Raw genomic sequence first — 61,595 nt, 5'->3', positions numbered from 1 at the left:
GTCAACATGGCCCATTTTTCACTAAGGAGCTTCTCCACAAAAAATGGGGGTCTCCACGTCCCCCCCAAAGTCGTCGACGCTGCTCCACACCAAGCCGAAGGGTCGAAGACGTGCCGGTGAGCCACCAAGACTCCAAGGATGACCAGCGCACCAAGATATAAAGTTGGTTCACTCTAGAACCACACATAAGGCAGCAACACCTTGCTCTCTCACTCACTTAAGATCTAACCTAACACTAACACTCTCAAAGGTGTGCTAAGGACTAAAGATTTGATCACTAAGCATTTAGATGGCTTGGAGAAAGTCTTGGGCGTGGGTGTGACTTCTAGGAACTCCAGCAATCTCAAATGATCCGGAGTGAGGCATGTATATTGCCCTTCAACTCAAATGAGCCATTACTAGCAGTTGGACATTTTTTTGCGCAGGCGTCGGTTCATCCGGTGGTGTGGCGCCGGTTCAACCGGTCACTCACAGGCTGAAACTATACGTTAGTTTCTCTGACACTTCTGCAGCTGAGTCTTCAACCATCGGTTAAACCGATGCTAGGGTATCGGTTTAACCGGTCACCTGGACCGTCACATAGACATTGCACTTCATCTTCTCCTGCTGACATCATTGCACCGACATTATGCTCCGATGACCGTCGGTTCAATCGGTGCTGAAGGCTTTGCTCATGGGGCTTGACATTCTCACTGAGTAATAGCACGGTGATTGTACCGATGCCTGTCTGCCTACTGTCGGTTTAACCGGTGCCTCTTGAGTTTTTCAGTTGATCTTCAAAACGCACTGTCTATTGCACCGATGTCTCTGTGTCGGTTTATCCTAAGACCATCAGTTAGACCGATAGCTAGGCGTTGGTTAAACCGGTGCTTGCTGTTTCATGCAGAACTCGTCCAATTCGGCGTTTCTTTGAGTTTTTTTTCTTCATATTTTGCTTTGCTTGGCCTTTTTACTTCATATCTGGGATCTAGAAATGTTCACTTGACAAACTCGTTAGTCTCATTGATTGTGTTGTCCATCGATCACCAAAATCACTCGAAATGGTCTAAATGGGGCCTTGTTCATTACATAAGCAGCTTCAGAGCTTCATAAACCTTGTAGTATGTCTCACCTACATTCGAATGAAAAGAGGTCCTACCCGAGAGGAAATAAAGAATATTCATTTGCGGATTCTTTCGAACAAGCAATGGGTTGAGTTACTAGCACGAAAGCCGTTGCGCATCCATTTGCTCGGGAACTAGGGGACTAAGAAAATTGTCAAAATCCATCTTTATCTTAAACTAACTAAGTATTATCCATTTTGTATTTGGCTCCAAGGTATCGGGAAAGAATTGAAACCTAGTCCTGCTACGGGTGCCCCCTACTTGTTTGTCACTAGGGCTACGGGTGGTTTTTACAAAGAAACATAATTTTTCTATCTACTCAGTTATCGTGCAGAGAAGTCAGCCTCGCGGCATTTAATTGTAATGGCATATTAACAAGGGTTAGTTGGATCCATGCCACTACAATTTCTTGAAATTGGATTTCATGTTGAAATCCATGCCATTGAGTGGCATGATTTTCAACATGAAACCCAAATTCACGGAGTTGTGGTGGCATGAATCGAATTTTCCCTATTAACAATTGGTGTGTATGATCAACCACTACCAAAAATCAGAATTGCCTTGGCGGTCAAAAACTGCCAAGGAATATACCAACACCGCTAAGAAAATAGCCCTTTGCGGTCAAGTGTCAAGCAAAATGTGCCAAGAGTAGATAGACAAGGAAATTCGGTTTCCTTAGCTATCCACGGATCATTTCCTCCAAAGTTTGGCCTCAAAGAAATCTAGGACAGGGATAAATTTTCGAAGGGTCAAGAAAATATTCCGACTATCAATATTATAACTTTCTCATGCACACTGCCACCGATTACTCATGTGCAGTTAAAGGTACAAATGCTCCAACCAAAGAGTACCTAAGACTCAGGACTCAAAACTGACCTCCCGGAAGCAGCAAATAGACAAAGAAAGCAAAAACCACTACAACAGAATAATTTTCACCGCCTGCAATAAACCCAACCTTAAAACAAATGGATGGTGTCCATATTTCGAAAGGGGCCACAACCTTATGCAATTTGATAAGAAATGTGTAACATCCCTAGAATAATTATAGGTTCATCATGACATCATGTGCATCATCAAATAATTTCAAGGAAGGGTTATCCGGTCAAACTCGGAGTTTCCGGGCCTATACCCGGAGTTTCCGGGCTAGCAACCTAAATCCGGAGTTTCCGGGCTTATACTCGGAGTTTCCGGGTTTGGCAGGACAGGTGCGTGTCAAACACGCAGAACTTCGACGCCACGTACACCACTCGGGCCCATGCGTCAGCCCGAGCCTCACCTACACCAGGGCACCCTCCTAGTCCTCTCTCTCTCTCTCACTCCCATTCACTCCACAACTCACTCTCTCTAAATCACACACACACACAAGCCATGGAGGAGCTCCACCACACTCTCCTCCACCATTGAAGCCCCTCCACCTCGCCAGAGCTACGCCAAAGATCGACGCCGAGGAGCTGCACCACCTCGACTTCATCTTCTTCCTTGGAGCTAGGAGCTTCCTCAAGCTTCTCCCTCCATCTTCTTCCTCTTCCTCAAGCTTCAAGCAAGGAGAACGAGCTCGAGCTTCACCAAGTCCTCTACCCCCATCTTGAAGCCCTTGCCGTTGTTCCACTCATCGCCGGTGAGCTTATTCCATCCCCGATCTACTCCCATTGCCCTAGATTTGGAAGCCATGAAGCCCTCTAGAGAATTTTCACCATGGATGACCTAGAGCTTTGAAAACCTAATGCATGCATATTTTAAATACCAAGATAGACTCCCCACACTCCCAAGAACCTCTAGGAACAAACCCCACCTCAAACCGTGGCCGGAATCACCGACAATGGTCATTTTCCCTTTTCTACACAAAGAAATGCAGAAAAACCTGGAGTATCCGGGGGCTATACCTGGGGTATCCGGGCAACCCGGAGTTTTCGGGCTTATACCCGGAGTTTTCGGGGTTTAGCTGTCCGGACTATCCGGACACATATCCAGAGTATTAGGGCGCCCATAGAACACATCCCACTTTTAGTTGTTTAATTGCATTGCACTTACCCATGCCTAATACACATATGTACTATATGTCTAGCCTCTTTTAGCATAGTTTTGAATCGTTAGCGCAAACTTTCTCATATCATTTGCATATCATTGCAATCATTCATGGCATAGTTATTTATCAAGCATCATTGCACTCGTGTAGAGACCGTGACGCCGGAGCAAGAGGAGGTTGAGCCGGAGATCATGGGAGACGATACTTCCGTTGTGAATCAAGACAGGCACCTATGCATCTCTTACACCCTATTTTGGATCAATGAAGTATATGTGTCTTGATTGTGCATGAGTTACTATATGTATCCTTATTTGCTTAGAACCTAATTGATGCATTACCAACCTTGCTTAGGATATTCCCTCATAGTTGAGTATGTTTGTTAGGTGTCACGAATTATATGCTTAACCATGCTTAGCTTCGGTACAAGACGAGAGTTAGTAAGGGCACCACCACTCGCGAGCTATAGGATGTATGTTTAATTTTACATGATTAGTCAAGAATGGATAAAAGATGAGCAATTATGAAGAATGATTCGGACTTGGGCGAGTATTGTAGGGCCATGTTGGGATGGAGCTCAAATGGTTAGACTTGCTTGAGTAGGTTAAGGGCCGTCTCTTTGGTCGCCGGTCTCTTGAGCACTTTTTCGTACAAACCACATGCTTAATGATGGGATGGTAAGCTAATTAGCATGAGTCACACCTTGCTTTGATCGGATTCGGTGCGAGTTGTGATGGAGTGTGATCGGCGGTTTCGGTGCACTTGTCCTTCCCGACCGTTCGCTCATAGCCGGTTGTGTTTGTGTGAAAGGTTGAGGCATGAATCAACACTTATCCTTGGCCGTGGGTATGGTCGTTGGTCTTGTTCTCGTGTGGGAAAGGTTGTACACCCCTGCAGGGTTATTAATCTATTGCAATAGCCGCGCTCTCGGTCATGAGCACGCCCTCTGATGTTCGCTCCAATGTAGAGTTTCAAGAAGTTCATGGAAGATTGAGCTTATGAATTATGATCACTTACTTATGCAAATATTGATGTATGTTATATAGATCATAGATGTCATGTCTTTTGCTTATTACAACTTGATCAAAGTTAGATGCTTTTATGCAAAAATTAAATACCATGACCTATCCTTGCTACTAACCAGATGCATTCTCCTTGAGGTCGGGCAAGTATATACCCATATTGGATAAGATCTGCGAGTACCATTTGTACTCATGGTGCTATCGTTAAAGTTGTTGCAGGTGAGACGCAGTCGGATGCCGTCTTTGGGTACTTCTACCCCGCGGAGTAGATGGCCGGTGTCTATTGGAAGGGCACTATCGGCATATAGTGTTAATCTTCTTATTTTGTACTATGTATGGAATGAGCGCGACGTAAAACTTTCCGCTTCAAAACTCTAAAGACATGATGTTCTTGTATCAAGCCTGTTTTATGTAATCTAAACTATATGTACGGTTGTGCTTGTGTGATAGTGTCCACATATTGTGCGAGTGGAGTGTGTTTAAATCCTGGGCGGTGCTCATGACACATTTCAAGGACTACCGGGGTTGGTCCTTTTAATCTAGTTGATCAATGGATGATGACTTGATTAAACGGGATCAACTTGGGCTGGTTCCTCACAAAATGGCTGCAAAAATAGTGTTAAGTGGTGGCGTCGACTAGAAGGAGAAGGGGAGGAGGGCTTTATACCATTTTCACCATCAGCCCGTGGCTTAGGGCTATCATGATTTTTACCGCTAGCTCATGGTTGATTTATTTGAGTTTTCACAGCCGGTTCGTATCTGAAACTGGCGCAATACAAAATTTAACCGTCAGTTTCAACTGTTACTACAACCACCTACTCACGAACCGGCCGTGAAAGTCTATCACCACGGGTTTGACCTGTAATAGTGAAGTTAGCTTATACCTTGAGTATCCAATAAATGAGCCATATTATTTGGTATATAGAGCCTTACATTTTGCGAATATTTGCATCACCAATTATTTCCCCTGTGTTTGCTTAGATCGATTCACAAAATCCCACCCTCTATTCCAATGAACTTAAATCAAATTTCATCCACCAAATCCAATCATCCATGTCCCCTCAACAATGGCAGTACCACACAAGTTCTGTAGTTCCGCATCCAACTTGTACCGGAAGCGCCGATCCCTTTGCAGCGGTGCACAGGTAAAACATGTGCTTGGACGCATGGGATACAGTAGAGGATCGATGAGAAGGTATGGATCACTTCTTTCAAATTGAAGAGAACCCCATATCAATGGTATTGCTTGGTGGAGAGAACTCGTTGTGCCTACGTGGATGGAATTTATTGACGTCATCAGCCGCAACCTTACGCCGTCTCCCGTTCTGGTAAATCCCTCTTTACCAAACGCATCTTCACCGGAAGAAGCCATCTTGGCACCGCCCATGCTGGATGATGGATTCTAGCCGACCCCTCCTCATCCTCGAGCTATGCTGCTTCTGCACTGGTTTAAGTAGAGCAGAGGAGGGCTAGAAGAGCTCAGATCGTTGGGGGGTCCTATCCATCTTCCCTGCCATAGAAACTCGCGGAATTGCAAAGCCCACTACAGCCCAGCACCGGCCCACTGGACACAACAGCGTGCACGCACAAGCACAAGTCACACTGACGATCGTCTGTTGCAGCGGAGGCTCAAGCCATGTACTTTGATTTTCTATTTATACTTCGTTTTATTTTTTTCTTAGCTTGAAATAACAGATTCAACATTATTGTCATAACTAGATCAACATTTAAAAAAACTAATTCAACATTTATAAAAAAATATTGAAACAACTTATTATAAATGTTGAGGTAATATATTAAAAATGTTGAACTAGTATATTGAAATGTTGAAATATTTAAAATTAAAATTTAAGATAATATATTGGATCTCATTTTGTTGCATTAATTCTAAAGAATACTATGGTTTAAATTGAATTAAAATTGGATGTATGGTTTAAGAGACCACACCCTCCTATTGGGTCGCGACACATGTCTCCAACCTGCTGCCCTACCAGCCTGCTCCCGCGCGGGCACTTCGTGCTGTGCATGCCACGCGCACCTGCTCTCACATATCATCCCAGCCATCCAGCCATCCAATAGTATTGCACGCATCTCAAATAATAGAAGATGTATTAATAAAAATGTATAGGAATCCTCCAGATCAATTGGGATTGGGAACAGCAGCCCAACAGAAATCCGACTGTACACAGATTGCACCAAGCGTCCATCGTGTATACAGATGCAACGGCTAAGCCGTGTTTAGATGTTTTGGCAAAAAAAATTGGAAAAAAATCTTGCTATTTCGGAGTATTAAATAAATCTATTTATAAAATTTTTCACGGATGGAATGTAAATCGCGAGATGAATCTAACAAGACTAATTAATTTATAATTAGCTGATGGTTAAAGTAGCATCCCTGTTTTAGAGTAATTTTTTTAATCTAAACACGGCTGCATGTGGTGGCCATTCGAGCGAATGTGTTGTCCGTCGTGCAACCATTTCACAACGACGATGTCCATACAGGAGAAGCTAGCAGCAGAAGGCACGGGACCAGGTGATTCAGTCACAATAGAGCATAACCGTTAGATTGGATGCGAATAGGTGACCAGCTGCAGTGTCAGCTTTTACTTTCATTTTCATTTGTTAAAAAAAAAGGATACAGACGTACAAGCAAGCTTAAGCAATGTTAAAAGAAGACAGCCAAAATTTTGATTCAATGTCCTCTGAAAAGGAAACCATATATGAACCATCGGACTTGTAGCTAGTCAACAATTGCCCAAATCATATACACTCTACACCGGACTCCCAAAACTACAGACGGGGCGACCTTGGGGTGTGTTCACGGTATCATCCCGAAGGGCTCACCAACAAAATGGTGACACGACTCTTGACCCAAAACAGCGTCAACACAAGCGTTCACAGATATATTAACCCCCCCCCCCCCCCCCCCCCCAATACCCACTCAAGAAACGAACTCCAATAAACTCTCGCTACGATTGCCATCCACTTCTCTCCATAGAATAGTGTGCCTCAAAACTGGCCTATCAAAAGCATGTAGGCCATGGCAGCAAAAAAAAAAAAAAAAAAACCTCACCTGCTATCACCAGATCACAGGTTACTGGCCCCGTGCCAGTCCCAGGCATCGGCAAAACTGAAGACATGACCCGACCATGCTACAAGTAATCACTGTGCATTTGTCTTCTCCAACTTCTCTTTTGCGATTTCAGTTTTTCGTTCCTCGGCATGCTGAGCTACACCACTAGCAAGGGCCTGGTAGTGGAAATCCAAAGTCTGCATAAGGTTCTGGAACCTACCTGGATCTGATGCTTGCAAAGCTGTATCAAGGGATCACAACCTAGTCAGGCAACTTGGGAAACAGGAATGTTTCCATAAGAATGAACTCGTACATAAAATTCCCCTTACCCTGGATAGTTTCTACAAAGAATATAAATGGGTCCACCTCATCTATTGGTGTCTGTAGCTCTTCATCATCGCTAAATTCATCATCAGAATCATCTTCTGAATCTTCTCGGTGGAAACCTCTCACCTGAATTATGGAAAGCATAAACAGTATGCACAGGAGGCAACTAAATAATAAGGAATATTCAAAAAAAATAATTTTCACATATTCTCTATAAAGCCTTTCAGGTTCTTACTACCAAAAATTCTGCTTAGAGAATGATATTCTACTCAGATTCATACCAATCTACTTGTCAACTGCAACTGTCCTCAATATATTAGTCAAATATGTTAACAAAATGCATACTGCAGTTCATTCAAAAAGGAGATTTCCATCAATGAAAATGAAGTATGATTCTAATTTTTTTTTTATTGGCTCTTATTACACGTTATTTTTGGACAATGTTAACCTCAAGGAAAAAGGAGACAATGATACCAAAATATACTAAAAATACAATCCATATGTCAAGATCATGGTACAAACCTCCGCAAAACTCTCAGGGTTGAAATTATTAGCTCCATCACCATCTTCATCATCAAGACCCATCTCCTTATCAGACTCAACTTCCTCTTCTTCTTCATCAGCGTCAAAGCCATCCAAATCTTCAGCAGCAGCTTCATTTTGCCTCTTAGATTCTGCTTATTAATGCAAAAGATCAAGATTCAACAGAAGGATTTAAAGTGCACACACTTCACCACTAAGATATCACAGCAAAAGGTAAAATAAAGGTGAAAAATACACTGGCGAAAAAAACATGATGTGATTAGCAAGGGGATCAAAACTCTACTGGAGGTTGATTAATTCAGCCTGCTGTTTAAAGTGTTAGAAGCACATATTACTTTTTGAAGTGTTCAAAATCATTACAATAAACAAGAGTAAAGTGCACCTGCAACTTGATCCTTGTAAGCCACAAGCAGCTCTAGCGTTGATTTGAAAATCCTTTCTAGAGCTTCTCCTGGAACGTGACTAGCTGGAAGGCCAATAAGTGAAGTCAATCCTAAGCAGCAGACTTTCTTAGCATACTCTCTGCAAAAACAAAAAAACAAAAGAAACATTTTTGAGTCACTATTGAATATAAATACAGAAGGCATAACCTTGCGAAGATAACATGAGATAGAAAAACTTACCTCTTGAAGTTAGCTCGCTGGCCGCTCCTTTTGACTTGTTGTAACATTACAAACCAAAGATTGAAAATTTCTGTTGCAACTCCAAGTGTATGTAACTTTTGAAGTGCTAGTGAAGGATTGTAGTACAGCGTGTTAGCTATCTGCAATTGGCATGGACAAGATTAGGTGTATGTAATTGTTAAACAGTGTGAGCTGCATGATAGACTGTTACATTACAAGATACAAGAATTCAAATTATCATAGGATTAGGGAAACTAGCAATATTGATTCAAAGATAAAGGGATCAGCAGGAACACAGCTATCACAGGATATGAGTTCTCTCATGCAAAACGGAAGACAAGATCTGTCCGCTGATGATACTGGAATTCATAAACATATATTGCTTATTGCTTACTGCAACCTAAGATATTGCACTGTAATCATAACTATCTCAGATTTATAAATACAAATGAAGACCCTTGTCAATTGGAAAGTCATATGTCCTGGTACATAGTGAATATAGCATTGACACAGAACAGAATACAGTACATAGTGTTAGAAGAGTATTGATAACTTCAAACACAAGCTATGGCAGAAAACTTAACCAAAAATATCACCGAGATAAGATGCCAGTTGAACACCACCTAAATCTGAAGAGCTTGTTGTATCATATGTATGAAAAATACATTTGAGCTTAAACTTCCTAAAACAACTGATAATTTTCCCCTTCTTTTCCTATTTGTTTGCAGATAATGTTGGGTTTCATCTCTAGCCAACTCCAGCTTGCCTGGAAGTAAAAGGCTCTGTTGGTGTTGCTGCTGCAAGAAATATGTGATGGGCACAAAAAAAGATATAGGGGCTGTTGCTCTCGTACCACTTGCTTTATTCTGCAGTTATCAATAATGCTAGTTCCACTGTCCTATTATATTTGGATTCCTATGTCTTGGTACATAGTATCTATGTACCTTATAGCAGGAGTGCAGGACAAGGCTCTGGAGGGCAGGTAGACAGAGCTCCTTGAATCTGAAGCAAAGTGTGAATTTGGAGGTGTTGGTTTCAAAGGGTAGAAAAGGTCTCTTTATGCCTTCAGGGGGCCGTGGTTCTATCTAAAGAGGGGAATGCAAGGACGATGGAACACTAGCTCACCACGGGACAAACAAGAAAGTGAACGCATCCTCAGAAAATACATTTATAACAACCCAAGAAGCAAGCACTGATGAGATATAGGCAGAGTTCAGAATGGACCTAACCAAGAAAATAGTAAGCTATTTGATGACCTTTTTTGTTTGATATATGGGCCAAAATGGAGGCAACAAGGAAATTCGAGTGCTGATTTGGCAACATGGAAAACAGAAGTGCTACCATAACGACTTTCTATAATAATCTACCTATGTACACAGTAATTCAGCAACTGATACTTAAAATCTTAAAAAAAATGAAAAAAAAGCGATAAGAAGTGCCAGCAGCTTTACAACAATCAGGCATTATGACTGACTAGGATTAGCATGATTAGAACAAATGGGGAAGGGCAAGTTGTGTTTCTTACCGCTTGTAAAAGGAGACTTTTCAGATATGGCTTCTCCGTTCGACGCAACCGATCAATTGTAAGCCTGAGATACGGCTCAACCCAATGATCTACTTGGCCTTTGCAGTTTTGGAAAAACACTTCAATGAGCTTCGGTGCAGGTACAATATCAGAATCTTCCATGTTTTGATCTGCCATAATCTAAAAAGTATAGATATTCAACCATAAGAACCAAAGGCACTTGAAATTTAATGAATGTGTGTATTTAATTAGTGAATATAAAGCAAACTCACAGATGATAGTGCTTTCCATAAGCTATGTTGGTAGTCAGGATCTTTGCATGTAAGAAAATGTTCGGTGCCCCGGGAAACATAGTTGTCTAATGGGACAAGAATATCTGCTCATAAACAAAGAACATATGAATTTGAGCAGTGAAAAGACGCCAAAAATAGAGCAAGAGGTTGAACTCTCAAGTTCTCATTTCAAAATCCAGTAAGATGTTAGTTACATGGCAATACTATATCCAGGTTTCCTGAAAACATATTCTCATTCAAATTGAATTGTAGAGGGGGCTTTTGCAATCTATTGTCCAGTACAAGCCCTTCTGTTACAAACAAATATGCTACCTTAACAGATGTAGACAGGCGAGAGCAACTCCGGATAGGAACGGTGTAGGCATCTTGATTGATAGGAGCCTTAAGGATGGAGTCGTAGAGGTTAGAAGGCAAGGCGACCGGATTATCCTAATCCGGTTGGTAGTTGGAGATTCGGTTTTGAATGTGATCAGTGCCTATGCCCCTCAGGTAGGCCTTAGTGAGAGCACCAAGATGCAGTTCTGGGAAGATCTAGATTGCATGGTTAGTACCGTGCCTACCAGCGAGAAACTCTTCATAGGATGAGATCTCAACGGCCATGTGGGTGCGACTAATGTAGGGTTCGAGCGAGTGCACGGGAGTTTTGGGTATGGTAGCAGGAGTCAAGAGGGGGAGGATGTGTTGAACTTCGCGTTAGCCTACGACTTGTTGATAGCGAATACCGTGTTTAAAAAGAGGGAATCTCATCTTGTGACGTTTCGTAGTGGACAACACTCGAGCCAGATCGACTTTATCCTTGCTAGGAGGGAGGATAGACGTGATTGCTTAGATTGTAAGGTGATACCTGGGGAGTGTGTTGTCCCTCAACACAATCTTGTGGTGGCGGACTTTCGTCTTCGGGTACGTGTCCACCGGGACAAACGTGCCAAGATTGCGAGAACAAAGTGGTGGAAGCTTAGAGGAGAAGCGGCACAAGCGCTTAAGGAAAGGATGCTAGGTGAGGGGCCTTGGGAAGAAGAAGGAGACGCAGATGATATGTGGCTAAAGATGGCAACATGTGTTCGGAAGGTGGCCTCAGAGGTGTTTGGCGTGAGTAGGGGAGGCAAATAGGAGGGGAAAGATACCTGGTGGTGGAACGACGAGGTGCAAAGGGCTATTAAGGAGAAGGAGTGTTTCAAGCGCCTCCACCTTGACAAGAGTGCAGCCAACATCGAGTGCTATAAATTAGCGAAGGGAGTTGCAAAGCGAGCTGTGAGTGTAGTAAAGGGTAAGACGTATGATGACCTGTATCAGCGGCTAGACACGAAATTAGGGGAGAAAGACATTTATAAGATGGCTAGGATTCGCGAGCGGAAGACAAAGGGACATCAACCAAATCAAATGCATTAAGGATGGGACAGATCGGCTGCTAGTGAAGGATGAGGAGATCATGGATAGATGGAGAGAGTACTTCGACAAGTTGTTTAATGGGGAGAGTGAGGGTCCTACCCTTGAGTTAGATGACTCTTTTAACGATACCAACAGACGTTTTGTGAGGAGAATTCAGGAGGTAGAGATCGGGAGGCTTTGAAGAGGATGAAGGGAGGTAAAGCGATGGGCCCTGATGGTATCCCCATTGAGGTGTGAAGATGCCTAGGAGATAGAGCAATAGTATGGTTAACTAAGCTTTTTAATCTCATTTGTCAAACAAGATGCCGGAAGAATGAAGGAGAAGTATATTAGTACCTATCTTCAAAAACAAGGGCGATGTTCAAAGTTGTACTAACTACCGTGGGATTAAGTTGATGAGCCATACGATGAAGTTTTGGGAGAGGGTTATCAAGCATCGCCTAAGAAGAGTGACAAGTGTGACCCAAAACCAATTTGGGTTCATGCCTGTAAAGTCATCCATGGAGGCGATTTTCTTAATACGACAATTGATGGAGAGATATAGGGAGCAGAAGGACTTGCACATGGTCTTCATTGACCTTGAGAAGGCATATGACAAAGTACCGAGAAATATCATGTGGTGGGTCTTGGAGAAGCACAAAGTCCCAACTAAGTACATTACCCTCATTAAGGATATGTACAAGGATGCGACGATGTTTGTCCGCACATGTGATGGTAACACCACTGACTTTTATATTAACATAAGCCTACATCAGGGGTCAACATTGAGCCCTTATTTATTTGCTTTAGTGATGGATGAGGTCACAAGGGATATGCAAGGTGAGATCCCTTGGTGTATGCTCTTTGCTGATGATGTGGTGCTAGTTGACGAGAGTAGGGCAGGGGTTAATAGGAAGTTAGAGCTGAGGAGACGCATGTTAGAGTCGAAAGGGTTCAGACTTAGTAGGACCAAGACCGAGTACATGATGTGCGATTTCAGCGCGACTAGGCATGAGGGGGGAGACGTTAGTCTAGATGGGCAGGTGGTGGTCCAGAAGGATACTTTTCGGTATTTAGGATCGGTGCTACAAAAGGATGGCGACATTGATGAAGATATTAGGCATAGAATTTCAGCGGACTGGTTGAAATGGCGGCAAGCTTCTGGCATCCTTTGTGACAAGAGGGTGCCACAAAAGCTAAAAGGCAAATGCTATAGAACAGCAATTCGTCCGGCGATGTTATACGGTGCTGAATGTTGGCCTACAAAAAGACATGTCCAGCAACTGAGTGTAGCAGAGATGCGGATGTTGCGGTGGTTTTGCGGGCGCACAAGGAGGGATAGAGTTCAGAACGAAATTATTCGGGATAGGGTCAGGGTGGCACCAATTGAGGAGAAACTTATCCAGCATCGACTGAGATGGTTTGGACATGTCCAACAAAGGCCTCCTGAGGCGCCGGTGCGTAATGGGGCTCTTGAGCGGGTCGATAATGTAAAGAGGTGTAGAAGTAGACCTAAACTGACGTGGGATGAGTCGGTTAAGAGAGACCTTAAGGATTGGAATATCTCTAAAGAGATAGCTTTGGATAGGAGCGCTTGGAGACTAGCTATCAATGTGCCTGAACCTTAAACTTATTTCTTTCAGGTTTCATCTCTAGCCTACCCCAACTTGCTTGAGAAAAAAAGTTATGTTGTTGTTGTTGAACAGATGTAGACAGGCATCCCATTAAATAAACATTACATACTTCAGTGACAAATGATGTTATATATCAAACAAAAGTATCATTGTGCAAATAAACTGGGCATAAGGAATTAGGGATTGTAAATTACTACAATGGCCTTGTCTGTCATAATTACAGTTCAATCATTTACTATTTGCTAGCAACGTTTGTCTAATCTCATTGTTTAAGATAGTTTCAGTTGCTCAATAATATCTCGACAATATTTCCATTCAATATCCAAAGCCATCTCTGCTAGCCTGAATATGCCAAGTCAAAATGTGGAAACCAACAAATTTTCAGGAAAATACTCAATTTACTCTTACAGCTAATATGCAGGACATTGGGTATGCAATACTGCTGTTGTTACTGAGCCAAAAAAAACACTAAACAAATTGATGAACATTTCAATTTTTCAAGTGACGGTTCTCAAGGGCCAACGCCATTTGCCTATTTGCACTGTTCGCAAAATATAAGGGTGCAAATAGTCAAATGATAATGGGCAAAGATCCAGCACAACACAATTGAATTTGCAAATATGAACAAAAATGGCAAAATGGTTGATAGAAGTCAACAATAAGGTTCAGATATTAATTTAGCCAATGAACAATTTTTCAATTACAATTATATGTACAGACAAGTAGACAAAGACTGAAAGACAACAGTAAAATAGGAGGCCATACAACAGAACAAGAAATATGCATGATCAAAAGCAAATTTTCAAAATGTGCCCAATTTAACAGCTTGCCATTCAAAAGTAGACTTACTCTCGAAGAAATCTATGGCCCAATCATTAAGGGCCTCCATTATCAATGGCCACAAGCTCCACATGTCCAATGAAATTGATGGTGAGTAAAACGTCATATAGGAGACTATTTCCAGAACCTCTTCATAGACATCTGTTATATAAACTCGAGTGTATGAGGGGAACATGGAGGATGAAGGTCCAAATTGATTCAATAAAAACTGATATTAACACAAATACTTTATCTCCTAATAACTTAAGATAATTGGTTCTGCCATACATCCCAATGTTAGGGGGCAGAAACTAATTAGACTTCCTACAAGCATCCAGCATCTTCAAAGATCTATCACTCTAGTTTAAACAAAAAGCACGAGCTCAAAATAACAATGCCTAAATCTAAATGTATTTGCAAAAAGTAAAAATTGAACAATATATGTGGTCTCAAGTGTAAATATCTCCATATCTGTGATCCTTAAGGTACCTTGACCATCTGAAGTCAACATCTTGCGCAATATAGGCAACAGGGTGTGTTCTATTTGGATATAAAGATGAGGAAGACTGCTAATGGACTCAAGGATGGTGCTTATGGCACGTAAGCAACCAACAGCAGCTAAAGCGCTAGTATCCTCGGCTTCCTCATCAGCTTCTGAACTAGCCATGCATCTCCAGAATGCAGCGGCCTATCAAAATAGTAAGCACGAAGTTATATGGAATACACATAACCATATATTACATAGAGAGAATTAGAAAAGGAAAATAAAGTTTATGCTGCGTACCAGACTCTGGCATAAGCCAAGTGCATATGGTGCCATCTCTTCACCAAATCTGTCGACAATTGTCTCAAGGGTGAAGACAAGGTCCTCATTCTCAACTTCACTCATAAGCTTAAAAAACTCTGCAACAGAAACAAGCAAACTATTAAACCCACCATCAGAAACAAGTTTGAGAAAAGTGGTTTCAGTGAATACCATCGAGAAGTTGAGGAAGTATCGGCCGGATCTCATCCAGATCTGCAGAACAAAACTATTTTTGGTTAATGAACTAAAGCACTAAATCAAGAATTGACTATGGAACTATAAATTCAAATAAATCTTGCCTGTGCATGCTTCAACAAAAGAACGGAGGGCAAACACTGAATCAACTCGGACAGGAAGTTCAGCATCACGCATACCAGCTATAACACAATGCATAGCTTTGCGAAAGTTGTTCTTGTCTGAGAACTTGATGTGTGCATACTGTCCAGCAACCCATGCTGCCTAATACTCATATAATATATCAGTTTGAGACCATTTGGAAGTATACCAAATGGAAAACAAGTATTAAAGAATCAAAATAGAATAAAAATATAGAAAAAGGTAATAAGAAAACACATATGCAAGCACACAGGACTAAAACTAAAAGAGAAAATTCCATGTATGCCATTGAAAATTATAGCCATCCCTTATGTGCCATTGAAAGTTTAACCATCCTTTTAATGCCACTGTTTTAATTTCCTCCCCTATATGCCATTCCATTACTTTTCATCACAGTTTGAGCTACTTGGCAGAGTGCCCTCTATAGTCTATGCTCGTTACGCTTTCACCATTGATAGAACTGTGGTGTCACTTCTTCCTTGCTTTTCAGGCATCAAGCACCATCGCATCGTTTCATGTTATTACTGAGAGCTTGTTTGACGAAATCCTAAGCTCCTGCATCTTCCTCTTCTTGTTGAGAGATGCTGGCAAGGTTGCTTGTGGAAATGTCCACTAGCTTGAGCTGCCTTACCAGCTCAAGTGCCCTGTATGTCGAGGCACTGCAGCTTGCCGAGAGCATGCATTGGGAGCTGCCCGCCGAGGGGATTCGTCTATAGTTACAGAGGATGCCGTGGCGACATGGATTCGAGCAGATGTAGCGTCGGCAGTGACATGCACGCGCCAGCGCAAACGCTCCCATAGTCCACGGTTCACTCATCATGCATGGCTGGTGGCATGGATCATGACCACCTTCATCTCGGGGCTTCACAGCGCCATCCTGTGCCCACGCGGTCGCCATCTCTTGCACCTGTGCATGCATTTGGCTGCCGTACGTGCTGCCCGTCATTCGCAGGCTGCTCCCCCGGGTGCGCAGATCAGTGCCCCCAACGCGAATCACTCGCCCACCAGCTGCTCCCTGGTGGAACCTAGAGGGGCAGCGTGGTGAGGTCAGGATCCGGCAATGCGAAATCTAGCTATAGAAATTGAAGAAGAAAGATTGGAAGAGGAAGTAGAAAGCGATGCCCATATACATCCGTCAGGGAAAGGGAACCACGGGGATTTAGAGGACCTCTGCGCAGACTCTGAGCATGATGGTGTGGATGCAACTGGCATGCTCGGCTGGGCCGCTGTGGATGTGGTTTCGACGCTGTGGTGGTGCTGACGGAGCTGAAGGTACGACGGAGACGTTAACGGGGATATTTAACAGAATGGCATATAGGGTATGAAAAATCAATAGTCGATGGCCCTGAAGGGATTGCTAAATTTTCGATGGCACGTAAGGGATGACGATAAATTTTGATAGCATATAGGGAATTTTCTCAAACTACAAAGCAGGAATGGACTGATAAAGTATAATAGGATGTACTTGAATAAAACGGATGCATAATGTCAAAGTAACTTTAGTTTTTTTACAAGAAAAAGTTATAGTGCACAACAATGCAGCTTCTTATCCCAAACTTGAGCAAAAGTTGGCATATTCCAATCATCATATCTTTCATTCTAAGAACATTAATGAAATTGGTCTAGGGTGCTAGAAAAAACAGCAATTTCTAACTGCGACAGTGTTGGCAATCCCTCACACTCACACACTCACACACACTTTGCAGGTGGAAGATGAGCAAGATAAGAGGAAGAAAAAGAACCCAGGAAGAGCACACAAGAAGTGGAGCTGCTTGACCTGCCGAGCTGCAGCTGCTCTCCATAAATTCACAGCCAGTCAAAAAGGTGAATCAAGATACAAGGTATGGCTATAGTGTAATGCAGCCTCTACCGCTACTTGCTACTGCTACTACTACTGCTACTGCTACCTTGCTGCCACTTGCAGCTGCTGCTATATGCACCAGTCATTGCCGCCCAAATTCAAGTGGCAAGCCATGGCTGGTCAAAAGAGCTAGAGCTACTACTACTAATAGCATGAAATGGTTAAGCCAGAGCATGGTAATTATCTAACAGACAGGCTAATCCTAAGCTCCTAACTAAGAGGTAGGACATTTATCCAGAAAATCGTGTAAATGCAACTACCAGTATTTAACATCGTATGATTGGCCAAGCTACAAATAACCTTCTCCATTGAAATCCAGAAATACAATACCATACAGCAAAAATGCCAATCACTATACACAAGCTTACCAGCTCTAGTAAAGTATGGTTAAATGCATACAAAGACGAATGAATCATGCACATAATGCATATTAATACTGGATTCAATATGGCACACTTCAAAAACAAGACCAAGTCTATGACAAAGGCAAGTACAAAAACAGAGAGCAGAAGAAAACTATTCAAATATGTTGTACTTGTTCAGTAGCAATCATACACCCAAGGACAAACGCTCATCCAAGATAAGCATCACTTGGTATGCATAAGCAAGCCTTTCTCAAAATTGATAATATATGTTTAAAACCATTTAGATTTGTCAAAAAGAAATGTAACAACAAACTTGTGACGTCAGATGCTTTTGGATATACAACAAAGTAAGTTAGCTTGCAAGAAAAATGGTGGAACTACTAGTTAGGTTGAGGGCACTACCTTTGCTCGCAAGTGTCCAACATGACTACTAAACTCTGGAAATACATGCTGAACCAACATCCGCTCCAGCTCACCCTTATATGGATCAGTTTGCTTCAACCTATCATATAACGTCCCAATGGCAAGAAGGGCACCATCTTTTTGGCGATATGGCTTCAATTCAATAGATGCCTCGTCATACCTGCAAATGTTATCTTGAATTAGATAAGATGGCCTATGGACACAGTATTCATGACAATAATGACTAAGCCATACCTCATAAATATTCCCACAATAAAATGTATAAACTTTTGCAGGTTGCCCTTTCCCCGTTTTCTTACAAGTTCATTCACAAAGTCCATGGCAGCTGTTCGAGGACTATACAAATCTTCAATAATATCTGTAGAAAAAATAAACGAAGCAGCATTGTAGGTTAATATAATAAAAAAAAGCCTGAACGTGGAGCTGACATGCAGAAAAAGACTGCTTAGGAGATAATAGAAGTCACCATAGCCTTTCCGGACATATTCATGAGGATCTTCATCCCACAACATTTGATCATTGTCATTGAAGCACAATAGTGGAAATATTATCTCAAACATAATGATGTCCATTTGCGGCTGCATCAGTTGATACATGCTGTTCTTTGTAACACTGCAATAAACAACATATCCCATTATTTATAGACAGATGCCATAAATTTCAAAAACTACGAAACTAATTATCACATGAAGGACACAGGAAGTACAGAACCCACCCACCCACACCCACACCCACAATAATTGTGGCATGAAAAATGCAATGTACAAAGTGATAGAGATCAAGCTCAAATTAGTTATTATTATAAAAAAAACTCAAATTAGTTTCCCTAAGATGAATATATTATCAGTTAGATATAACATTTCCCCTGAGTTCAGTATAATGATGTTGCAACAATGGAAAAGGTTGTTCCAAACAGGTATGCCCTAAGGCTTCACCCGACATGCTTCCCAGGGCGGATGACTGGATCCCACGCAAAGAGAAAGAGAGATAAAGAATGAGAGAATAAGGCTGTAGAAATGAGCTTTCCTCCTTGCTCCGGACCCTCAAAGGTATATATATTGGAGCGAGGGAGGACCAAATTCCACTCTTGCCCTTGGTGGAGAGCAAATATTTGCACATAAGCTGTTTGTGCAACAAATCCATATACAGCGCACTAGGGAAATAGCAGTCAAGAAAAATATTCAACAGTATTAATGGTGGGTCAGAATTTGTGACATCAGAAAGCTAATCAAGTAAGTGGCTTGCTAAATTGCCTAACAAATACAGACCTGAACACAGCAGATACCTGTGAGATCTAATTACAGAATACAGAAGAAAAAAAAGAAACCAAAACGACAGTGGCAATGAGAACAATACAAAACCAGCAAAATTACTTTCAAGAACAACATGCTGCTGTGGGCCTTTTCATCACACGAACCTGTTGGTGAGATATTGAAGAATAAGATTGATAACTCTATCGGGTAGATAGCCGCCTGTACGGATAGCATTGAGCAACTGTAAGTGGCATCCCAAAATTTTTCCAGCATAGTTCTTTTGAAACATTTGAGCAAAAGCTTTGCTCTCGGGTTTCTGAATCTTCAAATCAGCAAACCTGTTGATAAAGAACAAACACTAAGTAAAATTACAGATTATCTAACCTAACAACATTTCTATTGAATACAGACCGAGTATATAGACGGTTTAAGATATGGGCAATCCATTTCTTGACTTTCCACCACCCCCAAGATTTTCTAGCATCAGGGTCTGATGGTTGTCCTTCCACTGGAACTGGCCTCTCCAACAAATTCAAGAACAAAACCATCCACGCATTGAAGACATTTGGATCAAAGAGTTGTTTAGGAATTTCTAGCTGCATAAAATGCATGACAGGATCAGCAACAAGTAATTAAGGAAAAAAATAGAAAGTACAGCTAAGCTATAAGGCCAAGAACATACATAAATTGAAGACCAGAATATTTTGCATATCAGCTTGATCAAGTCAGCTACTTCAATTGGAGGATTTGGAATCTGTACAAGTTTGCTGAAGATATTCAACAAACGAGGGAAAGATTCTTCAACAACTTGATACAAAGGTATTCTTTCTTCCTCTGACTTGAACCTTTAAACCATGAAAGGGAAAATAAGATGGTGTAGTAATGCAGACAAACAAAAGACAAGCTACCATCACACTGCTTGGATATCGTTCACCATACATCCAGATTTCATTTGAGAACAAAGTAATGCTTATGTCATTCGTTTTGCATAAATCATGAATGAGGAGTCACAATATTGCTTCAAGTACAAATCAGCGTGCTTCACACAAGACAAAGAAAGATAAATTCACATAGACAAAAGCAAAAGCAGTATATTTATACTTACTCATATTTCCGGGCAAGAATCCTTAGTACATACAAAGCTCCAAAAATTTGGTCCTGTGATTCTAGGTTATGTGTAACCCAATGTAGAAGGTTAGGCCACTGCTCAGGGTAATCCACAACAATCAAGGTCTTGATACTTTCTCCAAGCTGTGCTCTATAGATATAGCCACGAAACATATCTCAATTATCCATAAAGAACTCTTTAAAAAGGTCAAGGATGCAGAATTGCAAAAAATCATGATAAAATAAACATATAACACTGTGACTTAATAATACTGTTAAGATCAAAATGATATGAGCATATACAGAATAGATCTTGAAACAACAAAAGCAACCGTATCATATTACAAATTAAAGGAACACTTCATATGATGCTCACAGAGGCTATGTACAAACTGAAGCCATAATAAATGTTGTAAAATTAGAAGACCCCTCTAGCAATAACTGGAATTATAAGTTGTGTCTTGCCTAGTTGCCTTCCATAGTTCCATGTGTTCCGACTTCTGAGGAGGCACACTCAATATTCTTTAACCAGATTGTTTTCAAATCTGCTAGTTCTAAAAATGTTACGATCGGTTCTCCTGAACAGATGATGAATATTACAAATTTACAAATTAACAGGCACAAAAAAAAAGAATTTTGTTCACAAACTTTGGTCCTGTTGGATTGTCCATACACAGAAGTTTTTTACACTACTTTGCCGCAAGGTTACCGGAGGATCCTAATGAGAAGTTCATGAAGAAAAAGGCCATGCTGATTGTTAGTAAGTTGTATACCTTAGCAGTGGAGGCAGTTGCGTGACAAAGCCCAGTATATTCTCACGGACCATGGATTTGTCAGTCTCTGGTATTTTTTGCTTTTCTTCTAGAGAACGAGAAAAGGGTGTAAGTTAACACAAGACACATAAGAAATCGTGTGCAACTACTGACCTTCACATACCAGGATCAACAGGGGACCAGTTTTTCGCAACAAAGTTCTTGAAATGGATACTTGCAACCTGTCTCACGGCCATGTCACAGTTTCCATCTACAATGATTTGCAATAATCTCACCAAATGTTGTGGAGTGTATTGAAGCTGCAAGAATTGTAAAATGTTAATACAAGATTCTTAAAAAGATCAGTAAAGCATGGCACCAGCATTATTTTCCAAAAAAATAGGACAGATATAGAGAGGCTAGTATCAATTAGATAGCAGTCCAACCTAAGTTTCATAAAGAATCCACATGGAAATTTGAAGGGTCGAAGGGTCATTGCCTTATCAATTTCACCATGCAATTCAATCCTCCCTCCATAACTACTATTTAATACTACAGAAATTACGCTGCTGATTTTAGCATAAGAAATTATAGTGTCCAACACTAGAATAACAACAACAACATAGCTTTTTTTCCCAAGCAAGTTGGGGTAGGCTAGAGATGAAACCCGAAAGAAATAAGTTCAAGGTTCAGGCACATTGATAGCTAGTCTTCAAGCGCTCCTATCCAAAGCTATCTCTTTAGAGATATTCCAATCCTTAAGGTCTCTCTTAACCGACTCATCACACGTCAGTTTAGGTCTACCTCTACCCCTCTTTACATTATCGACCCGCTTAAGAACCCCATTACGCACCGGCGCCTCAGGAGGCCTTCGTTGGACATGTCCAAACCATCTCAGCCGATGCTGAGTAAGTTTCTCCTCAATTGGTGCCACCCCGATCCTATCCCGAATAACTTCGTTCCGGACTCTCTATCCCTCCTTGTGTGCCCGCAAAACCACCGCAACATCCGCATCTCTGCTACACTCAGTTGCTAGACATGTCGCCTTTTTGTAGGCCAACATTCAGCACCGTATAATATCGCCGGACGAATTGCTGTCCTATAGAATTTTCCTTTTAGCTTTTGTGGCACCCTCTTGTCACAAAGTATGCCAGAAGTTTGCCGCCATTTCAACCAGCCAGCTAAAATTCTATGCCTAACATCTTCATCAATGTCGTCATCCTTTTGTAGCACCGATCCTAAATACCGAAAAGTATCCTTCTGAACCACAACTTGCCCATCTAGACTAACGTCTCCCCCCTCATACCTAGTCGCGCTGAAATCGCACATCATGTACTCGGTCTTGGTCCTACTAAGTCTGAACCCTTTCGACTCTAACGTGCGTCTCCACAGCTCTAACTTCCTATTAACTCCTGCCCTACTCTTGTCAACTAGCACCACATCATCAGCAAAGAGCATACACCAAGGGATCTCACCTTGTATATTCCTTGTGACCTCATGTTTGCCTCCCCTACTCACGCCAAACACCTCTGAGGCCACCTTCCAAACATATGTTGCCATCTTTAGCCACATGTCATCTGCATCTTCTCCTTCTTCCCAAGGCCCTTCACCTAGCATCATTTCCTTAAACGCTTGTGCCGCTTCCCCTCTAAGCTTCCACCACTTTGTTCTCGCAATTTTGGCACGTTTGTCCCGATGGACACGTACCCGAAGACGAAAGTCCGCCACCACAAGCTTGTGTTGAGGGACAACACACTCCCCAGGTATCACCTTACAATCTAAGCAATCACGTCTAACCTTCCTCCTAGCAAGGATAAAGTCGATCTGGCTCGAGTGTTGTCCACTACGAAACGTCACAAGATGGGATTCCCTCTTCTTAAACACGGTATTCGCTATCAACGAGTCGTAGGCTAACGCGAAGTTCAACACATCCTCCCCCTCTTGACTCCTGCTACCATACCCAAAACCCCCGTGCACTCGCTCGAACTCTACATTAGTCGCACCCACATGGCCGTTGAGATCTCCTCCTATGAAGAGTTTCTCGCTGGTAGGCACGGTACTAACCATGCTATCTAGATCTTCCGAGAACTACATCTTGGTGCTCTCACTAAGGCCTACCTGAGGGGCATAGGCACTAATCACATTCAAAACCGAATCTCCAACTACCAACCGGATTAGGATAATCCGGTCGCCTTGCCTTCTAACCTCTACGACTCCATCCTTAAGGCTCCTATCAATCAAGATGCCTACACCATTCCTACCCGGAGTTGCTCCCGTGTACCAAAGCTTGAAGCCAGTATCCTCAACCTCCTTCGCCTTCTGGCCCTTCCATTTAGTCTCCTGAACGCATAGAATATTTGCACGCCTCCTAATTGCTGCATCAACTAGCTCTCGCAACTTACCCGTTAGGGACCCTATGTTACAGCTACCTATACGAATCCTAGTTGGCTCGGCTAGCTTCCTTACCCTTCGCACCCGTCGAGAGAAGTGCGAAGACCCTTGCTCATTTTTCACTACACCCGGGCGTAGATGTAGCGCGCCATTCAGGTGACGACCCAACCCTTGCTCACTTATCATCGTACCCAGGTCACGATATGATGCGCCCTTGTGTCCAACACTAGAACAGGACTACAGAAACACATATGAACTTCAGAAGTCATACTGACTCTGTATAGGCATTTTATAACAAAAAAACAAGACCAAACTTAAAGTTCCAATACAAAGTTAAGAAGATAACAGGGTAGAGGCCTCTATTTTATAAAAGCAAGGTATAGCAAGTCACAACTATCAGAAAAAAACAGTCAAGACATTGACTTGTTCTTACATGATTGTTCATTTGAATGCTGTAATGTTTAAATGCACACTCTTTTGAATAATGCAGTGCAACAGATCTAACAAATCCAACTATATTGCATAGTTCACTGATGCACTCAATTTTACTCAGAAACTGTCTTTAAGAAAAGGTCACCTCTGTTTGCATGTAATCTAAAAGGGAAGGATGACATCACACATTTGGTCTATTCATTTAAGAGAAACAAAGTAGATACATTCATCAGCTCCCAACCAGTAAATCCTAGGGCATTTAAACAGAAAGGTGCAAACCAGAAGCTCTCACCACAGCAATGTTCAATAAACAGTTATTACTAATTTAATATAATTATATACCACTTGTACAAACGAAATTGGTGCATTATTCCATTGAGACACCAGTCTATTCTATTGAACAGGCAGCTAGGCCACCAACTTTTGAGGTGCTCATGATCTGGCAGGGCAATAATGCTGAATTGCTGACAGAAAAAAAAAATACTGCAGGAGCGCACATGCAGTTTGCAGCAATTCCATCAAGCATAGACATACCAGAATCCAAGAGATCCAGTTTGGAAGCCGACACAATAACCCTTAACCGATTTGAAGCGATCCAATCCGATATGGATCACACCATGGCATGGCAACGCAATCCAGCGGGAAAAAAAAGGTTGTCATAGCTACGATCATTCAATTAAGCTGGGGTCCAACAGCTAAATCCAGACGAGTCGCGCTCCCAATCCAATCCAGCGGTCAATCCTAGCCCCCCGGATAACGCCCCAACACGAGCGCGACAGACTGGTGGACGTCAAATCAAACAGTAGCATCGGGCAAGCCATGGGGGGAAGTGGCGCGCGATCCGGGGCGGGGCGAGCGGCTCACCTGCTCGAGGCTGGCCTCGGCGGCCTTGCGCTCCTCGGGCGCGTGGCTGAGCGCCGCGCGCAGCACGACCACCAGGCTCGGCAGATCCATCTTGGCGGCTGCTGCGGTGGCGGGCGGCTGGCTGGCTGGCGGGACGACCGCAAACGCCGCCGCCGGGGGGCACGGGGCGGGGAGCCTCGAGCTAGCTAGGGGCTCCTCGGGCGTGGCGTCCGCCGCTGCGAAGGCGGCGCGGGGGTGGAGTAGGGGGGTGGGAGTGGGGGGAGTCCTCGTGCGTGCCTGCCCTCCAGGGATGGCCTCTGCCTCGCGGAGACTTCGGGAGGCGAGACGCGTGCGTGCGTGGGCCGTGGGCGCGCGAGGCAGCCCACGCAGGCAGGGGAAAAGGTGGGGGCGAGATCAACCGGGGCTTGGTATCTTAACGCTAGGGTTTGTTTAGTCCAGGGCTTTTGCGCCGTAACCGCGCAGCGCAGGCAAGCTTCCCTACGTTCTAAGACTGGTCAGTAGACACTTTATCTATACTTCTATCTCTATCTATCTATACTATAATTCTATACTATAAGGAATGAAAATAATTGAAAGTTCTTCCCACCAAAAAATTTACCCCCACCCTCTCACAGAAGACCTGCTAATCATAAAGTTTTTTATTGAATCAGACTCGACGAAAACTAGCTTGCGGCGAAAACAAGGTTTCCGCGATGTTTCTGCCTTCGGCGGCATTTTTTTCTCACCGCACGGCGTACCCCTACCCGCCCACGCGACCTCCTCCGGTATCCTTGAGTTTTGATCTATTTTGGAGTTTACAGCTGCTCTTTCCTAGGCACTTGCGATTAATCGTGCAAGAGAGTCCTCAACGTGGTTTAAAACTGAAACAGACCAGGCACGTCGATATGAAATCTACATATTATGTATGCTTGGTGTTTTGCTGAATCTTGGGTGCCCAGAGACTCTTGACGATGTGCATCCTTTCTTGTTTAATCTTTTTGCAGACTCGGTAATCACTATACTGCAAAACAATACTTGCCTATGTGTTTTTTACTCACTATATATACTGTTCCCGTACTTTTACCTTGCAGGTTTAACAATTGTGGAGCAAAAATAGTTAGTGGTTTGTTACGTAAATGTGCAACAGGTTTAAATACTGCAGATATGTGGGGAGCTAATTTTTCGTAATTCCATTTTTTGTTGTGTCATTAATCATGTTATGATTGCTTGAGCTAGCAATACAGATGGATGCATGTTACTTATGTATATGAGTAAATTTGCCAATTGCCATAACTGCCATGCACTGAATTTCTTAGCCTTGAATCATAGAGCAAGCTTTTTCATGTACTAATTTTATATCCATGACTCATGATCACAGGACATTGCATTATCCATCTTCCTAGGCTGTTTCGCTTTCTGCAGAAGCACATAGCACAATTCATAACGGTACTGAGAGAACGTGAGACTAAGAAAGGTTATGCATCCATAGGCTGAGGTTCTCTTTGACAAATTACTGATGCGCAGGTATGTCTTAACCTTTTGATGCCAAATTTGCCAATTGCCATGACTGCCATGCACTGAATTTCTTAGCAATGTGGATTTCTTAGCACTGAATTGCCATGACTGCCATAAAAATCAGCATTTGCAAAATGGTTCCGTTTAGCCTGACTTTTTTCACAAAGAGCAATGAGTGGACAGGTTAGCAATTATGGACTATTTGTTTGTTTTATTGCTTAATGCAATAGTTCTGTGCAATGCCGCGCCTACCAATGCTAATGATTTATTTTCCATTATCAGGGAAAATCTGAGGTGTGGTTCGAACAGCTTGTCCATGCACTACTGAGGATGTGGTTTGTGTTTCCTGTAAATCAGATTTGATTTGGTTTGATTTCTTTGAGAAGTGCTTGAGCTCTAGGTTGTATCTGAGCTTTCTTGCTGTTCTCTCCTCTAGGTTTCAGGCTTTTAGTGAGCATATGAAGCTTTGGCTTTGGTCACCTCTTGTGCCTGTATTTGCAACAGCAACAGCTTGTGCCTGTACTACCGATCTGTTTTTAGAGCATAGTTCCTTCCTGTGTGTTTTCCATCTGCAAGTTCAGTGATATTATATTCTTCTGTTTTGTAGGTACTTTGTGATAGGCTTGGAATAGAAACAACTACAGAAATCACTGTAATTGAAGTCTTACAACCAAACGTGTATACGCAACCAAGTGAACAGGTGTAATTCCTCTATATTGTTATGTACATTCTCTCTAAGCAAATCAATTGTGGTATTGTCATTGTCATATATTTGTAAAAAACTACAATTCTTCTACATGCTTTGATCCTGTACACCTTCTTAAGGCACAAACGAATTGCCCCCTGCTTTGTTTGTTCAATTAAAAGGTTGCAGTCTTCTGAACATATTCTTGGAGCTTTTAACTAACGACATTTATCATGCCCAGCTTGACTGGTGCCGGCGTGCCGCCATCCTTGAAAATGCAGCTCCTGCTGCATCGAAGGGTAGTGATCATCCTTCACCTTCAGATGTTTTCTGGCTGATCCATTTAAAAGGTGCTCATATATATTCCATTCAAAGTTTTTGGCGTATCCAAATAATGGTTGTGTCAAGTTGGGTGTGGCGCAATGGTAGGCATTGTGAATTATCTGCTTGGCAATGATAATGCTTCTACTTTCTTGGCCCTGCAGCAACCCTCCAATACTGATAACAGGTGTGTTTCAAGTTGCTTATGACATGTTTGATCAATTGGCGGGCTACATTCATGAAGCCTAAATCTGTTGCCTGGGTGCATGGTGCCTTCCGGACAGGTACCTGAACTGATCCCTAAATTCGAATGACCTCCATGCTAGCCATAACTAAGAAGTGCATTATTATGTCATAATCATTATCATTAAGGAAAGCATCTGCTTTGAATTCTAGAACTCCACAGGGTGATACAAAGGAACAAGCATTACTCCCGGTATGATTGTTTGAAGCATTGAGTTTTGTATTTGCATTATTCAATTCAGAGCCCATGCGCGAGGGGAGGTAGGGGTGTGGGACAGGCGCCTAACGAAGGGACGGAACGACCTGACGAAGACGAAGCGCGCGGGGAAGAGGAAGAGACAAGGCGCAGGCACTGGGTGGACACATACCATCGGCGGCGGCTCGTGTTAATTTGTGTGGACCTAGGCTCTCCGCATAGTCTAACGCGAGACTGCTCTGTGCTTAGTGGCATTCCAATTATGATCATACCAACTTACAGCACGCACGTGCCGCGCGGGCATTGTAACTAGTCACATAAATAAATACGCATATATACGTTATTAGGCAATTATGTCCGTGTATTGCTACGGACAAAAATTGATATAAGTATCGGATACGTATTGGTGTCATGTGTTAATTTGTAAGGATCTACGTGATCGAGTCGTGTACGGAGTGGGTTGAGCCAACTTGCAGGATGGACTAAGGCCCACCTATCAATAACACAGGCGGACCAAACCAACGTATCAAACTAAAAATTTAGTTGAAAAGCTTACTCGCTTTAGTAATAGACATAGATATAGACTAAGGGTAAGTATAAGTATATTAGAATGGTCTTGGAGGCGGTCTCATGCAACGATATGTTATTTTAAAATGACTTAACAAACAACCTCTATAATGATTTGTCTTTATAGTTATCTCATAGTAGTATTGTACTCCCTCCATCCCAAAATAAATATAATTCTAAAGTTTAAATTTGTCCAACAAAAAATATAAACTTTGACCCACCTATCACAAAAGACAAAATAATTTCTGAAAAATTCTCACAAAAAATAACTAACATCTTATCTACTCATCACAAAAATACAAGGAGTATCTTTGTAATTATACACATAATATTGGTTTGCGTGCCCAGTTCTAAAATTGCATTAATTTTGAAAACAGGGAGTATTCCTTAATTTATGTACCAAAAAAGAATATTATAAGTTCCATGATAATAACAAATGAAACAATGTGAGGAAACGGTCTCATAATCCTTAGTTTGAGCTTATTAGATGGTTGTTTCGCGAAACAACCGTTTTGTCGCTCTTCTATCCCTCTCTTCGCCACATCATAAAAGTTCTACATGAAATTGCATAAGACAACATATGAGATTAATGATGTATAGCAATGTATGTGCCCTAGAGGTTTGTTTGGGTGCACTCCAACTCCAAAAAATAGCTTCACTCCATCAACTCTAAGTTTTTCCAGCTCCACTCCACGAACTTCAGAAAAAGAAGTTGTTCAACATATTTGATTTATGAGAAAAATTCCAATTTGACATTTATAGAATGAGTAGTTCTGTTGACGCGAAAACCCACCGAATGGATCTTCACGCTTCACGTACGCTAGAGCCAGGGAGATTTACTTCGCTCCTTCGTACCGAACCCAATCGGGGCGCGCTTGTGATGCACTTGGCATGCCAGTCAATTTGACATGCAATTGGAAAGGAGGATAAACATTAAATTCTAGGGACTATCGGCTAGCCAGCCGATATTGATGACACGAACGATCGGCTATCGCACAGCTGATTCAGGAGGGGGAACAAGTCGTGTCTAAAACGACGTGACCTGTAGACAATATCTAGATCCAGATCCAATCGGCTATGGTCATGATGACACGAAAGAAGCCAATAACGAGCAGATCTAAGATAGATAACTTGTGACAAAAACTTAAAACAAACTATATTAAACGGATTAACCTACCAAGATCTAACCAGATGTTGAAAACTTGTGATAAAAGCAACAATAAGCTGGATCTAACGTGCTCGATAACTTTGAGCACTATAGACAGAGGAAGAAGCGATGCACCGTCAACCTGGGCCTTCTACACAGCTCGACTCGGAATTTACCAGCAAACGATGAATGTGCCTGCTGAGAAGAACTCGTAAAGGGAAAAATTACTGCAACTAGGGTTTTGACGAAGCCGCCGACATGAAAAATACATGTGCTGAATGTAAAGGTTTTTGGTTGGATATGGTTGGTCAATGTTTACAAACTTTTTAGATAAGGGAATATATTAACCATATTCCAGCCTATGTATCGATTGATACATATAACTGTTTGAAAACACAACTACACCGTACAACGCGTCCGAAGGAAACGAAACCGAGTAGCAAAAAAAAGAGAGACTAAAACGTGCTTAAACACAGGCAATCCGGTTACTAAAAGGTCATCCATTCGACACGAAGACTTCCATGGCAAGGCACTCAAGTGCGCGACACCCCTCTAACGCCGGTGGCCTTTCCTCTTCTTTTTGCAGCAGCGCCCAAAACCGGATCCAATATGTTCCTCTGAACAGCACCTGCAGAGACGAAGAAACTCGCGCACAGTTAAAAGTAATGTCGTTTCGAGTTAGCCAAATCATCCATAAGATGGCACATGCTCCCACTAAGGCTTGATGCTTGTGTTGTTTCCTCAGCCCATTTAACCAGTGAGTAAACATATGGTTCACATTTAGCGGCATAGGCAAATTAAAAACAACACTTATCAGTCTCCACAAAAATTTAGCATTTTGGCAATAGAAAAAAAGGTGTTGTATTGTTTCATTAAGATTGCAACAACAACATTTTAAACTCCCATTTCATCGCCGTCTAGCTAAATTGTCCTTAGTGAGAGTAACCCCTTTAATCAAGTACCACATAAAAATCTAGATCTTAAGTGGTAATTTTAGTTTCCAGATAATGTGATTATGTGGTATTATATTAGTGTCAGTTATTGCCCTATACATGGATCGCACTGAAAATAGCCCATTCTGTTACAGTGACCACACAAAACTGTGAAGCGTCCCCACATGTAGAGACTAAATGTGATACAAATATCAGTCCCAGGAGGCTAATAACACATTTATTCAACAGGTGGTACAGTCACCGTACAAACCTCCGAGGAGGCGGACACTCAATACAAACGATAATAAGTAATAAAACAGCTATAGTGATACACCACAGCACGACCCAGACGATCTCCAGCTCGGGCTCAGAGTAATGCGCTAGCAGAAGCATCTTGCAGCAGACCGACACCACAGGCAATGTTGGGGTTCGGACGCAACCTCTACTCGACGTCTTCGACAGCGTAGTCTGGGTCTTCTTCTGAAGAAAAACCACAAATATATATCGGGTGAGAACAAAAGTACTCATCAAGTCCAACCCCATCCACGGAGAGGGGTAACTCAAATATGCACAGGATAAATCAAGGATAAGGCTGAGGTTTATTTGCGGTAAAGCTAGATTTTACTCATGCAAGGGTTTATTTTTAAAAAGGGTTTTCTCAAAACAATTCTTTACTTGACCGTATATTGAGTAGGGTTGATCCTACACAAAGGATCCAAGTTTTAATGCTACCAGACTCCCCGTCCGCAGTAGCCCACGGCACAACTGCCGGACACTTTTTCAAAACACTCACACCAACCCAACCAATCCCAGAAGAAGTGCTAGTTGTGTGACCAAACCGTAACTCGCGCCAATACCGTGGGCACGGCTATTCGAATAGGTTTTAAACTCTGCAGAGGTGTGCAACTTTACCCACAAGTGGGGTACCACAGCACGATCACCTTAGTGTCGGTGCAGATCACATCAAAGCCATTACCCACCTTAGCTAGGCCTGACTAGCCAACACGGACTCCACCAAGAGGCCATTGACCTAACACCGAGGTTTAACCGGGACATAAGTCACCACGACCTTATCCATTTTCCTTGGTCACTCATTGCTCTCAGCTCTCCTGATGGCTGTCAGACTAACTAGTGGGGTTTATGCTAAGCCGTTGCCACATACAACGGTCGAGTGGTTTACATGATAGTTGAGTTAGGCAAGATGACACATCAACTCGGTCCTTAATGGTGACGAGATGGATATCTCCCAACCTTCTCGCCCAACCACAAAGGTACGAGCCTCCGATATGACAATCCACACAGAAATGCCATCCATCCATCCTGCCCTAGCATTCTTTTCTTTAATTTATCAAATATCTCATTTTCCCTTTACACAGAACTCACGCATTTTCCTTTTTATAAAACAGGTTGTAACCATATTTTCGAGTGGAATAAAACGAGTACCGGGTCCTAAGCGGCGCTTTAGCAGCGATTAACATCCATAAAGAATAAATCATATATAGACGCTAATCTAGGTGGTCAAGGAATGGTTATAACAAATCAAGGGGTGGCTATCCAACCATATTTCAGCAGTAAAAACGTATGCAATTTTGTAAAACAGGCCAATAGGTTGTGTTTATAAAACTGGGTCGAATATGCAATCAAAGGATGAGATTAAACTTGCCGTCTTCGAATCCTTCCGGGAGCTCCTGCTCGCGGTACGGGCCTTCTGGCTCCAGCTCGCGGTACTGCTCGGCAAACTCCTTAACGGGCTCTCCCTCGTTCACACTGGTATCTACGGCGTACACAAACATCACACAATAAGAAACGAAAATAAAGGTTTTATCGTCGAGCTCTAATCAGAGAAAATTAAGATATAAAGATAGGAATAATATTTTCTGGTGATTTTCTAATGGCACGGCCAAAACTATATTAGAAATGGTGCGGTAAAGTTTTGGGGTGATTGGAGGATTTTTGGCGCATGAAATGATAGGTCGAAGAGGGGTTTAGGGGCTAATTAAGGATCCAGGGGCTTATTTGTAATTAGTTTTGAGGGTGTAAGGATCTGATTATAATATCTGAAAATGTTCTGGCTATTCTAGAAAGGGGCAGGGGCCTATGCGTAATTATTTTCATATGGTGGAGGGGTCAGTTCTTAATTGTGGAGAATAGGGGGGCTTATTTGGAAAAGGTCATAAAAGGGGGGCTCTTAAATAAAAAGGAAGGAAGCGAGGGGCCTAAAGGGCAAAACGCCCTCTCTTCTTCCTCCTCCCTCCCGTGAAGCAGAGGAGGGGGAGCAAGGCGCCGGTGGTGCCTGGGCTGGTGGCCCTGGGGCTCGGCGGCAGGCGGGCGTAGGGGAAAGGGGGAGGGCGATGACGGGATCCCATCCCCCTCCTCGATTTGGGCTGGGGCGCGACGAGGCGGCGGCACCATGGAGGCCGGCGGGCGGCGGCGGTGGCCAAGAAATGGGGGGAAAGAGAGAGGGAACCACGGGGATTCTACCCCCCTCACTACCTCGGGCTGAGGCGGCTTGTGGAGGCGGCTCGACGGCGGTGGGCGGACGGCGGGCAGTGGTGCCATGGTGGCGACGCAGCGAGCTAGGGGAGGTGGCTAGCGGTGGCGGGGTGAGTGTTGGTGGTGGTGGGCGTCGTCGAGGGCCCTTTTATAGGCGGGGTAAGGCGGTGGAGGAGGGAGCCGCGTGGTGGCCGGCCGGCGAGCTTGGCGGGGCACCTTCAATGGCGATGGGGCCGGCTCGGTGGCGCTGAGGCGACGGCGTGCAGGCGACGCGACAGGTGGGCGGTGGTGCGTAGCAGGGGAGGCGAGCCCAGGGGAGTCACGGCACAGGGCAGCCGGCTGCAATGGCGGGGCACTGTGCGTGGCTCTGTTCACGGGCGTGCGTGAGGGCTCGGGCGTTGAGGCGGCCACAGGGGCACGGCGCAGGGGTTGGTGGCGAGCTGCTGGCGGTGGCGCTGTGCCAAATCGACGGGCGGCACGGGCACAGGGTGACAAGACCCGTAGGGCAGGGGCGCGCGTGCGGCGTGGGGCTCAGGGAGCAGGGGCGTGCGCGCACAAGGAGCAGGAAGAAGAAAGAAAGAAGGAGAAGGAGGGAGAAAAAGAAAAGAGGAAAAAGAAAAAGGGAAAAAGGAGAAGAAAAGAAAAAGAAGAGAGAGGGGGGAGAGCGCATCGGCGAAACTCGCGGCGGTGACCGCGGGGCCTGACGAGAACGCGCGCCGGTCGGGCGGCACACAGCGCGTTGTGCGGAACGAGGGAGAACAGGGAGACGGGATGGTAATTGGTACTGGAGTCGGGATGGCGGATCGCTGGGAAAGGTTTCGGGAGGTTAGGGGTTTAGAAAAGATTTGAGCTCAACGATGCAAAATAAATTTTGAAAATTATTTTTTTAGCACATGATTTAACTTGGTGAATTTTTGGGATGTTACAAACTGTCACTTCGATCTTGTAGCTGAATGTCCATTACTCTAGCCACTGTTGGCGCCTACCAACGTCACCACCGGAAAAGCAGCGATGATGCCCGCATACGCCAATTTTGGGTGGCAGTATTTCATGAACCACGAATAAATCTACAAGCGCACGGGAACACCGATGTAGCATTTTACCCGGGAGTATACCGGGGTGTCATTTATATTTCCGCAGGGAAGGCGGTGAGTGAAGAGATATAGACTAGTTGATGAACTTTATCTAGATTGGATATTCTCATGCATAAACAGGGGTAAGATATATAACATGGTAGGAGGTAGTGTGACACACACACAAACTACCCTGTTGGATAAATAAAAGAAAAGATAAAAGATGCTCTAGGCCGGGAGCAAGGCAGAAGTTAGAGCTCGAGTCAACTGTGCTAGGCTAGCTATATCTATACTATCTCATTGGTTAGATCGTCAGAGATTAAACTACACAACAGGGAGACCGCAATCGAAGCAACAGGAGGAGCCCATACACCCCGGCGGCTTTATGTACCTCATCCCCCCCATATCGAACGTGGAGGGTTACTCGGGCTCAGACAGGGCTGTCACCACCTGCTGGCTACCTCTACAAACCGTGGGTATAGTTGACATCCAACTCTTAGCTAATCTAGACACCAAGTCTACACTAGTAAGGGATACTATAGCATCCCGCGCGGAGCCCCACCCTCCGGATGGATAGACATCACACTAGAGCAAACATATGAATACTGGAGCAGTTGATAGAGTTCTAAGCACAAAATACTAACCATCTCAAGCACAGGGCGATCATGCAATGCAAGCATTGAACAATAACGCAACCATATCAAGAAGCATATATCCGATAACTCAGAATATACTTCGAGCAGATATCGGTAACCATAGTCTAATTCTATTACAAACAACCGAATATTACAAGAGAGAGCTAGAGATAAACCCATACCAGACTCTCGAACAGATCCAGCGACTCGATGACTCCTAGACTTCTCCTAAACTCCACTAAACCTAAAGACTATGTAAGATGAGCAAGAGAGGAGAGAAAGTGTGGTGTGTGTGTTCTCATTCTCTACCCCCTTTGTATTTATAGCAGGGAGCCACGGGTGAGAAGCATCCATTCCTCGGTGAACCGCCATTAGGAGCCAATGGGACGTTGCCATTGTCTGGATTAAGGCGATGGGGCCCACGGGCCGGTCGGCCATCGGCCGGCCTGCCAGTGGCGCCAACCGCCCCCAACCTCCTCTGGTGGGCTGTCCTGGGCTGCCTTGTCTGGTCCTTGTCGGTCTTGGCCTATCTTGGCTTGTCTGAATTGGGTTCTTGCATCACTTTTGGTCCATCTAAGCCTGAATTGGTGCTCTGATAATTTCTGTGATTTTATGTCGGGCCAAAGTGTGCTTGTAACCAGCATATTAGCTCCAAAACACAATTTGCATTTTCTAAAAGGTAAAGTGTGGTTTAGGGACTTTATTGGATAAAGATGCGTGTAAGAAATACAAACTCTCATGATTTTCTGATCAAGTTGACGCCTAGAAATTATTGTTAGTGAGCGTCAACAGCCACCAGCTGGTGCCATGAGAGTAAGTTATTAGCCACCAAAGACTTTCGAAAATAGACACTTAGTGGAATCGAGCTTAGAACAGAGCTGACTAAAGCTGACTTTTTCCTAACTATGTTATATAGAGTTGGGTATTGATTTTTTAAAGGTTCATTGCCTAGCCAAGTGTCTTCCCAGAATCTGATCAGAGACCCACTACCCAGCTTAAACTTGCCCCATCTCAGAAACTAGGGTTTGACACGCATGAGACCTGACCAGAAATGAGAATCTCTAGGCGAGTATTCTACCTGAGTGAGAGATTTGAACCGAAGGCATTTCCTCCTGAGTAAGGTTTGCCACATCCCTTGCTCATTTATTAACTTGAAAAGCCACTTGCTTAGCAAACATTTATTTTGAGCATCGAGATTTAAGATTCCCAAACCCTCTTGGTCCTTTGAGCAGCAGAGGACACTCCATCTCGTAAGCCTATACTTTTTTTTATGTTTGTTACTTTGCCAGAAAAATCTAGACCTATAGAAATCCAGCTTTTTCAAAACCTCACGAGGAACTTCAAAGAACGAAAACATAAATAAAGGTAGACTACTAAGCACAGAGTTAATAAGGACTAGCTTTCCACCAGCAGAAAGCAACTTCCCTTTCTAGCCGTTTAATTTTTTTTGGAATCTTTCATTTACTCCCTTCCAATCCGAGTTTTTAAGTCTTCTGAAATGCATGGGTATTCTAAATATCGAAATGGGAACATACCTTGGCCGCAACCAAAGATCTGTTCATATTCTGTTTTGAAGACCATGGCCTCCCCGAAGCAGAATAATTCACTTTTATGGAAGTTAATCTTGAGACCAGACAATTGTTCAAACACACATAGCAAGAGTTTAGGTTTTTTGCTTGTTCAAGATTATTCTCTATAAAGAGAATTGTGTCATCTGCATATTGCAAAACAGAAAGACCATCGTCGACTAGATGTGGAACTATTCCCTTGAACTGCTGGTTTTCTTTGGCTCTCGCAATTAAGATTGCCAGCATGTCTACAACGATATTGAAAAGTATGGGAGATAGCGGATCCCCTTGCCTTACTCCTTTTCTCGTTTGGAAGTAGTGACCGACATCATCATTAACTTTTATCGCTATAGAACCTTTGGTTATCACTTGATTAATCCAAGCACACCATTTGGTTGAGAAGCCTTTCATCCGCAACAAGTGTTGAAGAAATGGCCATTTCACCTTGTCATATGCTTTTTCAAAATCAAGTTTTAAAATAACCCCATTTTTCTTTTTCTCGTGCATTTCATGAATTGTTTCATGTAGGATGACCACTCCCTCCAGAATATGTCGTCCTGGAACGAACGCTGTTTGAGATGGTCGTATTATTTTTTGAGCTACAGTGGATAGTCTGTTCATGAGTACTTTTGTGAAAATTTTAAAGCTAACATTTAGGAGGCATATCGGCCTTTATTGTTGCACTTTGGTTGCACCCTCCTTTTTGGGTAGTATGGTAATCACCAAAGTTCAGACTATGTAAAGGCAACTCGCCCTTATAGAACTCTACAAACAGCCGAAGCAGGTCAGCTTTAATAGTTTCCCAAAAGAATTGGAAGAACTCCGCTGGAAAACCATCCGGACCAGGTGCCTTATTGTGTTCCATTTGGAACACTGCCTCTCTAATTTCCTTTTCGCTGAACTCGTCACAGAGAAACTCATTCTCTATCTGAGACACCTGAGGAATGTCCTCCCTAGCATCCTCATTTAGAGAAAAGTCATTCTGCTCCGGCTCGCCGAAAAGTTTTTTGTAGTAGGTTTGCTATTTATAGCCTAAACCTAGACCTTGTTGCCGATACGGCGAGATTACACCTTGTGAATCAAGAAAACAAGCCTAAACAAACTATGATAAAGTCTAAGAGATAACTTGCTGACTTAACTTCGCTAGCTCCTTCTTTAGATCCATCGGCTGCAACGCTCATCCTGGCCCAAAGTCCCAATGTCTCCATCCTTTTTCTTTCCGGTCCAGTGTCGACCCATTCTCCATCGGTCGCTTTCCCAATAGATTGACACGGACCAAAAAACGGTGTCCACACATGCCTCCCAGTTTTGGAGCAAAATATATATTTTGTTTCGAAACTCTTTTACTTTGAGCAGCTTTTCCTCTTCCCCGGGTGGACTCTGAATCCACACAGTCGATTTCTCGTGTCCCATGCCAGTAACGAGCGAAAACTCTTCTTCACCCCTGGCTTCAATTCGTCTCTACCACACATCCGCACGGCAATGAGCTGAATTCTGTCTTTTACGTACCAAATTATTTTCAATTAATCCCGCGGTCAAGACACTTCGTCTCCCTCCAGCCGATTCATCTTCCCAAATGGGCCCATAAGTAGTAATCATCGGTACGACCAACATATATAGCTTCATTGGCTCTAGCCTTCTCCTTCACTTTAGAAAAACCCTACCCTCCACCTTCACTAGCAATGGCGGGAAACAAGCATGCCGGTGAAGGATGCTCAAATTAGCCATCGGTCCTCCGTCGTTGTCACGGGTAATGAATCTACTGCTTTTGCAGTTGTGCTGCAGCCTGATCAGATCTAATTGGCTCTTGGTTCTTATAGAGATGATGAGGCCTCAATGTCCCACATCCCTTTCCTTCTCTGGCGCCGTCGAAACCCTTCAACGATCTTGACGAGGATACTCGAGAGCTCATCCGGACGCTCCTCCTTGAGAACGATGAAGCACAGACCAATTACTCCGAGGAGACCAAGAAGACTGGTCATCTCCAGTGGATGCAGCCTAGGCGGGGCAATTGGCCGCCAAAAATGCGACATAGTCTGTTCGCGCCCAACTCATCGCTGCTGATGCTAGGGTAGCCAGTGAGTTTTTCGCGTTAACTCATCGCCCAACTCTTCACATGGAGCGTGAGAGTCCACCCATGGTGGGATTTTCGCGTCAACAAATACAGTCTGTGATGTTACAGGAAACGCGGTCGATCCCGTCGAGTAGATCGGAGTTGTCTATCATTTGGCATGGAATGGCCATTAGATCTTTTAGGTAGTTCTCGATCACAGCTGGCAGAACATTGATGGGAGAATCTGGAGTATCATTAGGAGTGGTCGAGTCTGGATAGGTGTCGAAGATAGGGGCCTCCTGGGAGACGGTGGCTCCTAGCCTCGTAGTTTCCAGTAGTGATCCAAATCCTCTTTGAGTTCGGAGAGGGACTTGGGCAGAAATGAGGTTACGTCGAAATCGGATTGTTTTCAGATTTCCTCAACGTGAACCGGGAAAGGGATTTCGTTGAGTTGACCGACAAACTCATCGACGCAGTTACGTCGAGTGGTTGCCGACTTTCTGGTGCTTCAGGCTCGGCTAAGTGGCTGTCACAGCCGCCTGTGCCGTTCGAGGTGAAGATCCAGGAGCCAATGTTGAAGGTGGTACCATCGTCGGGTACAACATTGTTGGGTAAAGCCATTGAGTTGTTCCAATGATCATCGCCGAAACCCCCTACGTGGCGTTAGCTGTCGGTATTGAACCGCCAAGCCCACCGAGGGATACCTAAAGGTGGTTGATTATAGGCAGGGACTCGCCAAGATCTGAATGCGATGGTGCAAGGAACATAAGGATTTAGACAGGTTCGGGCCGCTGGAGCACAATACCCTATGTTCTGTGTGGCCGTTTATATTCCCTTAGGTGCTGATGATTGAGGTTGTATGTTTTGGAGGGGTCTCTGCCCGATCTTATATAGTCTGGGAGACAGGGTTACACAGAAAGTCCTAGTCAAGTACTAGCATAGTTCTACTTCAAAATGGTCGGGTAGTTTCTTTGTACATCGACAAGTCCTACTCCTGTAAGAGTAGCTACAGTATGATAAGGAACATCCATACACTATCCTTTACTCTAGAATATTCCACTCCTATTAGCAGTCCTGCTGCCCAGGTCTGATAGGCATCCAACGTCCTTCGTTGCGGTCGAGTCGGAGCTGTCGCAGAGCAGCGGTGCCGACACTAGGTCCGATGCTGAGGCCCTAACCCACCCGGTGTTCCACTTGAGCAGGAGCTTGAGCGACCTCGCCGCCGCGAAGTTCGCCACCCTCACCATGGAACTCTTCATCATCGCGGCTGACGAAGGTGAGGGCTTCGTGCTGGGGCTCTGTGCGGCTATGGCTGCTTTAGCCCCAGCAGCTCGGGCCGCCGGTGCCTTGGGCAATAACACATTGGGGGCGGCAGTCCCGTCGGCTGCTACAGCATGGAGGAGCTTGACCGGCTCCGAGGGCGCTAGCATTGCCGCCTCTGGCCCCACCGGTGGCTCGGGCTTTGCTGCCACGGCCTCCGGAGCCGGCAAAGGCGCCGCCTTCCCTGCCGTCACGAGGGCTTTCGAGCATTGTGTTCGTGCGGCGGAGGAGCAATGTGGGAGAGAGAGAGGAAACGACCCAGAGAAATAAAAAAGAAGAAAAAAAGGATATAGCCAATGATAGGTGGGTCAGCGTTTGGTTGGACTTTCCAATCTGCTTTTGCTTTTGCAAAGCCAAAAGCCAATCAAAGGGCTCAAAAATCACAGCTACTTTTGTCCAATGCTAGTTTTTTTCCTAGTACAAATTGAAAAGAACCTCCCCATGCTTTTACTGGCTTTTGAGCATAAAAATTACCCACCCGCCACTGATTATGTAGATACAGGTTCGTTTTTCTCATTCTGTTCCGGTTTTGTTCCTCATGTCCGCTGTCCGTCGCCGCATGCCCTCTCACTTCCCCGGGTGCCTCCATCTGCAGTAGCCACGCGGCGACGAGCTTCCCCTGGCGGTGATGGCTTTGTCACATAAAAAACACGCCATTGTGCCCCTGCAGCCCTACTCTCCGCCGCTCGTTGACACTTCGTGCTGCCGTCCCGCTGGCTGCACCTCCGCCCGCTGCACGCTGCTATCCTGCTTGTCGTACCGCTCACAGCGCCACTCACCACGGGGGATGACCTGCAGGGGGTGAGGATGATCCACGTCATTGCTGCTGTGACACCACGACCCCTCCTACAACGCGCTGCGGCATTGAGCTGCCACCCTACTCGGCCGCTTGCCTTGCACCGCTGTGGATCCAGACACCTTGGTGCCTTGCTCGACCACTTTCCCAACATCATAGCGGGTCCGCGCGCCCTGCATTGCTCGACTGGGAGGCATGGCAGAGAGAGGAGAGAGGAGGTGCCTTTGTGGCATGCCCCTACGAGCCTCGGTGAGAGAGAGGAAAAAGATTGGAGGAAGAAGATGAGATGACAGAGGAAGAAATAATTTATCTCCAGGACGTGTGGGGGCCGCTCGTAAGTGAAAGAAGCTTTACCCAAAGTCACAGCTGCTGAAACAAACGAGCTCCCAGACAACATTTCACAATAGGTTTTTCAAAAGTTACATTCTACAGTAACTTTGTCAAAAAAACTGCAGCCTAACCAAACACACCCTTATTATCATTAAACTAGAGTATGCAAAGTAGAAACTATTGTTAAAGTTAAGACAAAATTTAAAATTTCAAAAAGTAGAAACAATCCTTGCTTAAGAAAGTAGGGATCTGAGTATGAAGTATGAGCTGTTGCTGCAGGAGTTGCTGAAGCTTCTCAAACAGACGCTACCTTGTCGTCCGCGGAATAGGCAACTCTGTAAGAAAAAAAAAATCGAAATCAGCCCATTCAAATGGGAGAAAGCGGCTGGGCGGCGACCGTTGCGGTCTGCTGGTGACCGTTGCGACACGTAACCCTGTTGCTACAGTGCACAAATGAGCCACTAGCGTTGGCTTTCGGCCATCCGAGCAGGCTCATTGTTGGTCCGTCGAGTCGAGCCGCGAAGAGCGGCGATTTGGCCGCCCGCCCGCCCCAATCCGGGCCACCCTCCCCCGTCCCCGGCGCTTCGCTTTTTCCCCTTCCAGCTTCCTCCTCCCCGTTTTCCGGTGCCTTGGTTGCCCCTCCCCCGCACTCAAAATGCCTCCCGAGCCGGGCCTCCGAGGCCGGTGGGGAGGAAGGAGGAGGAGCCGCGGAGGAGGAGGGGGCCCGAATAATAGCCGCCCCGCAGCCGCTGTCCGCTGCGCGCAGGGCGGTCCGTCGTTCGCCGCGCCCACCAATAACAAACCCATGGCTCCGCGCGCCGCCCTCCTCCTCGCCGCGCTCGCGCTGCTCCTGGCGGCGGCCCCCGGCGCCGCGGACACCGGCGTCTTCCAGGTGCGCCGCAAGTTCCCCGCCGGAGGCGATGCCGGCGGCAACATCACCGCCCTCCGCGCCCACGACGGCCGACGCCACGGCCGCCTACTCGCCGCCGCCGACCTCAAGCTCGGCGGCCTCGGCCTCCCCACCGACACCGGGTACTACCTCTGCTGCGATGCGCTACGCGGAGTGTGGTTGATTTCGTTCTGGGGATTAATCGGGATGGGCCGGCGCGCGCAGGCTCTATTTCACGGAGATCAATCTCGGGACGCCGCCCAAGCACTACTTCCTGCAGGTCGACACCGGCAGCGACATCCTCTGGGTTAACTGCATCACCTGCGACCAATGCCCCCGCAAGAGCGGACTCGGGGTACCAACCATCTCTCGCCCCCGCTCCCTGTTTCAGCGTCTCGATTGCAGAGTTATCTGTTCACTTCCATGTGACATGTGGTGTGCGCGTCCCCGTGCAGCTAGATTTGACGCTCTACGACCCCAAGGCGTCCTCGAGCGGGAGCACAGTGTTGTGCGACCAGGAATTCTGCGCGGCCACCTACGGGGGCAAGCTGCCCAGGTGCAGCTCCAACGTGCCCTGCGAGTACAAAGTCATGTACGGTGATGGTAGCTCGACGACAGGGTTCTTCGTCACTGATGCGCTGCAGTTCGATCAAGTAACTGGGGATGGGCAGACGAAGCCTGGCAATGCCAGCGTCACGTTCGGGTGAGTGACGATTTCGCGGTTTGTTGTGTTACAACCGTTTTCGTGAGGCAGGCTCGTATATTGTGCGGCGCAAACGGCGCGACCACACTGGGCCCCCAAAATCATGGCCGCCCCCTAATTAATCAGCACTTAATTAGCCCGGGCCCGATAGCCAGCAGTAGCTCTTCCCACAGGTGAACAGGCCAGAGTCAACAGACGGAGTCAAATTTGAAGGACGGACGCTTCATTTCCTTGAGGCCTTGTTGCCTATAGAATAAGATGGTTTGACTTCAACTGTTCGTCTATGCGGCCATGCACTCAGGAGTGCAGGAAGCACAATGCTTGATGTGATAGCCATGAAGCGCCGATGCCATCACCTGCCGCCTGTGGTCGTGACTCGTGAGTTGCTATCTTGCCGAGTTGCCGACTTTCTAATTGTCGCCAAGACGCTGATTATATTTAGATCCTGTCTGGATCCTCTAGCTAATGATTAGCTAGCTAAATTTAGCTATTAGGGATCCAAACAGGTCAGCTAATGATAGTCAATTATGCATCAACTATTTTTTACTATAATATTTTATTAGCTGATGAAACCCAGGTAATCCTAACTAATGGTGTTTAAAGTCTTTTGTACCCCTGATCCACTTCCCTCTCCCCCCTGAATTTGGCACAAAAAAACATAGGGGTAACATGATCTATTCGTATTAAAAATTAGCAATTAGCTGATGGATCCAAACACATCCAGCTAATGTTAGCTAGCTAATTTTTAGTTAGGTAATAGAAACTATTATCAATTAGCTAGCTAATTTTTAGTTAGGTAATCGAAACTATTATCAATTAGCTAGCTAAGCATTAGTTTGGAAGGATGCAAACAGGGGCTTAATAGAGGTTAAGAAAATATTGATAAGAAATATTCATTTTCTCCTTTAGCATAATTGATTATGGTATTTCTTAGCACTGCTAAACACATGAAGTTAAATAATGAATTTTAATTTAGTTTGATTATTTATATTTACGAAATATAAGGCCCCATTTTACATCTTGCACCAGGGCCTACAAAATTTTGGTACGGCCCTATCGTGAGGGCTAAATGTTCGACAACCCACATTAGGTGAGCTATTATTGGCTCTACCTGTGTTATCAAAGATGTGGATGCATAATCAACTTCAAATATGCTGAATAACTTCATCACGTGTAAGTTAGGAAACAATGTGCAATTGTTCCTGCAAATCCACTTGCATTGTGTCATTGTGTAGCAATGGCAATCCCTCTAGGTAGGATTTCTACTTGCTATTACTCTGTCTCAAGAGATTAACATTATTCTTGGCCATAGCTACAGAGAGATAGCTAATATTCTTCTATTCAAGGGTGGAGCCAGGCCCCAGGTTAGGCGTGCTGCAGGCTGGGTCCTTGGCCAAACAAATCAATGGTAGATCACTTAAAAGTTGATGGAACTAAGCTCTAGTTTTAGCAATTTTATGTTTGCTTATGGCCTCAGCCCGGGTCCACGCTTGATCCTAGCTCTGCCCATGCTTCTATTGGCATGAGCCTGAATTATTTATGCTCAATATGAGGTAATCAAGTTGAATACTTTGCCCTTTATCTTGGCCTTGCGTTTATGCTATCACTTCATTGAAAACTTAGGCATCAGGGAAGGTACCTAACTCTGCTGTTGTGTTTACCATATTAATCACTCGTTTTCTTGTTAATAAGATTGCAATAGAGGAACTGAGTTGGAGACAGGGTTCAAATCATTAACCTGGCTTGAGTTCTGAAACTTCTGTGGGGATAAATGATTCTCCTTTCCTTTGTAGGTGTGGTGCTCAGCAAGGTGGGGATTTGGGAACTTCAAACCAAGCCCTTGATGGAATTATTGGTTTTGGCCAGGCAAATACATCAATGCTATCACAGCTAGCTGCTGCTGGTAAAGTTAAGAAGGTATTTGCTCATTGCTTGGATATCGTCCAAGGAGGTGGAATTTTCGCTATTGGAAACGTGGTGCAGCCAAAAGTAAAAACAACACCATTGGTACCCGACATGTATGTATGTTAGCCATCTCGTACTAATTGTTATTTTTTTTGCATTACGCTCATGGTGAACCTTGCTGGAACTGTCTTCAGTATTGATATTTTCTTTTAGCTAATGTTCAGTTCCTAAAACTTTCTTTAGGACTTAGGCGGTTTATCACACTTCTGTGTAAAGAGACAAAAAAAAGTGACACCACATAGTTCTGTGTTAAAAAGATGTGATAGTACAATATTTGCACCATGTGATGTTTTTATTGGTAGGGTAACATCTCGTCGCTTCTGCATATGGTGATGCAATACAAAATGGGCAATCACTGTTATTTTGCCTCAATAAAAGCTCTAGTTGGACTTTAAGGACAAGTCTCATGCCTCTTTATATAAAATAAGTATCATGCCGGTTAGTTTTTGGAATTTGATTGATGGCAGTGAGGTTTTTACAACCTTAGCTTGATGACTTGGTCAAGATGATGCTTTGCTAATTGTTCGTAGTTCATGAGTTTCATTAATTACTAGGTTACCATTTTCATGCTCTTCTCTACCTATACATATTTGTACCACACTACCACCTGTGTCAATCAATTACTTCACTTTTTTATTTTGTGATTTGAGGCACTGAGCCCAGATTTAACCATGATGACAGTATCATCTTTCCTCCTTATGCTTAGATAGCACATCTTGATCAATTAGGGAATACCCACCACACTTGGCCTATTCACAATTACTTACAATTATATCTTTTTTATAAATAGGACCCAAACCGGTGATCTAATTTACCTTGTGCCCATCAAAGACATTAGGAAGTGGAGATGCATTGTGCGGTCATGAAAACATGACATTTCAAGACACAACACGGACCAAGTATTTTTACTCTAATATGCTTATGAACCCAATACATGAAGTTTTTTTTTTTGAAGACAAACCTACATTGGTGCATGCTTCCAATTCAAATTTTTATAAAGATATTGCTAGGAGAAGTTTCAATTTTGACTGGATGTATGTCCAAACCTACAAATTTTCATGGCCAGAGAGTCATTGATAAGTTGGGAGTCAAAAGTGACAAGTGATTGCAAACAAAGGGATCATACATTGGTTAGAGGATGAAGTTGTATATTAATGGGATAGCACACATGGATTGGTTAATCCTATATGGCTGTATTAGGTTGTGCAATTTCAATGTTTATGAGGTGATAGTGTGACACATATAATGTGGCAGGGTTCCCAAAGCAGCCTAGGCACTAGGCTACACCATCCCTCCTAGCTCTCTTGGCGTGCTATGCTGGTGATTAATCTCTAGGCAGCAGTGGTGCCTAGGTGGTTCATGCTAGGCTTAGGCTCAGACTGGAGTGTGGGCCTATATGGGCCATGCAGCTGTCTTTTGAATAGTGGCTGCAATATGGCATGTTTTGGATAGATATGTGAATGTTATAGTCGTGACAAACTTGACTGATTATGAATGGTCATTATTAATTTAGTTAAACACAACTTTAGTCTCTTATTACAAGACCAACTACAATTACTTTTAACTATTTGCCATATGTGATTAGAGAACTATTATGAGCTGTTGCCACATGGAAGTTGGTTCTCTATGCTCAACATTTCAATGGAATATTGCCATATGTCTATCCACTCATCTTGCTGTTCCATCCCATGCCCCAAAAAAATAATACTACCTCCGTTCCAAATTATAGGTAGTTTGACTTTTTTTGAACCCAAGTTTGATCACTCATCTTATTCAAAAACTTGTGCAAAATACATGGTTTTAAAGGCGTCGCCTAGGCATCCAGGCGCTCAAACAATCCTGGGCGTCCTGGTCGCCTAGCTAAAAAGCAGCAAGAGAGAGGGAGGGAGGGGAATAATGGAGGGGAAATAGACTCCACCTCGCCGCCGCCGCACCCCGTCCTGCTCTCCTGCCTCTACTCGCTGTCGTTCTCCACCGCGCCGCACTCCTGCCTCTACTTGCTGCCGCCGCCACGCCGCGCCTCGCCCTACTCCACCACACGCAGTCCCACGTCCTCCTCAGCCCAGCGCAGGGCTCCGGCACCGCCGCCGCAGTGCTGTCAACGGGCACAGAGAGAGGGAGGGAGGGGAGGGGAGATGGAGGGGGAGAGACGAGCAAAGGCGGTGGCGCTGCTTGAGGGAGGCATCTCGGGAGGGAGAGAGACGAGTGGAGGCAGAGAGAAGTAGATAAGACAAGGGGTGTGGTTGGTAACTTGGTATGGTGGGCCGACTAATGGGCTGGGCCAACCGAGTGCTTTCAGCCCAGTTCCTTTTCCTTCTTTTCTTCCCTTCTCCTTTTCTTTTTTGTTTTTATTTCCTTCACTTCCTGCTGCTATCACTTGCTTCCTTGCTGCTAAGGCGTCGCTTGCCTTGCCTAGGGGTCCGGAAAGCATCGGCTCACCTCGCCTCGCCTTACCGCCTTTAAAACTATGGCAAAATATCACTTCTTTTGTTGTGGCTTGCTTTATCAATACAATTTCTTTAAGAATGACTTAAATTTGACTATGTTTGTACAAATTTTTTGAATAAGATGAGTGGTCAAAGTTGGGGTTAAAAAGGTCAGACGACCTATAATTCGGAATGGAGGGAGTATGCCAGCAACAAAAAACTGCCTTTGAACTTATTCCCGCATATCATTATTTGATCCATCATTCATATGTAGCATCAAGGTATATTGTGTTATTATGTTGTAGTCAGTCAGTCCAAGGGAAAATGCAGCATGTTTTTGGAAATCTACTGGTTTGTAACTTGAGTGGTTAAAAACATTTCTAAGGGTTTGTATTTATATATTCTGAAAAATTTTACATGTGCCTGCTAGGATTTACATGTGAAACTTCAAGCGAAATAGAAGAAAAGGATCATCCTAGTCCTACCATACTTGTAATAAAGAATGACGGACAACTTATATGTTACTGTTTCACCAGAAACCTTACAAGATAGTATACAACTGTACACATGCACTGCTCACTCTGCAAGATTAAAAATGTTAACCTTCTTGATCGATTGGTTTACAAGAGCTTGATGGATGTTGAAAGCTGACCCAATTCTAACAAGTGACAATTAGGCACTTTGCTTAGTATCCAACTATGGATAACAAGAAAAAAAAGATATGAGAAATGGACATAAATTAAGTACAGGATAAAATTTGGTAATATAACATGTGCGAAGAAAAGAAAGATATATGTTTTCAAAAGGTCAAGATATATGTTATCAAAAGATCTGCTTGTTAGACAAATTTTCTGTCGCTGGCATTCATGTCATGCTACAAATAGATGTTTTACCAATGCCCTTGTGCTTGTAATCCTTCCTGATCCTTTTCCTTTTTTCTGTTCATGGCCTTTTTGAACATAATATCGTTTTTTGGGAGTTTAAATCTGTAAAGTTCTATCAATGGTATTATTACAAACTTTATATGAGTGCACAGTCCTGGCACTTCTACTTGATGCGCAATGCAGTGCAGCTGACTGTTTCACTTTATTTATGTCGTACTCATAGCCTTTCATAATTTTACCTTCCAGGCCACACTATAATGTGAACCTTAAGTCTGTCGATGTTGATGGTACTACATTACAGCTCCCAGCTCATATTTTCGAAACAGGAGACAAAAAAGGTACCATAATCGACAGTGGTACAACCTTGACATACCTTCCAGAATTGGTTTTCAAAGAAGTAATGCTTGCGGTACGACAAAGATCCTGTGCCTTTTCATCCCTTGAAGGATGATATGCATTCTTTTACATATTATATTTCTGAACTAATTGTAGGTATTTAAAAAGCATCAGGATATAGGATTCCATAATGTTCAAGAATTTCTGTGTTTCGAATACTCTGGAAGGTACACTTTACACACAATATAGCTACAGTTCAATGATACCAATTTTTCTCAGGAGAGCTGCGTATCATTGTATTGATAGAAGACAATGATACCAATTATTATTGCAATTTCGTCTATGCTACATTCTTATATGCTGAAATAGTCATGGTACTGAAATTCTGATACTGATATTGCCCTTCCATACTTCATGAATGGACAACCTCCTTTCTTACTCGTCATACTTGCTCTGTTTTCATTTGAATTGACACGAACAGGAATCACCAGCCCGCAAATAATTTTCTCTTGCTAAATTTTGATCTTAACTATTTTGTTCATTTTCTGCAGTGTAGATGATGGATTCCCAACTATCACCTTTCATTTTGAGGATGATCTGGCACTACATGTGTATCCACATGAGTACTTTTTCGCAAATGGGGTAACGTGACATTCTTTCCTGGTGGTATATCCTTGCAAGATAGAGTAACTGAGTAAGGTTTTAGGGCAAAGTAAGGTTTTAGAGTAAAGTGGTATTTCTCACCCATTTGCATCGCTTCATCATATTACAACTTACAAGACTTGCTTGAATGTGGCTTCAGTGCCTGGCCTCATCTGCATTTCTCCTCTTTTGTGATGAATGATTAAAAAACACTAGTAATATCACATTTGTCATTGGTAAAATTTTTCTGTGAGGATATATGATGCAACTACTGGCACAAACAAATTTCAGCACTACATAATGCCATCCCTTTTTAGTTGCTTTGTTTCTTGTTTCTATGTCAGCATTTCCATTCTCAAAACATTTTTGAAGCACTCTATATCAAGCCTCCAGGCTGGGTTGTTCTTTTTGACTGGTTTTAAATATCATCTGTTTGTCCTTGATGAGATTTTTTTTTAAAATTCAAGAGACAGATGGGGACCTGCTGGTCCCACATGCTGTTGGAACACTCTATGGAATATCATTGAAGTGCAACACCACTACTTGTATTCTGGCAATTTTCCAAACTGTGGAATTACACAATTGACCATATTCATCATCCATTCATGCCTTCGCTTCAAAATTAGTAAAGTTGTCTCAAAAGATTATCAAAGATAATAATATATAGCACATCGATCTAGCTTTATGTGCACTTGAAAATTAATGTCGAAATTCATTGACACTGTAGAGATGGGGGAAGTACAATAGCACACATTTATATTGCGAGCATGGACATCTACATGCCTTGCTGCTTATATAAATAAAAAATGGCTTATCATTATATGTATATGTATACATTTTCTAAATGTTTGTGGCAGGAAGCTCCTGTCTTTCAGGAATAAATTCTTTTTCTAGCCTTTGTTTGAATTGGATACACAACATTTGAATTTCTGTTCAGTAAAGCAGAAGGCCTCTATGCTGCATACTGTACAGTAGAAGACATAGACATAGTTAAGAGAGTTATTGCCAGTAGATTGTTAATCAAATTCCATTTTTGGGATTTCGGATTCAAGCACAACAATGGTTTGAAATAACAGTGATTACGAGTGCTTCACGAAAATTATGTGGTCATGATGCTTATGATCCACACTTCTTTCGTTGGAGCAGAATGACATGTACTGCATGGGATTCCAAAATGGTGGATCACAATCAAAGGATGGAAAGGACATTGTGCTTATGGGAGGTCAGCATTGCACTGTACCAGCGAATCCTTTTCGTTAAGTGTTGTGTTTTTTATGCTACTGTCTGTTTCGTCCAGATCTTGTTCTTTCAAACAAGTTGGTTGTCTATGACTTGGAAAATCAAGTCATTGGGTGGACTGACTACAACTGTAAGTGCTAGCACGTTAAAACCTGCTCTTTCTAAGAATCTTAGTTCATTCCATAATAGCTTGCAGCTGTAGTTTGGTGTTCTCTTTTGGGGATATTGACTATTTCCAACATTTATTGCATAGACTGGGAACCATGAGTTCAGCATACTTATAACTTATATTCTCCTAACCCATCATCTGCCATTACCTATTTATTACCTTTTATTTTTATTTCCTTTTTGTGATTAAAGACAATTTTATCCTTTTGAAATAAAGAGAGGGAAAAGCGAAAAAGCCATGGTTGCTTAGTACAAACATTGCGTGTTCTGAGTTCTAAAAATACTACTCTCATGGGTTGCCTATACTTCCCTCCCGTTCATCTGCTTGTAATTTCAGGTTCATCGAGCATTAAAGTTAAAGATGACAAGACAGGCGCGACATATACTGTCAATTCACACGATATCTCCTCCTCCGGGTGGAGATTCCGCTGGAACAAGACCCTGGTTCTGTTGTTGGTAATAGTTGTGTCCAGCTATTTAATATGCTAACACTGTTGTACAGCACGAGCACAGATGGAAATGCATTTGACTCGTATTCTTTCCACGAAAGAAAAGGAAAGGTAGGGCCATAGATTGTGTTGTCTGACCCCGGAAAACACTGAAAACAGAAACATTTTACACTATACAAGTAGCCTTTGTGTGACTAGTGTAATGCTGAGATGGGAACTATGGCTGCATTTAATTTATGTTCCCATACGAAAGTTGTATGTGTATGTCAAATACATGTTTTTCTTTTGTTTGCAATACAGTAATATTTTGACATTTCTTTGGAAAATGAACTGTTCAGTATCAACTTCTCTGCTGTTTTTGATTCAGTAATGTTCTGACATTTCTTTAGAGTAGAAAGAAAAGTGTTATCTGCATAGGTTTGATAAACCGGTTCCCGGGATGTCCGTTGAACTCGTTCTGTATTATTATTATGTACAACGAGTCATAATTCTCGTTAATTCATGTATCTGGTTTATTTACTTCTCTCATGTTTCCTTAAATTTTCATTGAATCTTCAGAAAATTCTAACATATTATAATACATAATAATTAATAACTTGTATCAGTCAGATGAATGAGATAACACAGCTACAACAACCCATTGCCCATATCACTGCCGGTTCCAATCATCCATTCACCTCCGGTTTAGGGGATGTTGGGTTGGAGTCGACGTGGGTTCCGGTTATCACGGCGCTTTGAGCACCTGGCGGTGGTGATGATCGGGTTTCACCGCCTATTCAAACCACAAAACGGAGTTGATGAACTTTTTATAGAAACTAAGCCACGTGGAACAGGTGGCGAGCAATCTCTCAAATTCAAACTTTTTATAGAAACTCCGTAAACAATTTATAGTGGTAGGGAAAAGGTTTTTTTAATGCCTATCTCAACATCCAACATCGTTTACACCTAATATGCGAAATGAGCATCACAAGTGATTCAAACCAACAACCTCACGCAGCGCGCAACCCCTCCTTATCACTACCACTACACTATACAATCACTTGTGATTAAAAAAGTTAGATATTATTTATTGATACTGACTTTTAAAATTTTATATGAAATTTTTAGATGCTAAAATAATCTTAAATAAAAATATTATTAACTATAAAGTTTTAGATCTCGTTGAGGACTACAAATTTGATGGTGATCTTTTTCCCATCTAAGGTTGTTTCATTAGGTCTAATAATTTATATCAAATATTTTTGTACATAAATAATTTCAAATGAAAAGATTATCAACTACAAAGTTTTAGATCTCATCGAGTTCAATAATTTTGATATTAAATTTATCTTCATCCAATTTTGTATGAAAAAATTATATTGTGTAGAAGGTTTTACTGCCCGCTTATCACCGCTAGGTCGTATTACAAACCAACGGTGATACGGACTTTTACCGCCGGTTCCAGCTGCCACTTACGACCACTTACTCATGAACCAGAGATAAAAGTTTGTCACAGTCATTTTGAGTTCGAGTTGCATTGATGAGGTGTTGGGGATGACCATATCTTTTTTATTTTTTAATATAATGATACACAACTCTTACTCTCCTTTTAGAAAGAAAAAATAAAAAAGTAGTATGTATCAAATATCATAAAGTTACATCAAAGCAAAATCCCAATTTTTTATCACATAAGTTTTCCCACCTACTGAAATACAGCATCATTTTACTTTTCTTCAGGAAATGAAGTGTGGTTCTGTACAACCTTTTCTTGTTGCCGTTTTATAATATAGTAATAATGTGTTGACATTTCTTTAGAGAATAAAAGATCAATAATTGTTGAATAATGGCGATGGAAACCCTATATCTCACTTCGAAAACCCTATATCTCAGGTACTTGACTACTTGTCATGTAGCTGTCTGCTGGTATACTCATCAACCCCCAATTCTCTGAAATTTACTCGGAATCTTCTAAAATTTCTAACAAACAAACTATAGAATACTTTATTTGAGATAAATGATAAAAAATAGCTAGGTTGTGCCATGGGTGTTTTACCTCTAAAAATTGCTTTGCCACCAATTTCATAGCCTTCCGTAAATTATATTTTTTCGAAATCCTATGTAACAAACACAAAAATAATTTGTGCTAAATTTATCAAAAGAAATGTTGAGAAAGAAATGAGAATCATTGTTCTTAGGAAGTCTCAGATCCACCTAAAGTTGCCTGGTTGCTCCGTAAATATTTAGGAAAAATTTCATTTCACCTCTTCCTCGTTGTCCAAATTTTTGGGGTCTGCTTATATTTATAGTTGATGTACATAAACTCAGTTTGCAATGTGAACAAGACATTTCCAGAACTTATCTAGCATCATATTTCATTGCCCGCGAACGAGCCTGCCGGCTGACTGGCTAGCAGGGCTCAAGTAGCGCCCCCTGCCTGCCGGGGTTCGATCCCCCATGGGGACGGAATTTGCGGCAGGCAGTGCAGGGGTAAAAAAATCCCCCTCGCTGTGCTCGCCGCAAGGCATGAGCCAGGGTTCGGGGGGGTTTTTCGCGGTCGGAGAAGCTGTGATCGCTTCCTCTTAATGACCCCCCCCCCCCGCCGCCGCATTTTTTTTAATCATATTTCATTGCCCCACAACCAAATAAACCCTTGCAGGAGGAAAACAATTTGAAAAGCATGGTTGTTTCGATTATAGAGGAAAATATTATTATACTATCTATGATAAGTTATATAATTGAATACAAAAGCAATATGGAGAAATCCATATCTAATGTGTTAATCATCTAACGAAAATTGTCACTCATATAACCCCTTCTTTGTGTTGCTAATATAAATATATTAAACCTATTGCTAGGAACGCAACCACTTAGGTCAGTCTCAGTTGGAGTTTTATGGACACAGATATCTAGATTGAAATCTAGGTAACCGGGCCAGATGAGTTTCATGGTGATGAAACTCTCCTCACATCCCATGAAACTCCATCCTTTTCTCTCATTGCCACGTCAGCAAAATTGATAATATTTAATGTCATGAAACTCTCCATGAAACCCCCACTGAGACTGGTCTTATTACTGTGTTTTGGTACCCTGGTGCCCATCTTGTATAGGTCATAATTGTTGCCCTCCAACGGTTATGACTTCTAGGCACGCATGCATTTATATTGAGGAAATTAGTTGCATATGAATTTAACAACTCACTATCCCTATACACAGACCGTTACTAACTTTACTGACATGTTAATGATCTTCCACATAGCAAGTAAATTTATGGATATACCTTTTATCCACAATTTCTAGCTTTTATCATAGCATTATTGGGTTTTTTTTGACTAGTTAGCATGCATACATCACAAGGTAATATGGTTGCAAAAATTATTGCTACTAGCCTTGTTGCTATTATTCGTCACTTTAGATCTAGGCTCATACATATCACGTTAGATCTTATAACTTTGCGTGCATATATAAATGTAGTCATATGTAGCCACTAGCCAGTTTTATATGCTACTCTTTCCGTTTTAAATTATAGGTCGTTTGATTTTTTTTATCTCCAAATTTGACCACTCGTCTTATTTAAATATTTAAATAAAATATCACTCTTTTGTTGGAAGTTCCTTTGTCAATACAATATCTTCAAAAATAACTTGAATTTTGCAACATTTGCACAAATTTTTTGAATAAGACGAGTGGACAAATTTATAGTTAAAAAAATTAAATTACAATTTAAAACGGAGGTAGTACCTGACAATTCTACCACTAACCATATGAGTCCATGACAATTCTACCACTAACCGTTGCCAGCATCCCGCGCCACCGCCCACAGCACCTATCGGTTTGTCGTGACATTAGATTCATCACTAACCAAGTATGGATCATGTTACCGCAAGAAATGGAAGGGAAAATTATTTATTTTCCTCCTACAAGTAAGAGATCGATCAGTGAAATGCTGTGGAGTGTGCTAGAGAACAGAGAGGCCAAGGCAAGTGGCTGCACGGCCGTTCTTTACCGTGCGCCGTGCACGCGTCCGTTCGCTCCTTCACCCAAGTCGCCGGCGCCACCGCTCCCGGGACCGGCGCCGCACATGACCGACGAGCGGGCCACACCGCCAGCGACGCTGCAGGTAAGCCGCCGACCCTGATCCCGACCCGTCCGTCGCCGCCCCGAGCAACCACCAACCTTCCCGCCTGGCCTCCCGTTGCTCGCTCCCACCTGCCTGCGTCCCGTCGCTGTCCGCCTGGGACGGCGGCGAGGGAGAGGGAGATCCTCCTAGTTTCCTCGCTCCCGCCCTCCCGGTCCACAGCGCCCGGCCTCGGAGACCACCAGCCACTAGCCACACGGCGACGCGGGAGGCGTGGCATGCACGACACGAGCGCCCTGCCACTGTTGCGGGCGGGCGGCCGGCTCGCTCTCGCTCTCGCTCTCGCCGTCGCGGCCGCACAGCGCCCAATTAATATCGGCGGGCAATAAACAATTGCCCTGGACCCTTCCGCCCCCTTCCTTCGCCCCCGCCACGACCGCGTCCGTCGCGCGCTCCCTCTCCTCTCCTCCACGCCCCGCGCTCGCTCGCTCGCGCCCACGCCACGTCAACCTGCCCCCCCCCCTCCTCACCCCTTTCCAAGATCCGACAGCGGGGCCAGCCCGGCCATGATCTGATCTTCTCCGAGAGCCTCGCAGGAGCAGATTGCAGGGAGCCCCGAGAGTTTCCGGGCTGCGATGGTGGCGGTCGCGGCGGGGAGGCGGGCCGGGGCCGTGCGCGGCGGCGGCCGCCGGCGCGCGGGCTGCGGCGACCAGTCGCAGGCGCAGCAGAGGCTGCTGGCTGTCGCCGTCGCCGCGCGCTTCGCCGAGGCGGGGCCGCCCCAGTCCGCCGAGGCCTCCGCCGGCGGCTGCTGCGTCGAGCTCCTCGAGTGCCTGCTCGGGGCGCTCGGCGTCACCGCCGTCGCCCCGGCGCCCGCGCAGTACAGGTGGGCCGTGCGCTCGATCCGGCGCCGGCGGCCCCGCGGCGCGTCCGCAGAGGGCCGCCGCGCAGGGGCCGAGCCCGCGCCCCCGTGTCGCATCGCGGGGAACGGCGCCTCCGCCTCCGCTGCGGCGTCGCTCTACACCATGCAGGGCAAGAAGGGCGTCAACCAGGACGCCATGGTCGTCTGGGAGGTAATACCACCACCATTTCTCTCCCCCAGTAAAGATTCCCAGTAAAGTTTCATGGGCAACTTTTTCATCCGATTCCTCTGCGTCATGTGAAGCTTGTATCCCGGACGCTCTAGAAGCAAGTTTCTGATACGACGAAAACGAAACATGTTCATTGTTTGTTGAGCTCTGCTTTGGCCAGATGTGATGTTAACGTGCAAAAGCAGAACTGTCTGGCTTTTACACTGGAGTATTTTTAAATAGGAGTTCTTAGGTATGCTTGAGCTGGCCCCTACAACGAAAGATTTTAACTTTGACACGGGACGTACATGTGTCATCCTTGTCATCTGGGTCAGAATACCAGTTCGATGCGTCTCCCCTTACCGAGCTTCACATGGATTGCCATTGGATATTGCCGGTCGGGAGTGGTTTACTTAGTAATTTAATCAGTGCTTAATAATTGCTCTCCTGATGGAGAAACTTGGAAGCAGGAAGGGGCTCCACACGGTTCTCATCCTTGTCCTTAGTGTTTCTGTTTATAGATAGTCTTATCTGCTCGATGTACTTGTGGGATTTAACAGATGGGACCTGGGACTTGCCATTTCAGTATTAAGTTATTTGGTTATCTATATGCCACATGTCATGTTCTTACCTATTTAGATTTAGATTCTCTACAATCTTTTTCACAATTCACTGATTTTGGCTATCTATCTCTACATGCCACATAAGTTGTTATCTCTTTCAGTTTAAATTTCGTTACAATCTTCTTCACAGTTCACTGAAATTTAAATAGTTCTGTCATTTGTGGCTGTGGTTGCCAGCTAACCATGTGGATCGGATCATGTTAATGATGCAGCTGGTAAAATTACAGCCCTTTGCACGCATTGCCATTTGAAACTAATGTCCATTGTGGGAAACAACAGTGTAGTTATTTCAACATTTTCAGCTTTAGTGAGGCGAAAAGGTCAGATGATTATAGCATGACATATCCTTGGTCATTTTTAATCATTTTTTCTTGAACCTAGACTTTCTAGGTCTATGCGGGTGATGGCTGTGGAGGGAGCACTTTCTAGTTCTTAATTGGTTTAATTGTAAACTGCAACTATTATTATTCTGTCTTCATTTCCATACTCAAGGATCTCTTTTCTGGTATTATATAGTTGGCTCCAAGAGTGATGCTTGGTTTTCACTTGCAGAATTTTGGTTCAAAAGATGATACCATGTTTTGTGGTGTTTTTGATGGCCATGGACCAAATGGGCATTTGGTTGCCAAGAGGGTCAGAGATCTTCTTCCTGTGAAGTTGAGTGCAAACTTAGGAAGGAATGGGATCACTACAAGAGGTCCAGCTTCATTAAGGGTTGAAGATACTGATGATTCCCTTGAAAATAAGGAGAATGGCGGGCACCCAGAATATTTCCCAGAACTTAGAGCTTCATTCTTGCGGGCATTTTATGTTATGGACAGGGATCTGAAATTAAACAGAAATATTGATTGCACATTCAGTGGAACAACAGCAGTTACAGTAATCAAGCAGGTAAAACCGCACCTATTTTGCTGGTCAAGACATCTTTTTATGATCTTTCATGTCCTTTCTTTATTAAATAGCTGCATTTGTTTCTTTCTTTTTTAAGATCCAGCCAATTATCTCTGTTTCTACAGGGACAAAACATCATAATTGGTAACTTGGGGGATTCTAGAGCTGTCTTGGGCACTAGAGATGAAGATAATCACCTAATTGCTGTTCAGTTGACGGTTGACCTCAAACCTAGCATTCCAAGTATGATTCACCTGCACCTAGTGTGTTACTTTGGAAGCTACTATATGATGATGGATTTCTTCTTTCATTGTTTGGTGCTACACAATTCATACTTATATGTTTCCTAATTACAAGGATGTAACTGCAGTATCATTATTTTGCCTTCTAACTATATAAGTTTTCTGTATTCTGAAAAGCATCTACTGTTTTATGATCGTGTAACAATTGTAGTGGCTGATTCAGTTGGGTATGTCGGTGAATCTCCTCAAATTGGTGCATACGTGAATTTTTTATATTGATTTCTTTTCTTTTTGTTTCCTGTGGGAATTCATAGTGATCTTTCTGTGCATATAATCTTAAAATCACCTTTTTAGGGGTTTATAGGGTCAGACTGCTGGGAATAACACACTAATAAACTGTCTCTTGTAGAATTCAGTGTTCTTAGATTAGAGACCAAAATACCTGTCTAAATTACTTTAAATTGAGATCTTATTGCGGGACAAATATCCAAAAAAAATTGTTGGTATAGCTGAAAAGACATTATGTGCTCCAGTGTCTTCAACATTAAATTTTGGCATAGATCTATCATGGGGTTAAATGTTTCTTTCCCAATATGATACCTTTCAATGATTGTTTGGAATGTGAATATTTTTCATTACCTGAAACAGTGCGGTGTAGTGTAGTTTTCTGAATCTGATCCTTTAGAACGCATCATCTCTCTAGAATGTGATTCATGCATGAGGCATTTAGTTACTTTTTAGATGCTGGTATACTAATATTTGTTATTTCCTTTGAACCATTGGTCCTTAGAGATATTATAGGATTAAAAGCGGATCATTATTGCAATAAACGCAAAAGTTAGGTATTAGTATCTAGCATGGCATTTTAGTTCAGTAAAAGTACTTCTGATATGCCTCATTTTCACGCAAGCTTAATTTGATTTGCCTAGCCCATAGTGCAGATTTCATGTTTTTTAATGCACTATAGTTTTAAAACTTGGCGCATCCAAAGAATTTGAAGGCTCCTTTCAATATTGTGGTTGTTTTAGGATATCTCATTCCGTGGAGTCCTTTTTATAAGCATCCTTCCAAGACTATTAATGCTCATGCATACATCCTCTGCAAAGGAAATGTTTCTATGAACAGTATTTCTTAACTATTTCTATTGATATGTCAATTACAGCCGTTCGAGAAAAAAATATGTCAATTACAGCTAGGCAAAAGTCACATTGTGCTTTTGTGTCAAATGATGGTGAAAGAGCACACCAAATGGTGGTTTCTTTCTATTAGTTTACTTTGTTAGAATGAAGTGATATTGGTCCTGTGATTGAATTATCTGAAGTAAAGCCAATTGAATCATTTACAGGTGAAGCAGAGCGAATCAGGCAACGAAAGGGTAGAATATTTTCTCTTTCAGATGAGCCTAATGTTGCCCGTGTGTGGCTTCCGACATTCAACTCGCCAGGACTGGCCATGGCAAGATCATTTGGAGACTTCTGTCTAAAGAATTATGGTATTATTTCAATGCCTGATGTTTCATACCATCGCATCACTGAGAAGGATGAATTTGTTGTGTTGGCAACTGATGGGGTGAGCACAGGTTTACAAAAACATCCTTGTTGCTGCATATTTGTAGTACTAGATATCGTTAAGAGCTATGAAGATTTTTGCTATATCATCGTCTGGGTTGCTTTGATGAATGTAGGTGTGGGATGTACTTTCTAACAATGAAGTTGTTAGCATCATCAGCAAAGCTCCTTCACAGGTCTCAGCAGCCCGGTTTCTTGTTGAAGGGGCTCAGAGGGCATGGAGGACTCGGTACCCCACATCAAAGACCGATGACTGTGCTGCTGTCTGTCTCTTCCTGAATACAGAAGCAGCAAGTACATCCTCCAATTCTGGAACCAAAGATTTGACGAACTTAGAAGCGAGCAGCAGTAAGCACTCATTGACTGTTAAGTCAAGCACTGCTGTCCCTGCAAACCTTGTCACCTCATTGGTAGAAGATGAAGAGTGGTCTGTTCTTGATGGCGTCTCTGGGCCTGTCACTCTGCCAATTTTGCCAAAGCCTACTTCAGTTGTGAAGGATAGCACAAAAGATTGAGGTTGCCCATCTGAGGTGGCACCAGTTTTGCTGGAGTGTTTTTCAGCTTTTGCTGTGAGTTTGCGTGCATTGGGTTCATGGTGAAGCTAAGATCAGTGCCAGTTTTGTTGGCGAATTGGGGAAAGTTTGTTTCGTGCTTTATTCTGCATGATGGTATGGGTAGGCCTGCATCTTTCTTTTTTCTGTACAGTATTCAACCAGTTTAGTGTGCTCAGTTCATAGTAATAATAGTGTGGTCAGTTCATAATAATAATAGTTATAGTAGTAATAATGTACCAGCTATTGGTGGATGGGTGATCAGATCCATCATCCATGCATGGGATGAAGTTTCTCCCTTATTTTGCAATATATATTCTCTTGATTTTCGCAGAAATAAGAAGTTTTCTGTTAGTGATTGCTGCTTTGTTTACAGTTTACCTTTGTCCGTGTCTTGTTATATATTTCCATTCCTGTAGTTAGGGTAGTTTTGGAGTCGTGGTTAGATGGAAACTATTTTGCTAGGAACACATCTGCACTGACCATGTGATGTACTCCCTCCGTCCCATGAAAAGTGCAATCTTGAGTTTAAAAAAAATCTCACAAATAGTGCAATTTTAGAGATTGGATCTCAATTACCTGTCTAATTAAGTGGTCAGATTTGAATTGCTTGCCAAAACTAACCATATGTGGCAAACAATTGAGGGCATGAGAGTCTTTTCCCGCCACCACTAATCTGTCCGGAGAAAATTTAAAATTGCACTCATCATAGAACGGAGGGAGTAGTGGATACTCAAATGAGTACAGAAAACTCTTGCGAAACTATAGGTAGATTGACCACTCTACCGGAAAACTACCTAGGGTCTGTTTGGTATGGTTTTAGCTGCGAGATTCATGTTTTTAGAGAAAAGTTGTGGGATTCATGTTGGAGCTGAAATTTTTCAAATAGATTTAAATATTTATATTTTCATTTTAAATCTAAAACAAAAGTATAATGACTTAGCAAAAGATCCTTGATTTATTTATAAGAGTAAATTGCATCCACTATACAACAACTTGGCAGGTGGGTGCAAATTGATCCAGCAACTTGTAAAGTGCTCAATTTAGTACAATAACTTGACAGCTGGGTGCATATTGATCCAACAAATTAGAAAATGCTTAATTTATTGTAATAACTTGGTAAATTGGTGCATTCACGGTCCAAATGTTATACGACAATATATTTGCTAATGTTATATTATAAAGAGTATATTCACATCGGAATGTATAATTTGACCATAGATTTTTGTGTCACACAATGGACGCCAATAATTTTATTTTCAAAATACATTAATTATGATTTTGTTAAAATAATATATTATTTAACCACCATTACTACATAATAAAAGTGGATGAACGTCAATAATTTTTAAATTTTATAAATGGAGAATATTGATGGTAATCTGATTGCTGCTTTTCAACTACGTACAATTTTTTATTAGTTCAACTTCAATAAAATTTTAGAATTACACCATTAGCATCACTGAAACTCTGAAGTCGATAAGAGAGATCCTGAAACCTTAGGTTTCTTCTGCGCTTTTGCTCATGTATTCATCAATATCCTCATGTTTGTTTCTGTTTATTTAGCTCATTTTCCTTTCTAACGAATTAAGAGGCTTTAAAAATATATGTACTAAGCTCCTAAAAGGCGAGGGCGAATATAATCAACATATTGGCTTTTTTTAGCTTAATAGTGCATATAATCAAACATATCGAAAATAGTGAGGTTGAATTTTTCAATATTGAATATCAAATTAAATAGTTTTAAACAAAATTAATCACTTTACAAAAATAATTAATGTAAAGACATAACATTAATTTCTAAACACTGAGGGTTCTTAGACCAGTCTCAGTGCACAGTTTCATAGCACAGCTACTAAGATTGGAAACTAGGTAATTGTGGAAGATTGGTTTTATTGTGATAAAACTTCTCTTACATCTCATGAAACTCCACCTCTTCTCTCCGCATAATGATCTTGCCATGTCAGCAAATTTGCTAATGCAGCATGATATTTAATGCTCATAAAACTCCTCTTTAAATTTCCATTGAGACTGGCCTTATGTTGGCCAAATACATTACCATGTAGGCGCAGCACGAAAATCAATGTTCAAATAATACTTGAT

General features: G+C 43.1%; 3 protein-coding genes and 1 long non-coding RNA gene across 13 annotated transcripts; 3 read left to right on the top strand and 1 right to left on the bottom strand.

The window, feature by feature from the left end:
* Window positions 1–6,833: 6,833 nt before the first annotated feature.
* On the bottom strand, window positions 6,834–25,150 carry LOC120640549 (importin beta-like SAD2). 3 transcript variants are annotated; one of them, XM_039916419.1, is made up of 22 exons: window positions 24,943–25,149; window positions 21,440–21,575; window positions 21,277–21,364; window positions 20,502–20,654; window positions 20,079–20,241; window positions 19,808–19,992; window positions 19,561–19,734; window positions 18,610–18,755; window positions 18,378–18,501; window positions 18,123–18,303; window positions 15,458–15,617; window positions 15,330–15,371; window positions 15,138–15,256; window positions 14,843–15,041; window positions 14,384–14,515; window positions 10,512–10,615; window positions 10,240–10,419; window positions 8,715–8,854; window positions 8,474–8,613; window positions 8,071–8,222; window positions 7,551–7,674; window positions 6,834–7,462 (listed from the first exon to the last, which is right to left on the bottom strand). In XM_039916419.1, exons 1-22 carry the CDS (start codon window positions 25,030–25,032, stop codon window positions 7,311–7,313), a joined length of 3,084 nt encoding a protein of 1,027 aa, XP_039772353.1. In that variant the 5' UTR covers window positions 25,033–25,149; the 3' UTR covers window positions 6,834–7,310. The 3 variants fall into 3 exon arrangements, with proteins under 3 accessions (XP_039772353.1, XP_039772356.1, XP_039772354.1); XM_039916420.1 differs by having other exon boundaries at window positions 7,202–7,462; window positions 21,277–21,361; window positions 24,943–25,150; XM_039916422.1 differs by lacking the exon at window positions 24,943–25,149 and having other exon boundaries at window positions 21,430–21,551.
* Window positions 25,151–25,681: 531 nt separating this feature from the next.
* On the top strand, window positions 25,682–28,293 carry LOC120640548. Of its 8 annotated transcripts, none has more exons than XR_005661865.1 (6): window positions 25,684–26,619; window positions 26,719–26,771; window positions 26,873–27,136; window positions 27,363–27,471; window positions 27,607–27,726; window positions 27,928–28,293. It is a non-coding gene; the product is annotated as an uncharacterized LOC120640548 (long non-coding RNA). The 8 variants fall into 8 exon arrangements; XR_005661861.1 differs by having other exon boundaries at window positions 25,687–26,771; window positions 26,873–26,955; window positions 27,044–27,136; XR_005661863.1 differs by having other exon boundaries at window positions 25,682–26,445; window positions 26,529–27,136.
* A 13,054-nt stretch (window positions 28,294–41,347) lies between these two features.
* LOC120640547 (aspartic proteinase 36-like) lies at window positions 41,348–50,817 on the top strand. The gene is made up of 10 exons (XM_039916417.1): window positions 41,348–41,827; window positions 41,910–42,039; window positions 42,140–42,387; window positions 44,181–44,405; window positions 47,909–48,071; window positions 48,155–48,225; window positions 48,550–48,640; window positions 49,787–49,862; window positions 49,938–50,009; window positions 50,385–50,817. Exons 1-10 carry the CDS (start codon window positions 41,451–41,453, stop codon window positions 50,534–50,536), a joined length of 1,605 nt encoding a protein of 534 aa, XP_039772351.1. The 5' UTR covers window positions 41,348–41,450; the 3' UTR covers window positions 50,537–50,817.
* Window positions 50,818–54,967: 4,150 nt separating this feature from the next.
* On the top strand, window positions 54,968–59,859 carry LOC120640546 (probable protein phosphatase 2C 38). Its single transcript, XM_039916416.1, has 5 exons — window positions 54,968–55,620; window positions 56,793–57,131; window positions 57,257–57,374; window positions 58,719–58,942; window positions 59,058–59,859. The coding sequence occupies exons 1-5, from the start codon at window positions 55,186–55,188 to the stop codon at window positions 59,454–59,456; spliced, it is 1,515 nt and encodes a 504-aa protein (XP_039772350.1). The 5' UTR covers window positions 54,968–55,185; the 3' UTR covers window positions 59,457–59,859.
* The last annotated feature ends 1,736 nt before the right edge of the window (window positions 59,860–61,595 follow it).

The sequence above is a fragment of the Panicum virgatum genome, chromosome 7K, assembly GCF_016808335.1.
Source record: "Panicum virgatum strain AP13 chromosome 7K, P.virgatum_v5, whole genome shotgun sequence".
Lineage (NCBI taxonomy): Eukaryota > Viridiplantae > Streptophyta > Magnoliopsida > Poales > Poaceae > Panicum > Panicum virgatum.
This window is presented reverse-complemented; position numbering and strand designations above follow the sequence as displayed.

What these genes read in the sequence shown, in the direction of transcription:
- LOC120640546 (XM_039916416.1), top strand. Translation starts at nt 55,186, where the DNA reads ATGGTGGCGGTCGCGGCGGGGAGGCGGGCCGGGGCCGTGCGCGGCGGC. An exon ending in CCTCAAACCTAGCATTCCAA is followed by an intron (nt 57,375 to 58,718) that starts GTATGATTCACC and finishes AATCATTTACAG; the next exon opens with GTGAAGCAGAGCGAATCAGG. An exon ending in TTGTGTTGGCAACTGATGGG is followed by an intron (nt 58,943 to 59,057) that starts GTGAGCACAGGT and finishes TGATGAATGTAG; the next exon opens with GTGTGGGATGTACTTTCTAA.
- LOC120640547 (XM_039916417.1), top strand. Translation starts at nt 41,451, where the DNA reads ATGCCTCCCGAGCCGGGCCTCCGAGGCCGGTGGGGAGGAAGGAGGAGG. An exon ending in GGCCTCCCCACCGACACCGG is followed by an intron (nt 41,828 to 41,909) that starts GTACTACCTCTG and finishes CGGCGCGCGCAG; the next exon opens with GCTCTATTTCACGGAGATCA. An exon ending in AGTACTTTTTCGCAAATGGG is followed by an intron (nt 48,641 to 49,786) that starts GTAACGTGACAT and finishes TCGTTGGAGCAG; the next exon opens with AATGACATGTACTGCATGGG.
- LOC120640549 (XM_039916419.1), bottom strand. Translation starts at nt 25,032, where the DNA reads ATGGATCTGCCGAGCCTGGTGGTCGTGCTGCGCGCGGCGCTCAGCCAC. An exon ending in TTAAACCGTCTATATACTCG is followed by an intron (nt 19,735 to 19,807) that starts GTCTGTATTCAA and finishes CTTTATCAACAG; the next exon opens with GTTTGCTGATTTGAAGATTC. An exon ending in ATTGTGGGAATATTTATGAG is followed by an intron (nt 18,304 to 18,377) that starts GTATGGCTTAGT and finishes TAACATTTGCAG; the next exon opens with GTATGACGAGGCATCTATTG.